At 49.6% G+C, this 71,887-nt stretch overlaps 1 protein-coding gene and 1 long non-coding RNA gene across 2 annotated transcripts; both read left to right on the top strand.

Moving 5' to 3' along the window:
- The first annotated feature begins 31,066 nt into the window (after window positions 1–31,066).
- LOC147970666 (uncharacterized) lies at window positions 31,067–34,262 on the top strand. The gene is made up of 2 exons (XR_015603251.1): window positions 31,067–31,794; window positions 33,978–34,262. It is a non-coding gene; the product is annotated as an uncharacterized LOC147970666 (long non-coding RNA).
- Window positions 34,263–65,583: 31,321 nt separating this feature from the next.
- Window positions 65,584–66,479, top strand: LOC147970665 (uncharacterized). The gene is made up of 4 exons (XM_087523554.1): window positions 65,584–65,894; window positions 65,983–66,088; window positions 66,163–66,384; window positions 66,451–66,479. Exons 1-4 carry the CDS (start codon window positions 65,868–65,870, stop codon window positions 66,477–66,479), a joined length of 384 nt encoding a protein of 127 aa, XP_087379680.1. The 5' UTR covers window positions 65,584–65,867.
- Window positions 66,480–71,887: the final 5,408 nt, after the last annotated feature.

The following is a 71,887-nucleotide window of genomic DNA, read 5'->3' as shown; positions in this document are numbered from 1 at the left end:
TGGGGAAATATTTTAACAAATATGGTAAATGGAGGTTTTGCAGAAAGAGAAGATCATCATTGTCACTCCAAATTTTATCAAAAAAATTAAAAGTGAGAAATTTAAACTCTTCAATGCCCCCCAAATCCAATGTTCTTAATTGTTTATCCATAACAGGGTCAGTGTTGCACACAATTAATGCATGTAATTTATTTTGAAAGAGATGTTTATAAAACAATGATGGAAGTTGATGAAAGCACCAAAGGAAAAACTTAACAACAAATGTTTTGTAATAGAAAAGCATTGGGGGAATGATAGAATTGCGGTATGATGATGCTAAAAAAGATTTGTCTCTGGTATAATATACCTTTTTCTAATATTGTAGCATTATCTGATCTGACTGTCTGCTATTAAATTAATAATTTGTATGCACAACAAGAGCAAGAATTTATGAGATTATAAATGATAAGGTTGGTGGTACATTGTATGCAAAGTTTGCTTCTGCAACCTTTTGTACCCGTGAGATCCCATCTGGGGCCTTTGTCGGCGATCTGCCGGAGGGGGAATCAATCACGGAGGGCTTCTACATCAACACCATAGCCTCTCTGATGATGTGTGAGTAGTTTACCATAGACCTTTGGGTCTATAGTTATTAGCTAGATGGCTTCTTATCTCTCTTTGGTTCTCAATACAAAGTTCTCTTCGATGTTCTTGGAGATCTATTCGATGTAATACTTTTTGCGGTGTGTTTGTCGAGATCGGATGAATTGTGGATTTATGATCAAGTTTATCTCTAAATAATATTTGGTTCTTCTCTGAATTTTTATATGCATGATTTGATATCTTTGCAAGCTCTTCGAATTATCAATTTAGTTTGGCCTACTAGATTGATCTTTCTTGCAACGGGAGAAGTTCTTAGCTTTGGGTTCCATATTGCGGTTTCCTTTCCCAGTGATAGTAGTGGAAGCAAGGCACGTATTGTATTGTTGCCATCGAGGATAAAAAGATGGGGTTTATATCATATTGCTTGAGTTTATCCCTCTACATCATGTCATCTTGCCTTAAAGCGTTACTCTGTTCTTATGAACTTAATACTCTAGATGCATGCTGGATAGCAGGCGATGTGTGGAGTAATAGTAGTAGATGCAGAATCGTTTCGGTCTACTTACGACGGACGTGGTGCCTATATTCATAATCATTGCCTAGATATTCTCATAACTATGCGCTCTTCTATCAATTGCTTGGCAGTAATTTGTTCACCCACCGTAATACATGCTATCATGAGAGAAGCCACTAGTGAAACCTATGGCCCCTAGGCCTCTTTTTTATTATATTGCATCTCTTTTATTTACATCGCATCTCGTTTACTATTTTGCAATCTTTACTTTCCCATCTATACAATAAAAATACCAAAAATATTTAGCTTACTATCTTTATCAGATCTCACTTTCGCAAGTGACCGTGAAGGGATTGACAACCCCTTTATCGCGTTGGTTGCGAGGTTCTTGATTGTTTGTGCATGTACTAGGTGACTTGTGTGTTATCTCCTACTGGATTGATACCTTGGTTCTCAAAAACTGAGGGAAATACTTACGCTACTTTGCTGCATTACCCTTTCCTCTTCAAGGGAAAACCAACGCATGCTCAAGAGGTGGCAAGAAGGATTTCTGGCACCTTTGCCGAGGAGATCTATGCTCAAGTCAAGACATACCAAGTACCCATCATAAACTCTTCTCCCTCACATTACATTATTTGCCATTCGCCTCTCGTTTTCTTCTCCCCCACTTCACCTTTGCTGTTTTATTCGCCCTCTTCAGTTCGTCCTTCTGTTTTCTCGTGTTACCATGTGCCTTCTATTAGCTTGCATCTTCGCTTGCTAAATATCTATTGTTATGGATCATCATCCTCTTGCTAATCTTTTTAAGAGATCCAATTATGATGAACCAATTGCTATTGAGTTGAGTGCACTAGATTATCTTTATGGAGTTTCACTTGAAATCCGTGAATGTGAAAATTATGATGAAGTGCTTTATAAAGTAATTCACGATAGATCCTTGAATAGAAAGAATGATTTCAATGATGTTATTATAAATTGTATGAATGTCAATTGTGCTAAAAAAATGCAAAACCCTAAGCTTGGGGATGCTAGTTTTGCTATGTCCACTACTTGTTGCAATGATCATGATTGGGGTGATTCTTCTTATGATCTTGAAAATTTATTTAAGCCCCATGATAAATATAAGATTGATAATAATGAAAGTGGGTTTTGAAGAGTGTCAACTTTAGATCCCACGTATTTGGATAATGTTCAATCTTATGCAATTTTCGATAAAAGTGCATTTGGAGAGGTCATGACTTTAGTTAATGTTAATCCCACTATTTTGGAAGAGTGTCAACTTTGCATGCATGTGGATCATGTTGAAAATATTTTATGTGATAGATGTTTTGTTGAATTTTCTTATGATCCCACATGTAATTATTATGAGAGAGGAAAATATGACTCTAGAAATTTTCATGTTACTAAATTACCTCTCGTTATGTTGAGATTGCTATTGTTTCTTTCCGCTTCCTTGCATATGCTAGTTTTTGCTTGCTATGATAATTTGTTTGCCTATAAGATGCCTATGCATAGGAAGTATGTTAGACATAGATGTGTTTGTCACGTGTATTATGATGCTCTCTTTTGTGCTTCAATTCTTGTCTTTCATGTGAGCATCATTGAAATTATCAATGCCTAGCTAGGGGCGTTAAACGATAGCGCTTGTTGGGAGGCAACCCAATTTTATTTTTTGTTCTTTAATTTTTGTTACTTTTTAGTAATAAATAATTTATCTAGCCTCTGTTATTATTGTGTTTTTAATGTTTTAATTAGTGTTCGTGCCAAGTAAAACCTTTAGGATCTTCTTGGCTGATTGTTGTTTGATCTTGCTGAAAAATAAAACAGAAAGTATACGCTCACGAGAATAATTTTCATTTTTTACCAAAGATGGATAAAATATCAATTCCAACTGAATTAGATCTATATACAAATTATTCAGGTCTTCCTAATTTCTCAGAATTTTTGGAATTACATAATTATTCGAAACCTCCAGATTGCTACAAACTGTTCTGTTTTGACAGATTCTGTTTTTCGTGTGTTGTTTGCTTATTTTGATGAATCTATGGGTAGTATCAGGGGGTATGAACCATAGATAAGTTGTAGTACAGTAGGTTTAACACCAATATAAATAAATAATGAGTTAATTATAGTACATCAAAGTGGTGGTTTGCTTTCTTATACTGACGGAGCTCATAAGATTTTCTGTTGAGTTTTGTGTTGTGAAGTTTTCATGTTTTTGGGTAAAGATTTTATGGATTTTGGAACAAGGAGTGGCAAGAGCCTAATCTTGGGGATTCCCAAGGCACCCCAACGTAAAATTCAAGGACAACCAAAATCCTAAGCTTGGGGGCATCCCCTCTTTCGTCTTCGTCTATCGGTATCTTTACTTGAGGCTATATTTATATTCACCACATGATTTGTGTTTTGTTTGGAGCATCTTGTATGATTTGAGTCTTTGATTTTTAGTTTACCACAATCATCCTTGTTGTACACACCTTTTGGGAGAGACACACATGAATCGGAATTTATTAGAATACTCTATGTGCTTCGCTTATATCTTTTGAGCTAGATAATTTTGCTCTAGTACTTCACTTGTATCTTTTTGGAGCACGGTGGTGGTTTTATTTTATAGAAATTATTGATCTCTCATGCTTCACTTATATTATTTTGAGAGTCTTTTAGAACATCATGGTAATTTTCTTTGGTTACAAAATTAGTCCTAATATGATGGGCATCCAAGATGGGTATAATAAAAACTTTCATATAGAGTGCATTAAACACTATGAGAAGTTGGATACATGATAATTGTTTTGAGATATAAAGATGGTGATATTAGATTCGTGCTATTTGAGTAATTTTGAAATTGAGAAATACTTGTGTTGAGGTTTTCAAGTCCCGTAGCATGCACTTATGGTAACCGTTGTGTGACAAATTTCAAGCATGAGGTGTTCTTTGATTGCCTTCCTTATGAGTGGTGGTCGGGGACGAGCGATGTTATTTTCCTACCAATCTACCCCCCCCCCCCTAGGAGCATGCGTGTAGTGCTTGGTTTTGATGACTTGTAGATTTTTGCAATAAGTATGTGAGTTCTTTATGACTAATGTTGAGTCCATGGATTATACGCACTCTCACCCTTCCACCATTGCTAGCATCTCTTGTGCTGCTCAACTTTCGCCGGTACCATAAACCCATCATTTACCTTCCTCAAAACAGCCACCATACCTACCTATTATGGCATTTCCATAGCCATCCCGAGATATATTGCCATGCAACATTCCACTGTTCCGTTTATTATGACATGCTTCATCATAGTCATATTGCTTCGCATGATCATGTAGTTGACATCGTATTTGTGGCATGGCCACCATTCATAATTTTTTTACATGTCACTCTTGATTCATTGCACATCCCGGTACACCGCCGGAGGCATTCACATAGAGTCATATTTTGTTGTAAGTATCGAGTTGTAATTCTTGAGTTGTAAGTAAATAAAAGTGTGATGATCTTCATTATTAGAGCATTGTCCCATGTGAGGAAAGGATGATGGATACTATGATTCCCCCACAAGTCGGGATGAGACTCCGGACGAAAAAAAAGAGGCCATAAAAAAGTCCCACAAAAATGAGAGAACAAGAGAGAAGGGGAAATTTTACTATCCTTCTTCCACACTTGTGCTTCAAAGTGGCACCATGATCTTCATGATAGAGAGTCTCTTATGTTGTCACTTTCATATACTAGTGGGAATTTTTCATTATAGAACTTGTCTTGTATATTCCAATGATGGGCTTGCTCAAATTGCCCTAGGTCTTCATGAGCAAGCAAGTTGGATGCACACCCACTTAGTTACTTTTTTGAGCTTTCATACACTTATAGCTCTAGTGCATCTGTTGCATGGCAATCCCTACTAACTCACATTGATATCTATCGATGGGCATCTCTATAGCCTATTGATACGCCTAGTTGACGTGAGACTATCTTCCTCCTTTTTGTCTTCTCCATAACCACCATTCTATTCCACCTATAGTGCTATGACCATGGTTCACGCTCATATATTGCGTGAAAGTTGAAAAAGTTTGAGAATGCTGAAGTATGAAACAATTGCTTGGCTTGTCATCGGGGTTGTGCATGATGGGAGCATTTTGTGTGATGAAAAGGAAGCATGGACAAACTATATGATTTTGTAGGGACGAGCTTTCTTTGGCTATGTTATTTTGAGAAGACATAATTACTTGGTTAGTTTGCTTGAATTATTATTATTTTCATGTCAATATTAAACTTTTGTCTTGAATCTTTTGGATCTGAATATTCATGCCACAATAAAGAAAACTACATTGAAAATTATGTTAGGTAGCATTCCACATCAAAAAAATCTGTTTTTGTCATTTACCTACTCAAGGACGAGCAGGAATTAAGCTTGGGGGTGCTTGATACGTCTCCACTGTATCTATAATTTTTTATTGTTCCATGCTATTATATTATCTGTTTTGGATGTTTAGTGGGCTTTAATATGCTCTGTTATATTATTTTTGGGACTAACCTATTAGCCGGAGGCCCAGTGCCAGTTTCTGTTTTTTTGCCTATTTTAGTGTTTCGTAGAAAAGGAATATCAAATGGAATATCTTTCTTGGAACAAACGCAAACCAGGAGACTTAGGGTGGAAGTCTGGAAGTCCGCGAGGCGGCCATGAGATTGGAGGGCCCGCCCAGGGGGGTTGGCGCGCCTCCCACCCTCGTGGGCCCCACGAATCTCCACCGACATACTTCTTTCTCCAATATATACTCTTATACCCTAAAAACATCAGGGGAACCACAAAACCACTTTTCCACCGCCACAACCTTCTGTACCCGTGAGATCCCATCTGGGGCCTTTTCCGGCGATCTGCCGGAGAGGGAATCGACCACTGAGGGCTTCTACATCAACACCATAGCCTCTCCGATGATGTGTGAGTAGTTTACCACAGACCTTCAGGTCCATAGTTATTAGCTAGATGGCTTCTTCTCTCTCTTTGGTTCTCAATACAAAGTTCTCCTCGATGTTCTTGGAGATCTATTCGGTGTAATACTTTTTGCGGTGTGTTTGCCGAGATCCGATGAATTGTGGATTTCTGATCAAGTTTATCTATGAATAATATTTGGTTCTTCTCTGAATTCTTATATGCATGATTTGATATCTTTGCAAGTCTCTTCGAATTAGCGGTTTAGTTTGGCCTACTAGATTGATCTTTCTTGCAATGGGAGAAATGCTTAGCTTTGGGTTCAAGCTTGCGGTGTCCTTTCCTAGTGACAGTAGGGGCAGCAAGGCACGTATTGTATTGTTGCCATCGAGGATAAAAAGATGGGGTTTATATCATATTTCTTGAGTTTATCCCTCTACATCATGTCATCTTGCTTAAAGCGTTACCCTGTTCTAATGAACTTAATACTCTAGACGCATGCTAGATAGCGGTCGATGTGTGGAGTAATAGTAGTAGATGCAGAATCGTTTCGGTCTACTTACCACAGACGTGATTCCTATATTCATAACATTGCCTAGATATTCTCATAACTATGTGCTCTTCTATCAATTGCTCGACAGTAATTTGTTCACCCACCTTAATACATGCTATCATGAGAGAAGCCACTAGTGAAACATATGGCCCCCGGGTCTCTTTCTTATTATATTGCATCTCTTTTTATTTACATCGCATCTCGTTTACTATTTTGCAATATTTACTTTCCAATCTATACAACAAAAATACCAAAAATATTTATCTTACTATCTTTATTGGATCTCACTTTCCCGAGTGACCGTGAAGGGGTTGACAACCCCTTTATCGCGTTGGTTGCGAGGTTCTTGATTGTTTGTGTAGGTACTAGGTGACTTGCGTGTTATCTCCTACTGGACTGATACCTTGGTTCTCAAAAACTAGGGAAATACTTACACTACTTTGCTGCATCACCCTTTCCTATTCCAGGGAAAACCAATGCATGCTAAAGAGGTAGCAAACCACCTGGGCCTTACCTGGCGCCCAAGTGACTAGCCCATCCCACCGGCCTCCTCCTTGTCGTCATCCTCCTTCACCAGGAGGATGAGAGCGTGTGGCCGCCACACGCCTGCATGCGCGCGGCCACCTCCTGCTTACTTGCTCGCCGCTGGAGGCACCCAAGGGCGCCACACACTCCCCCTCGCCTCCCTCGACCGCTTGCTCGTCCCCTTCCCCTCCTCTGCTTCCCTTACTCTCCCGCGACCGAACGCCACCATTGCCGCCGCTTGCCGTTGCCGCCGCCACATCCACTGCCTCGCCTCCTCAAGCTGTCCCCATGCTCTGCTATGACGTCTTCATACTCTCCATCGAGCCAGGTGCCGCCAGGAACTCCATGAAGACGACCCCAAGCTCTTCTTCCTCCCTCGGACGATGAGATCACCAGCGACCTCCTGCCATCACCAGCCCTTCCTCGAGCCCGCCGAGGCCACCATTGCACTAGCTATGAGCTCCAGCTTTGAACCCCCCCTTTTGTTGCGTTGTTTTGCTGCTGTAACCATCGTGCCGCTCGTGCCCGACCGCGCCGCTGCCTGAGCTCGCCGCCATTGACGCTCCAGTGACCATTTGGTCCCAGGCATGCGTCCAACGTACTTACCACATCACGTAGGCCCCCGCTAGCGCCTCAGCTCACTTGCTCGCGCACTTCAGCACTGCCGCGCTCACACCCGACCTCTGGCCACCGTGGCCGAGCTCCTCGTTGTCGTCTCCGGCCGCCCTAGCTGCTGCTGCTGCCTGCTGCACTGGAGACGGGCGAGCTCCACTTCCCCGTAGCCGCTCTCCACCATCCATTTGGATGCCGGAGGAGCAATCCCGAGCCCCTTCACCGTCTCTGGCCTCGTCGGCGTCAAGTCGCCGGCGGGTTAGCCCGGTTTGACCAGGGATTTGACCCCCTGGTTCACTAACACGCGGGCCCGGACCTGCTAATTAACCTAGGATTAGTGCTAATTAAACCATGATAGTTTAGTTAGTAACTGACAGGCGGGACCCACTGGTCAATTTGACCTGGGCCGCTCTGTTGACCGCTGACGTCAACGCGATGTCATGCTGACGTGGTAAATCATTTACTGGATTTTGTTTAATTCTAAATAACTAGAAAAATTCATAAAATGATTTGAACTTCAAAAAATCATAGAAAATAATTAGCTCGGAATGAAATAATTTATATATGAAAAATGATCAGAAAAATCCAAATAATCTTTTTATGGCATTTTCATGCATGTTGGAACAACTTATACCTGCTGAATTGGACAAATCAAATAAATGGTACTTGCATATCCACATATGGAGTTTGAATTTGAATCTTGGATTCAAACCAACTTCATTTAAATTGTTGCTAGTTGCATTAGCTCAAACCACATCATATTGCCATGTCATGATCATGCATCATATTGTTGCATTGCATTGATTGTGTTTCTTCTCTATTGCCGATATTTGTCCCCTCTTAGTAGACGTGGTTCCGACGATGAGATCGATGACACCGATGAAGAACTATACTATCTTCAGAAGTGTGAGGCAAGCAAAAACCCCTTGTTCATTCTGATACAATCCCACTCTCTCGCTCATGCCATCTTTTACTGCATTAGGACAACAATGATAAAATTGTTACATGCTGCGGTAGTTGAACCTCTTTCCTCTGCATGACTTGTCATTGCCACAGTAAATAGATGAAACCCACTAGCATGAGTAGGAGTTGTTTGAGCCCTGATGTGCCTACTCATTCATGCTTACTTGTCATGCCTGCTACTGCTTAGAGTCGAGTCAGGTCCGATTCATTGGGGATGAATTTGTCGGTGGGAACAATACCAATGGGATCCTTGGGATCCCTTCTATAGTCGGTGGGCGCGGGGTTATGAGAAGAGCATGTCTAAGAGTAAGCACATGAATTGTTTACCCAGGTTCGGGCCGCGAGGATGCATGAAACCCTAGTCCTGCTTTGCTGGATGTATTGAGTGTTCTTTACCTTTCTAAACTAGCTACGGTGGCCGCCCCGTTCCAAAAAGCCGAATCCCTCTCCTCGTTGCCTCGACCCTCCTTTTATAGGAAAAAGGGGCTGCCACAGTGGCACACAGGAGGTGGAAAGGCCTATAGTGCACGAGCTTATCGCACAATATTAGGGGACAAAGCGCATTAAATGTGCTACGTAGGTGTCCATTAGCTTTATCGGGGACGGGAACGAGGTCCGTCCCATCCGTCGCCGCTTCACCTCGCTTCGACACGCGCCCAGGCTGGCGATGCATGCAGCGTCATGTAGGCAGGTAGGTAGGTGAGGTGGCATGGTGGTAGGGCTTTCATGAAGATCTGCATGTCGCCACACAAGTGCTTGCTGAGTTGGCTTGGAAGCTACATGTTGCCACGCAGGTGCCTGCCCAGCTGGTTGGGCTGGCAGCTGTATGCAGACGGAGGTGGAGTCTTGGCTGGTGCAGGCCTGGCAGTGTACCTGCTGACGTCCTCGACAAGGGTCTTGCCGTGGCGTCGCTATCATCCCCAGCAAGGGTCTTGCCGGGGGTATTGTGGATTTCCTCGGCTAGGATCCTGCCGAGGGTCGCCGTCTTCTAGTCTTCATCTGAACTCATATATTTATGATTTTGATGAAGATTTGCATGCCACCACAGAAGCGCCTCCCGATCCCTGATTCCAACGCAGTTGGTTAGGTTGGAGCCGGTGGGCTCAAGGGTGGTTCACTCCGCTGGCATCGAGCAAGTTGCCCCGACAAGGCTCTTGCCGGGGCTTCGGGGGGGGGGGGCGCCTCGGCAAGGATCTTGCCGAGGGATTCCACCTCGCCCTCTTGCCCTCCCGTGCTTCTGGTCTTGGCGTCGCCTTGGTCGTCTTGTGCTTCGGCTTCTCTCCGGCTCCCCTCCTCTGTCCTGCTAAGTGTGGCCACGGCGCGTGGCTCTGATTGCCCATGCACAAGTAAAAGGTTCAAAAGGAGAGCCCCTACTTTTGTACACCGACAGGAGCCCCCGGGCTTGGGCCACACATAAGCGCGATGCGTTGTTGGGCTAGGCCTAGAACGGTGCGCGGGCAGGTGGGGCGGATTTTACCGTAGCAATTTCTCGTCCGCTGCGCTTCCCCATGACCCGCGTTGAACGCGCGACGTGGAGGGCCGTGTGTGACGAGGGGGTCATGCGTGGGGTGGTTCCTGCACGCATGCGTCACATCATGGTAAAGAGGCGGCTCGCACCTTCCCCATAAAAGGAGGGAGGCGCAGAGGCACGACCCATTTACTCGGGTGGACTCGGGTCATGGCCTTCAAGGCACCCGCGCCCCATGATCACGGGGTGGGGAGTGGCTGCTTCGCCTGTCCCTCATGCAGGTGGTAGGATGTGGAGGCGGGAAACCGGGCCGCCGCTGATTGGGGCAGCGGGCCGGTCCTGATTCCCTGCGCCCCCGATGACCGGATTGGTCGAGTGGGACGGCCGAGCCCCGACTCCGCCCCTTTATAAGGAGGGGAGGGGGCGGCATTCCACATTCTTCCACCATCCGTATCCTTCCACCTCTGCTTCCTCCTTCCATCCGCCATGGTGAGAGGAAGTGTTGGCCCTTCGACGGTGGCGGCGAGGGTCGCTGCCCGCCAACACGTTCCTCCTTTCCAAGAGCTCATGGCGGCGGAACCAGCATGAGAGGAAGGGGGAGGGGGCGAGGTCGAGGTCGTCGTGGCGCTCGGGGGAGAGGAGGACGGGGCGGCGCATCGGCCTCGCCTCCGCCAGTGATTCCTCCCTCGACGAAGCAATACGTCGGGGACCAGCCCCATTAGTTCTTCAACAGGCTCCGCCGGCCACCGCGTCGCCGCCTCCATCTCCCTACTGCCTTTGCTCGGCAGATGGAGCACGATCCACCCAAGACCCTCTGGATGCACATGAAGGGCTGCAGGAATGACGACATGCGGGTCGACGTCGACTTCCCTGCCCCTCACGTCATGTACCTCCGCCGCGGTTGGAAGATGTTCTCACGCAACCACAGCCTGATCGCGGGGCTTGTCCTCTACTTCAAGTTAACGGAGGGCAGCCTGCTCTCCGTCAAGGTCTTCGGAGATCTCGGAACTCGCTTCAAGTGCTGCGTGGAGAGCTCTTCTGACGATGAAGATTCCTCCTCAAGCGGGAGTGACAAGGAGGATAGTGGTAGCGACGACGAGGGAGTTGAGTGGCAGGATGCCGACTCTGACTTCGACTGACCGCGCCGCCCCTCCCTCGGCCACGCGCCTTGCCGAGGGTCATCCTCGCCAAGCTCTCCATCAGGGCGCTCCCCGTCGTCTCCTTGGGCGGCTGGTGTAGGAGGGCCAGAGAGGGCGAAGAAGGCGGGTGGCGGCCATCAAGTTGGAGTACGCGGGCACCGATGCCTTCATCACGTATTGCCAGCCCGCTGTCTCATCTTCCAGCTCCCCTCACGTCACCGGGACGTTCTCTTGGCGCCTTCTGCTCCTCGTAGCTCACCCAGGTGATCTTTTCGCCCTCCTGCCCTCTTGTTCCACCTTCTGAGGAGAGGGACAAGAAAGGCATTACGGGCATCTTATCTTTTTTTAGTTTGTAAGCCTGCGGGCACTTGTTTATTTTAAGACTTGTTATCCCCTTGCTCATGTTTTTAATTTCGTATGAACTGTACCTGTATGGGATGTTTTTAATGAAAAAGGGTGCTTGTCGGGTTCTTTGCGCATGAGCGATGCCCATGCCAAGGATGAATCCTTGTTATTTTTAATATAAACATGTCGCCCGGCAACAGGCCTTGCCGTCTCCCCACTTCGGTCGACCATTCTCATGCTCTTGGCGGAGGCAGGGGCGAGGTAGAGTTAGGCCCCTCATTCATCTCCTCGCCACTGCGTCTACTACCAAATTCCGACCCAGGAGGTAACTCTTGGGTACAAGAAAGGGGGAGCACGGTGGTTTCAAGGACATAAATGAGGTTTCACATGTCCTAGTTCTATACAAAAACGCATAACAAGGGGATGAAAGACTTATCTGAATCCGTAGCCCCCGGCAACCTTTGTTTGCCGTGCTTGGATCCTTGTATCTTCAGCCCTCGGTGGTCTTGGCTTGCTGAGGCCAGAGCGTCGGTTCGTTCTCTTTTTCCCAAGCGGCTCAGCAGAAGTGTCCGCGTGCCCGGCGAACCAAAGAGAACAGAAAGACACATACTCGACCTCCAGGCTAGGGGTTAGTCGCCGCTAAGAACTATCAACCCTAACCGAGGGAAAGACTTGACCTAGCATGCATCATATAACTTACGGTGCCAGCGCTTCATTTATTTATGCTCAGGGTCTGCGCCTGGCTTTGTATAGAGGGTTACATGCCTTGCCAGCAAGGCTCCCACAAACGGTGTTTCGCCGGGAGTCCTGGCAACCGCGCCTTATGGGTAAAACTTGCGAAGATGTTCTATGTTCCAGGAATTGCTTACTAGGACAACATCTTCGGTCTACAGGCGGACTGCGCTAGGCCTGGTGACTCGTATTACCCGATAAGGGCCTTCCCACTTTGGCGTCAACTTGTTGGAATTCTTGGCCGACTGAACGCGCCGAAGAACAATGTCGCCTTCCTCAAGGCTTCGGGCATGGACCTTGCGGCTATGGTAGCGGCGCAAGGCTTGCTGGTAGCGTGCTGCTCTCACAGCCGCCCGAAGATGATCTTCCTCAAGGAGCGTTGCGTCATCTTGCCGCATTCGCTCTTGCCCAAGCTCGTCATAAGCGAGCACTCAAGGTGACCCGTATATGACTTCCGTGGGGAGAACTACTTCTGCCCCGTATACCAGGGCAAAGGGTGTCTGGCTAGTGGCTCGATTTGGCATCGTCCTAATCAACCAAAGAACCGCCGGCAACTCATCAATCCAGCGCCTTCCGCTTTTGTCCATCTTGTCAAAATTCTTTGTTCTCAGGCCTCGCAGTACTTCACCATTTGCCCTCTCCGCCTGGCCGTTGCTCCGTGGGTGTGCCACAGAAGCAAAACAGACCATGATGCCGAGGTCATGGGTGTACTGCATGAAAGTGTGGCTTGTGAACTGTGTGTCGTTGTCGGTGATGACTCTGTTTGGCACACCAAAATGGCAGACTAGTCCCTTGAAGAACTTGATAGCTCACTGTGCTGTCACCTTCCTCACTGCTTCCACTTCCGGCCACTTTGTGAACTTGTAGATTGCAATGTACAAGTACTCAAAGCCCCCGACAACACGGGGGAAGGGGACCAGTATGTCGAGCCCCTAGACCGAAAACGGCCAGGAGAGAGGAATTGTTTGAAGGGCTTGAGCTGGTTGATGAAGCTTCTTTGAATGGAACTGACACACTTCACACCTGGTTACTAGTGTCGTCGCATCCTGGAGGGCAGTGGGCCAGAAGAAGCCTTGCCAGAATGCTTTGCCGGCAAGGGCCCTCGACCCTATGTGGGAGCCACATATGCCTCCATGTATCTCTGCCAACACCTCCAGTCCTTCCTCTCGGGAGATGCACTTCAATTTCACATCGTTCGGTCTTTTTCTATACAGGACATCATCGACGAACTGGTACAAGGCAGACCGACCGGCTACTTTTTCCGCTTCTTCCTGCTCCTTGGGAAGTTCCCCTATATGGAGGAAACGGACGGTATGTTGTGCCCATGTCGGAGCCTGGGGCTCGACGGAAAGGACCAAAGGCATTTCTTCCGCCATGGGGGTAGCTGTCTCTATGGCCAGGGCTTGGCGCCCTGCCGAAGCCAGCCGCCCCTTGGCAGGCTCAGAATCTGCGGCAACACTTTTGCCGGCGGCCCCTGGGGGCTCGGTGGGAAAGTACTTGCCAGGGCCCGATTTCCTCCACTTGTTCCGCTCCATTGACAGTTCGACGGATGGTTGAGTTAGCCGAAGCAAAAAGGTACCTCGTTCCACAGGTAGCTTGAATGCTGCGCGCTTTGATAGGTAGTCAGCGATGTCGTTCTCTGCTCGGGGAAGATGCTCCGCTTGAATACCGTCGAAGCGCTCCTCCAGCTTCCTCACCTCATCTACGTAGGCCTCCATCAACGGGCTCTGGTAATCTTTGTTGATCTGTCTGACGACAAGCTGCGAATCACCCCTGACGATGAGCTTCTTCACCCCGAGGTCTGTCGTGATCCTGAGACCGGCGAGCAGCCCCTCGTACTCAGCAGTGTTGTTTGTGGACATCTCCCTGGGAAAGTGCATCTGGATCACGTACTTGTGGTGCTCTCCGGTGCACTACTAGGAAAAGGCATGCTAATGGCGCACCGGTTTTGCCTACTAATGGCGCACTACTGGTGCGCCACTAGTACCACGCCATTAGAATTAAATACTAATGGCACACCTGTGGTGCGCCATTAGTATCTGGTATACTAATGGTGCACCATGCAGTGCACCATTAGTATAGCCCACGGTGCGCCATTAGTATGCCTCCCAGGGGGGCATATTTACCCATGTGCTTTGGCATACTAATGGCGCACTGGTGGATGATGCGCCATTAGTGTGCTCTGGCTTACTAATGGCGCACTATGTGGTGGTGCGCCACTAGTATGAATATTAGGGATTTTTTCTTTTCTAATATTTTCACAGGTTACAAAATATATTATTGGACAGAATATAGCTAGCACCACACAGCAACAACAGATTCATCGAATACAATAGAAGAGTAGTTTCCAAATACAATTCATCATATTAGTCTCCAAATTCAAAAGACCGAACAAAGATAGAACATTACAAGTCTCGAGACCACGAGTAGCGAGTTTGTCAGAAGTAATACTAATCCTAACAAGTCCTACTAATCATCATCATACAACTTCTACTCGTTATTAATAACAAGTCATACGATCATCATCTTGATAGTCATCGAACCAACCCTACTTAATTGTTCTTAGCACATGGTCATCAGTATTAGGCAGGACCTAAATACCCTATTTAAGGTAAAATAGCATAAAACAATATAGACCCTGACTCTCCATTATGGAGAATGGAGATCATCCTGTCTCCAATTCTTGCGCTTCGCTTCCTTTTGCTTCCAAGAACCTCCTTACGACTGTCCATACATTTTTTCCATCCTTTGATTTTCATGTCTCCACTTCTTTTAGAAATCTCGTATGGACAGTTGAGATTCGTAGGATGACCTGGCTGTATGTTCAAAACATTAAGACTACCTTTCTGATACATCAAATGAGGCACACAATTCTTTGGGATTATCTGTGGAAAAACATAGTAATAACTTCATAGTTAGCAATGTTGTACTAGTTTTAGAAGTATGCAAAAGATGCACGGATGTCATAATAGTAAAAAATCTTACCAGGGTATCTCCATGGTAGTTACCGTAGTTGAACACATGCACTAGTGGCACGTATTGACCATAATGTTGAGGAGTTTGATTGTAGATATTGTAATTCTCAATGTCAGTACAAAATCCGACCAGATGATTTTTCTCCTTGTAAGTTGTTAATTCGGAGCCATCGATGTAGTGGGTTTTGTCTACCATCTCCCACACATTCTTTGAACAATAAAAATAAGCTTCCAATGGAAATAAGTTGTCAACTATTTTGAAATAAACAATATAAATTAGTTAATAATTAACTATGTTTGAGAAACTCACATAGCGGTAGAACTGGAGGTGTATCAACAAGGACCCAAATGTCCATATTGTCTTGGTCGATGTCAAGATCACCAAGATCCATGGTGACAAGCATACCCTCATCAAAACCATACATCTTGCAAAATGCTTCCCAATTTTTGCAACCAAAATGGGTTACGCTCCCAGAATTATACATATTTACTTCAAAATCCACATCGTGATGAGTCCTTAGGTGAATTTTCTTTGTTTCAGAAATTTCATGGTCTTCAAAATCCATCCTCTCCAGGACATGGCGTCTTGCATGGCATGGGATAAGCTATACTCGAATTGTAAAAGATGAAAATTACATGTTGAAATAGTTGAAGTCATGCTTAACTATGAAAATAACACTTGTCGTCGTTGTGTACCGTTTCAACTTCGAAGGTCTCCTCCAGCTTAATGCTGAAGCGCCGATCATCGTCCAGGTGAGGCATGTCGCACAGACCTCGATCGTCGTGGCACCAGTCGCACTCCCCCGGGAGACTTTCGTCGTCCGATGATGACATATCCTACGTTCATAATTCAAAACTACATCATCTCTTGCATTGGGTCCAATAAGATAATCCACAGTGTGGTGAAAACACGCCCTTTGAACTGGTTTGAGCTATTGGTTAATGGAGATGGTCTAAGATTTTCAGTAGTAAGAAGTGAAGTGGTAATTTTGAGAGTAAATGGTTAGGATGAGTGGTTCCTCTTTCCTGTTTAGCTTTATAATAGAATATTGTTAGTCATGCACACTTGTGCATTTTCAGCCAGGCCCAGTGGAGTTGGCCTAAAAACATTTCTTTCTTTAAGCCTGCTACAGCCATCTCATGTATTTATGGTCAAGGGTTAGTAGGGCCATCCAAATAGAATATGTGGTATGGGATTTTTTAGTAGGTCATCCTACCAGATTAGGGTTTATCGATGACGAGCAACTGACATTAGTAATAACTATGAGTTGATATCACACTCCTATATGTATAACACAAGAGGCAGTTGATCCTACTTAATTAAGTACTAAGATACCCTGGCACAAGAGTCATGCTAAAATTAAGTACTAAGTACCCCATATGTCCTATTTTTAGCAAAGTCATGCTAAAATTCACGGAAAATTTCAGCATGACCTTTGCTAAAAATAGGACATATGGAGTACCCGAATTTGCCGGAACGGAAGTTAATCGACATTCCGGCAAACTCAAGGGCCTCTCGGGGTGCCTGCAAAATCATTATCCCCGCGTAATGAAGTCACCAATGGGTCATTTCAGAAGATCACAAGTAGCATCATCACAAGTACAACATCATCACAAGTACAGCAGCAGCAGCAGTGAACACAGGCATAACAGCAGCAACGGGTTTATTCTTCTTCTTCATAAACATTAATTGGTGTGGGTGATTCTATCTGCCCTCTAATGAATCACTCAACTTAACAGGACAACCCACAAGCATTGTTTTGATTCCAACAGCTGCTGTAAAATACATCCAGCAAAGGTGCTCTAAAATCAGAAATACTACCCCCCAAATCATTAGCTCAATTATGAAAATACATGGTCTTCTAGTTACAATACTACCCCCCAACAGTTAAGATCCCAGGTGAGTAACACACTTTGATCTTCTAGTTACAAAACAAAACTAACATAATTCTAGATGCCATAATCAGATCAAAATTTCAAACCACACACTTACTTTCAACTATAAACAAAATTGACTTGCTGTTAATGAACAGTGGCTAAAGATATATAAAACTCCATTGCAAATGTGCCATGTCAATAAAACAACTCATGGAAGTAACTACTAGTAGCATGTCATTATCATGGTAGTCCACTATATATTTTTATGACAAAATACATCATTATCAGCGCACATTATGGCCATTTTCTTGCATGATGCTAACTGTACCTAACTGAATTTTTTGACAGTAGCTCAAGTTTGTGCCATTGGAGTAAATAAGCAGGAACCAACATATGTAAGGTTTCAACAAGATTGAATTTTGTTGTGCCATGTTTCTTTAAGGAACGGCCATCTACTTTTAATCTTTCAGAATAGATGAGTACTGATACTATGTTCCAAATTGTACTCCCAAACTAGTAACTAAATTACAGTAATAATAAGTTTAGTTTTCATGTACTAATTCTGCCATAAATTCAGTTTTCAAGATTCTACACAAAATATGCAGTGTTATACTAGTTACATTTTGATTTTTGCGGGCAATTGGATGCATGGCTCACTCACCTATTTGGAACACAGGGAACAACTTCTATCTATACGTGGTCATGCAATAGAACAACTGAGAGAGGGAGCTGAAATCAGTGCAAGAGCAGCATAGGAGAGTGCTGATTAGAAGGTTATCCACCTTTGTGAAATTCTGAAGATGCCAAACTACAGTCACCTCAAATCTGCTTGCACTTACTTTGGCAAGACCAAACTAAGACCGATCGAGGATCCATCTATAGAAAAAGACAACATCCATCTAAGCAGTTTCAATTCAATCAAGGATCATAGAGTATTGCCAGTCAATTGTTTCTGATTAGTAAGCATTGAGTCTTAAGAGGGATTTTCTTATGCCAGATCCATTTTATAATTAGATCCTACAACATCTATACATAGACAGAGAAAAAGAAGAAGAAAATGCTACTGACACTTGGACTTAGTAGACTAGTGAATACTGAACCGCTACCAAGAAATCATGTCAGGTTCATCAGGAGAATTCCTGGAAGTAGAATGTTGCACAGCCATAGCAATCAGTTCGATGATCAAAGCTTTTGCTGCACCAACTATAGTCGATCAGTGCTCCGAAGCCATAACAAAAAGAGTAAATGGAACACTACCTAGTGGGTTGCACAAACACTACAGATTCTTCTCTTGCAAACCCCCAACCATAGCTACTTAATTCTCCAACCCCCTTTCCTTGTCCAAAATTCTCCAACCCCCAACCCTAGAACACATCAGAAGGAAATCAAGAGGGGGAAGAGGGGGAAGCTGCTCGGGTGCTCACTAGGGAGGTCGAGGGTGACTCGGGGTAGCCGGAGCTAGTCGAGGCGGCGTGAATTCAACGTCGAGCGGTGGCGATGGTGGCCGAGGCAGAGGAAATCGGCGGGCGTCGAACGGATGGCTCGAGGGCGTCCGAGCTCGTCCAGGTCCTCGTAGTCGAAGAGGAAGACGGCGGCGGTCCTCCTAGGCAAGCCGCGCGGTGTTGGACGGCGAGCACGAGGTTGACGCAGGCGGGGCTGCGGGGGAGGGGGCACTTGGGCGGGAGGACGTCGAGGGCGCGAGCGCGGGCAGAGGGGGGACGGCGAGGGAGGCGGCGCTCGGCTCAGGGAGGGGGCGTTGGGGGCGGTGACGGTCAGGTGCGGCGGGGGCAGAGAGCACGGCCGGGGACGGCGAGCACGGGGGCGGTGGTGGTCGGGCGCGGGTGAGATGAGGCAGGGGAGGGATTAGAGGGAAATGTGAGAGATTGGGGATTTTAGTGTGGGGTGGTTTAGCAATGGCGCACGACCTAGTGGTGCGCCATTAGTATGTTTTTTATTATTATTATTTTTGTTGCTATTTTTTAATATATTTTTATAAAAACAGTAATATTTTTTTATAAAAACAGTAATAATTTTTTTATGAATATTAAAAAATATTATCAAATTTGTTATTTGAAAATATCATCAAATGGGATGCTCGGCGGCGGTGGAGCGGGGGAGGGTGTGGGGGGTGCTCGGCGGCGGTGGGTCATCGGCAGGGGAGGGTGCGGGGGGTGCTTGGTAGCGATGGAGCGGGCCGGGGATGGTGCGGTGGGTCGGCGGCGGCGGTGGGTCGTCGGCGGCGGTGGAGCTAGCGGGGGAGGGTGCGGGGGGATCGAGATCGAGATGGAGGGGGATAGCGATCGAGATGGAGGGGGATAGAGATCAAATTTGAAAAAATATTCATGAATTCAAAAAGTGCCCATGAAATTTAAAAATATTCATGAGTTCAAAAAGTGCCCATGTAATACAATCGAGAAATGAAGACTACGATTTAAATACAATGGATCTTAGCTAGCTATCTGTCCCAGGTTACTAATGGCGCACCAGAGACAAATGCGCCATTAGTAACCCTTGTTACTAATGGCGCACCAGCTTGATGTGCACCATTAGTAGTTTTGCAAAAAAAAGTAGTGGCGCACTGTGTAGGAGGTGCGCCATTAGAATTTTTGGAAATTTTTTTGCTTCGAATGGCGCACCGTTGGTCACTAATGGCGCACCGACTCATGGTGCGCCATTACTATATAGTAGTGGCGCACCACATGTCTGGTGCGCCATTAGTGGCCATATCATCTATAGCCCTTTTCCTAGTAGTGGTGGGTGCGACGAGAAGCACACCGGCACCGGCGCCTTGCAGCGAGAAAGCCCCGTCAAACTACATGATCCAGTCGCGACTTGCCTCCTTGCCAGGGAGAGCTGTCTCATGGATTTCCTAGTCGGGCATTGAGGTCCATTATGCAATGAACTCTGCCAAGATTCTGCTCTGGATTGTCAAAGTACTTTCAAACTTCAACCCAAAGCTTGACAACTCCAAGGCCCACTCCACAATCCTTCCGGTTGCATCTAGGTTGTACAGTATCCGTTGCAACGGGAGGCGAGCGAAGACAGTGATCTCGTGGACTTGGAAGTAATGACGCAGCTTCCTTGATCCCATAAGGAGGCCGAAGAGCAATTTCTGCACACCGGAGTACCTTGACCTGGCCCCCTGCAAGAGGGAGCTGAAAAAGTAAACCGGGTGCTGCATCATCTTCTTCTTCTGCACCACTTCACTTGGCTGTGCGGGCCCAACCCCGATGGCGTCGGACTCTACGGGGGGCCTTGCCTTGCCGGCACCAGGCCCTGCCGGGGGAATCTCTGACTTGCCATCCGCCGGTCCTGCGGTGGCCATTGCCTCTTCGTCCACCTCCCTCGATGCCACTAGTGCGGCATTGACCACTTGATTCGTTGCCGCCAGATACAGCAGCAACGGCTCTTGTGGTTTCGGCGCAACCAGTATTGGCGTAGAGGAAAGGTATTTCTTCAGATCCTGCAACATAGCCTCGGCCTCTGGGGTCCACTCCATTGGGCATGCCTTCTCCAAGATTTTGAAAAAGGGAAGGGCACGTTCAGCTGACTTGGAGATGAACCTGCTCATGGCGGCAACACAGCCAGTGAGCCGACGCACATCCTTGATCCGCTTGGGCGCCTCAATCTGCTCAATAGCCTTGATCTTTTCTGGGTTTGCCTCGATCCCACGCTACGACGCAAAGAACCCGAGAAGTTTTCCTGGTGGTACGCCAAAAACACACTTCTCAGCAATACATACCACATGGGGTGATAAAGGCTGTCTTCTCTTCATCTTCTCTTGCCAGGAAGATCTGGTGGTAGCCCGAGTAGGCGTCAAGGAATGACAACAGATCACACCCGGCCGTGGAGTCAACAATCTGGTCGATGCGCGGCAACGGGAAGGGGTCCTTAGGACAAGCCTTATTGACATTCATGTAGTCAATACACATCCTCCACTTCCCATTTGCCTTGTGCACCACCACCGGATTGGCCAACCACGTTAGATGCAGCACTCCTCTTAACAAACCTGCCGCTTCCAATTTCCTGATCTCCTCTGTGATGAACTCCTGTCGTTCCAAAGCTTGCTTCCTGACCTTCTGCTTGACGGGTCGCGCATGGGGACAGACATCAAGGTGGTGCTCAATCACTTCCCTGGGAACGCCGGGGATGTCGGATGCTTGCCACGCATACACATCGACATTCGCCCGCAGGAAAGTGACGAGAACGCTTTCCTATATGCAGTCAAGTTTGGAGCTTATGGTGAAAGCCCCTCCCGTGCCATCCTCCTTGACGGACACCCTCTTGGTCTCTGGTGGTGCAGCTCTGGATTTGATGCTCTTGCCGGTAGAGCTCTCGGGCACGTCCTCGACGGTGGCACAGCACTCCGAAGAGGTGCGCTTGCCGGAGTGGGTGCGAGAGTTCTTGTCGGTCTTCTTCTTCCCTCCTGGGGCCTCAACGGCAAGAGCAGGTACCTTGGCAGCAGCTCCTGCAACTGCTTCTCGATAGAGACCTTCTGCTTGACGGGTCGCGCATGGGGACAGACATCAAGGTGGTGCTCAATCACTTCCCTGGGAACGCCGGGGATGTCGGATGCTTGCCACGCATACACATCGACATTCGCCCGTAGGAAAGTGACGAGAACGCTTTCCTATATGCCGTCAAGTTTGGAGCTTATGGTGAAAGCCCCTCCCGTGCCATCCTCCTTGACGGACACCCTCTTGGTCTCTGGTGGTGCAGCTCTGGATTTCATGCTCTTGCCGGTAGAGCTCTCGGGCACGTCCTCGACGGTGGCACAACACTCCGAAGAGGTGCGCTTGCCGGAGTGGGTGCGAGAGTTCTTGTCGGTCTTCTTCTTCCCTCCCGGGGCCTCAACGGCAGGAGCAGGTACCTTGGCAGCAGCTCCTGCAACTGCTTCTCGATAGAGTTGGTCAGCGCAGATCAGTGCATCCTTCTTGTCGGAAGGGACGGTGATGATGGTCATCGGCCGAGGCATCTTCAGTGTATTGTAGGCGTAGTGCGACGCCACCATGAACTTGGCTAGTGCCGGGCGGCCGAGGATCCCGTTGTAGGGCAAGGGGATCTCGACCACATCGAAGATGATCCTCTCCATCATGTAGTTCAACTCACCTCCAAACGTCACGGGCAATGTGACCTTCCCCTTCGGCTGGCTCCTTCCCGAGCTGACCCCTTGAAACATACCTGTTTTCTCAAGGTCTCCATCAGGAATTTGCAGCCTTTTGATCATGACGGGCGAGATCAAGTTCAGGCCGGCCCCGCTGTCAACCAGCATCTCATTCACCTTAAGGTTGCATATTGTTGGTGATACCAACAATGGCAAACACCCGACCACAGTCGTGCGGTCAGGGTGCTCCTCGGCGCCAAAGATGAGGGGCGTGCTAGACCACTTCAGTGGCTTCTGAGCATCGAATGATGGCTCTGCTGCTGTAATCTCACGCGCCCACTACTTGAGCTAGCGGTGAGAAGTGTGCAGGAAGCCGCCACCATCGATGCACATGGCCTCCATAGCCTTATGGAACGCATGCTCACCGGACTCGTTGTCCTCGTCACGATCATCGTCTTCCTGCTTCTTGTTGCGGCCCCAGGCGGGCCTCTCTTGCTGGTTATCCTTGCTGCGGCGACCTCCTTGGCCGCCATGCTTCTTGCCGGATCCTTCGGCACCATCCCAACCCTTCTCCTTGTCTTGCATCTCATATTCGGCTTTTTGCTTTTCAGCAAGCAGCTCAACTTGTCGGCAGTTCTGGAGGTCGTGGCCCTTGGTGCGGTGGATCTTGCAGTACTGCTTGTCGGAGCCCCCTGGCTTATCGGCAGCCGCCAAGGCCCGGCAAGCGGCGCACCCGGCAATCTCCTTGCCGAGGTCGTCTGCCTTGGCCTTCTTGGCGGCGCTGGTGTTGCCGGATCCCTCAATGGCAAGCACGGTCTTGTCCTTGCATTTCCTGTTGCGACACTGTCCCTTCTTCGTCGGGGTGGCGGGGTCTTCGTCAGTAGAGTCAGTTTCCGCACCGGCGTCTTCGTCGGGGTACTTCCTTCCCTCTTCAGCCCAGGCGCATCCATCAGCCAGAACGTAAAGTTCGGCCACATCCTTGACCTTGTTCATTGCCAGCTCTTCACGCATCTTGCGGTTACACACATTCTGATGGAATGCACTAATCACGGCGGTAGGATGAACATCCGAGATGTTGTATTGCACTCGGCTGAACCTCTGTATGTACTTGTGCAGGTTTTCACCTTCCTTCTGGGGAATGATATGCAAATCACTCGCCTGGCCATGAGCTTGGTGGCCTCTAGTCAAGGAACCAACGAACTCGTGGCACAAATCTGACCAAGAAGAAATGGAATCCGCTGGCAAGTGCATCAACCAAGACATGACATTGGGTTTCAGGGCCAACGGGAGGTAATTGGCAAGCACCTTGTCGTCATGAGCTCCAGCGGCATGCATCGCGATGGTGTAGATGCTGAGGAACTCTGACGGGTGGATCTTGCCGTCATACTTCTCGCTGACGTCGGGCTTGAACGTTCGGTGGGCGGCCACTAGAACTGGCGCAGCTCATGGGTAAAGGCTGGGCAACCCACCTCGTAAGGTAGGCCGCCGGAGCCTCCTTGTGCTGGGTGGTCCATAGCGGGCCCCGCCCACCTGTCTGACTAGTGGCACGTATCGCGCCGTCGCTCGATGGTGGTTCGAGCGTCTTCATGGGCTCGCTCTTGAAGAACCTGGCGTTGATCGCGGCGGGTCCGTGGGTCGGACAACGCTATGGAAATATCATCACAAGCGTCATCACGACGGACCGACATCTGTGGTGGTTGGCGTGGAGAAGGAGAGTGCACCGTGGCCGCGGCGCCTCTGGCCCCTCCACCGGCAGCATGCAGTGGCTCGATGGAGCGCCGGCCTGAGGGCCCAGCCGGCCGTGTCTCGTCTTTGTTGGCGACGCCGACGAGGCTCTGGATAGTGGCTCTCCACTCGTCGATCTTCTCCGCGGCGGGAGGGAAGTCGAGCAACAGCTGCGCGCCAAGGCTTATCCTGGTGTGGGCGGCGGCGAAAGCTGCGTGGACCGTGGCGCGCTTCGAATTCTAACCACGTTAGAAGGAGCTCTATCATGGCCCAGCGGCTGTGCGCCGTCCTCGCCAGCACTTCGGCGGGCATGCTGTCCTCCTTCGTCCCGCGGATGACACACAAGACTCTTCCCACGGCGGCGTCCATTACAAAAAAAGACACATCCGTGACATTTTGGGCCGAACGAATTTTTTTTTCTGTCATACATATGACACTTCTATGACGGTAATTGTGACAAAACCTGGTATCATCATAGATGTGGTGGGCTCCTACTTCTATGACAAAAAATCATGAGAGAAAATGGGCTTTTCGCCCTGGGCGGGCCGGAGACGAGCTGCATGACATTCTTTGGGCCGTCCATGACGGAAAAAACCATGGTAGAAGCGAGGGGGAGGAAAATTTCGGGGAGTTCCCGGTTACGGTGGGAGGTCGGGGGCCGAGCGATGCGCGTTTCCCTCGTACACGTACATGCGTGTGTGCGAGGCGTTGGCTCTAACTGAACCCGAGTGATGCGTTGGGTTCTAACTGAACCCGAGCGATTGCACTGCAGGCTACGCGTTACCGAACCCGAGTGATCGATCAATGGCTGTTAACTGAACCCGATCGAGCGATTACTTCGCTACTGCTGCTAACTGAAGCCGATCGATGCTGCCTCTGGGATGAACAATGAGCGTTGCGAGGGGGGGTTTGGATGAACAGTGAGCGGTGGCATTGCCTCTAGATGAACAGGACCCTGTGGTGTGGTGGAGGGCTGGATGAACAGTAGACGGTGGAGGGGTACCCGTGGAGGGGTGGTTGAACAGGACCCCGTGGTGTGGAGGGCTGGATGAACAGTAGACGGTGGAGGGGTGCCCGTGGAGGGGTGGTTGAACAGTAGCCGGTGGAGTAGCGCACGGTGGAGGCTGGATAAACATGAGCCCGTGGAGGCTGGAGGAGGTCGACGGTAGCCCGTGGAGGCTGGAGGAGGTCGACGGTGGAGATGAACAATATCCCGTGGAGTCCCGTTTTGCAGTATGCCACACCCCTCCCGATGAACAGGACCCCCGTTTCGACCGTAGCGCTCCAACACAAGTCTGTTTCATCCGTTTTACGGTACGCCACACCCCTCCTGATCAATAGGACCCCCATTTCGACATAGGAGGTCCGTTTCCACCATTTTGCGGTATGCCAGAGCCCTCCCGATCAACAGGACCCCGTTCTGAATGTAGGAGGTATGTTTCCTCCATTGTGCGGTACGCCAGGCCTCGTTTCCATCGCCTGTTCCGTCCAAGCCCTCCCGATGAACACGACCACACATTCCGTTCCGACCCAACCAGTTGGCTTCCACGCGTTCCATTGCCTCCCGATGAACACGACACATTCTGTTGCCTCCCCATGAACATGACGACAACGTTGTTTCTCCGTTCTGACCCATCCATGTACACGAGCCCTGGCCATACGTATGCGTGAGTAGGCGTTCGAGACCCCGCCCGTATGTACACATACATGGCCGTATTTTCTTTCTTGCACCCTGGCCGCTGTACGTATGTGTACATGCTACGTGCGCGCCTCTACTACGACACGTATGCGTCTCTACTACGACACGTGCGCGCCTCTACATCCACCAATATATTTGTACATACACGTTCGCGACCAGAATGACAACGCTACATACGCTTCGACCAGGTGGGTCCCGACTGTCAGGCACTTCCTTGCGTGCGAAGATGTAGCTAGTGGGTCCCAGCAGTCAGGGGGAAACGTTTTTTTCATGAATTACGGTGGCCCGTCCAGTGGGTCTCCGTTGTTAGGTGGAGGAATAATTATTTTGCACGTAATAAGGAGGCACTTCCTTGCTGCGGCCGTGGACCCAGCTGTCAGCCTCTCCACGTACAGTCCACGTCCGATGGAAGCCGTTCCTTGACCACGTTGACCACGCCGCACCAAGAGCACCAGGGCGGTGGACGATGGCGAGGCCTAGGAATGGGACGACGCGGAGCCGGGGAAGACGCGGCAGTGGATGCCCACACATAGAGGAGTATGAGGGTTCACTGGTTCGCTGTGGTGTGAGGCTGCCGTCGCCTTAGAATAACAGGGGGTGTGGGTGAGTAGAGGGATGGCCTGGCCAGCGGTGGGAGTAGTAGGGGGCGGTGAGGCCTCCGCCGCATCGCAGCCGGCCACGGGAGGCAGGAGCACGAGGCACGACCAGCGCTGGTTTGGGCGGCTGGAGCAAGAAGACCAGAGGTTGAAGAAGCACTACGGCCGTTGGATGGACATCGTACGGTCACTGGAGCGAGAATCATGCATATTGACTAAGTTGACAAAGCCCTCCATCCTCGTCAACTTAGTAGGCCCACAAGTTAGCCTGCCACTATACTGGGTCCCAGCTAACAGGAGGAGTATTCATTTTTTTGTGCGTAATAAGGAGGCACTTCCTTGCGTGCGAATATATAGCTGGTGGGTCCAAGCTGTCAGCGGCGGTAACGTTTTTTTCGCGAAATACAGAGGCCCTTTCGGTGGGTCCTTGATGTCAGGTGGCGGAATCATTATTTTGCGCGTAATAAGGAGGCATTTCCTTGCGTGTGGCCGTGGACCCATCTGTCGGCCTCTCCACGTACAGTCCACTTTAGATGCATGTCGGTCGTTGACCACATTAACCAGGCTGCGCCGAGAGCACCAGGGCGGTGGACGACGGCGAGGCCTAGGAAGGGAACGACACAGAGGCAGGGAAGACTCGGCAGTTGTTTCCCACGCGGAGGGGAGTACGACTGTACTAGGGTTTACTAGTTCGTCTGTCGTCGCCGGAGAATAACAGCAGGTGTGGGTGAGTAGAGGGATGGCTAGGCCAGCGATGGCAGTACAGTGGGGCAGTGAGGCCTGTGCGGCAGCAGAGCTGGCCGCGGGGAGGAGGGAGCAGGCAGTCCCGCCGGCGCTTGTTTGAGTGGTTGGAGCAGGAAGAGCAGAGATTGAAGAAGCACGACAACCGTTGGATGGCCATCCAACAGTCACTGCTTGTGCGTCAACCTTTTTTTAGGAAAGCCTCAAATCTGTGGAAAACAGCATACAACCCATCTGCCATTATTTCTAATAATTTACAACCCATTTGCTAATTATTAAGGTTTTTTGGAGCCCATATTCTTTTTGTTAGCATTACAGCCCATATTGTGGCCACGGTTAAAAAAGTATACGAAATTTTGCATATTCAGTGTGGTCCGAACTGTTTTTAATCCCGAAATTTCGACTCACATTCAAACTAATTTTAAAAATAAATGTATATCATTATAAAATCCAACAAATTCTCCACGCATAAAAATTAATGTAATTTAAAATCTCGAAATGAAAAAAAAATATTTGAAACTAATTGCCGGTTTGATGTGTTTTAAAAATGTACAGCCCATTTCTCATTACAGATGGGCCATTTTCTCAGCCAGCCGAATGAAAGCTCTCCTCGTCTTGAAAGATTTGTAGCCCAACAGGCCTGACAAAGCGACTTACTTAGGAAATCACAAAAAAACTGGGATGTGTCCATGGACCCAGCTGTCAGCCTCTCCACGTATAGTACTCTTCCGATGGAATGTCGTTAACCATGTTGACCACGCCGCGCCGAGAGCACCAAGGCGGTGGATGACGGCAAGGCCTAGGAAGGGGACGACACGGAGCCGGGGAAGACGCGGAAGTGGATTCCCACGCGGAGAGGAGTATGAGGGTTCACTAGTTCGGCTGCGGTGTGAGGCTGCCGTCGCCGCAGGGCCTGGCTAGCGGCGGGAGTAGTAGGGGGTGATGAGGCCTCAAATGCAGCACAGCCGACCACTGGAGGCAGGAGCAGGCGGTCTCCCCGGCGCTGGTTTGGGCGGCTGGTGCAAGAAGAGCAGCGATTGAAGAAGCAGTAGGAAAAATCCAATGGTTACTACTGCTAGAATCGTTTTTTGACTAAGTTGACAAGCCCTGCGTACGCATCAACTTAGTAGGCCCACAAGTCAGCCTCCCAACCGGTGATGATGACTACAGCATGTCGCTTGACTTACGAGACACATACCAGCAGCGTAGGGTCATGTCGATGCCAGACAACTTGCTTGAGTGATCATAGTACTGGTACTCCCTAGAGTGCTATGCCCTAACTTGCTTGAGTAGAGTAGTAGAGTAGGACTCTGCTCTACTACTAGCACCGGAGGAGTAGTATATTCTAATCTAATAAAGTTCCAAACTTCAATGCCCGAGCGTGGAACGACTACGAACCGTGCTCAAAGACCGTGTCTACGTGGTGTTTGGACATGGGCGACAACCTCAACGCCAACGGTGTTGCTCCCGTTGCACCGTATGTGTTTCTGTCCTTCCTGTTCGAAATCATGGTAGAATTCATGTTTCTACTCTGTATCCTACTACTATGCTAGTCCACATGATTAGTTTCATCTCTGTTATAGCCGTCATGATTTATTTTGTGCTTATTCGGATTAAATCTCGTAGTAACTTGCTCATATATTCAACTGGCGCAACGTCCCCTACAGCCACTCCTGTTTCATGGACGGCCTGGTCGATGCCTCCAAGGAGCCCTTCGTCCACTACTATGAGTGCCTGATGCCGTTTTGTGGCTCGCCGGCGGACATGGTGCATCACCTCACGGATGCGTGCAGCGGTCACTGCTGGCCCTTGGCGAAGAACATCAAGTATGAGACGTGCTACCCGTTCACCATGCCGGAGTCACTGGAGGATCACCGCCGCCTGCTAGTCTCAAAGGAGGACGGCAGCGTCTACCTCCTGATCATGGGCACCGGCGAGGCCCGCGCAGGCCGCCGCCCCGTCTCTGTAATGTGCGTCAGGGGCGACGCCGCTAACGCTGACACTGACACGAGGCCGATGTACGGGTGCTCGTGGCGCTGCAGTAAAGCCGTCATATCACAAAACCCAACCACTCCCAGTAATAAGTGGCCTGGTAAAATAAACGGACAAGCAACCATCACATGCCTCCATCTTTTTTGCATGTCATCTCTCTGCATTTACTTTCTCCGATTCATCTCGCACACTCGATCCCTAGCTACTACTCCTAGGGCCAGTTCTTTTCGCGGCTTCCCTAGCTTTTCCCACAAGACTAGTCACAGTGGAGAGTACTACTCATTTATTTGGGATTCTAAACTACATCTTCGTCCTGGTTTATTACTCACCATTGTAATTTGTGCTAAATTTTGACCAAAGATTTAACTGGTTTATTCCTCACCATTGTAATCCCTCCGTCTAGGTGTGTAAGTCATCTTATGGAAACCAAATAATCCCAAAACACTTAGGCACGGTGCATTAACTTCTACCTCGTTTCTTGTTTCTTGACATATCAACCAATAAGAGATAAAGAGTGTGCATGCTTTTAATGACTTGAGATATCAAACACGACATGCAGTGGTTAGTTCATTGCATGCAATACTATTAATTAGCAAATAAACATTAACGTTTCTCGTTTTCTCCTCCTCCTTGGTCATGGTGCACAACCTAAGATGACTTACTCACCTAGACGGATGGAGTAGTGCATGTGACATGCACTAACATTTCATTAGTTAAATTTATGATCAAAATTTGACACAGATTACAATGGGGACCAATAAACCAGGACGGAGGTAGTAGTTATGGGATTACTAATCTAGAAGCCTAAAAGAACTGGCCCCTGGTACTCCTACTAGTAGTAGTACTCAAGTTGGAATTCCAATTGCACGGCACAACTTGTTAGGCAAAAAATTCGATACAGGGTGTAGGAAGCGGTTTGGGAATTTGCATGCCTTTCCAACCAGTGAGATACTCCGTATAAAGTACGACAGAGAAATAACCACAGAGAAGGAAGGTAAAAGTAAACAATCAAACAAGCAGTTTTGCATTTGTTTTGCATTGAATTGTTTCACAAGCTTGACTAGTGCTGTTTTTTTACTTTTACAAAAACCGCATCGTAATGTTAAAACGTGCTTTGCACGTACTCCCTCCGTCCGGGTTTATTAGGCCTAAAGACAACTTCTCATAGACCAAGACACATAGTAATTTGCTCACGTTAATTCTTCCATTCCACTCCCAATGCACTCTCTCGCATGCATGCAGCCAATGAAAAAGCACACATGAAGTGTATTAACTTTTCAGCCATGGCACCAACAACAATAGCTTTCAATACAACCAATGAAATGGTTGCATGCATGCACCTTTCCAACGCGGGGCCTTATAAAAGGGGACATGATTGTGATGCAGAGAGGCCGTAGTACCCCCTCCGTTTATGTGACGCCCCGAGACCGATGTGCCAGGTGTCCTCCAGTTATTCGCTATTCTTGCCTTGTCTTTTGCTTGCGTGTCGCATCTTGCCATGTCATCATCCGCATTGCATCTTCATGTTTTCAAAACTTGCATCTGTCCCGGCCTCCTTGTTCCGCCTGTTGTCCGTTCTGAGCCCAACCACACTTGCACGCGCCCGCGGCATGTCCAAAATAGTATTTTATAAGTGGCCAGAAAATGTTCTCGGAATGGGTTGAAAGTTGGCGTGTGGTCTTATTATAGTGTAGATAGACCGCCTGTCAAGTTTCATCGCATTCGGAGTTCGTTTGATAGCCCAACCGTTAAACTATAGCGGCAGTATAGCCGGTCTTTTCGTCGGACGTTTTCGGTCTTCGGAAACTGTTGTCGGGCTGCAATTCTCTCCTCTCCTCTCAGTCCATGGCCCTCTATACAGCCCACTAGACTCAACCTACCCCCTTCTTGCGTCCGGAGCCGTCCGATGGCGATCGCACGGTCCAAAAACCCCTCCTAACCCCTCAAACCCTAACCCTGTCTATAAAAGGAAGCCTCCCCTTCCATTTTTGGCAGCAGACAACTCCCTCCTCAAAATCAGCGCGCCGCCAGCCTCCTCCCACCTCCACCTCACATTCCATGCCGGCCTAACCCGCCGCCGCCACTTGGCGCTGCCCCAGCGGGCGAGCCACCACCTGAACCCGCCATCGCCGCCGCCTAGGGCCAGTGGCAGCACGCCACGAGCCCCTGCCAGCGCCTCCCTCCTCCCACCTCACGCCGGCCCGCTCGACCCAGATCGAGGCCCGCTCGAGCCCATCTGGACCCGGACGAGCCGCATCGCTGCCCGCAACCGCAAGAGCCTCGCTTCCCACGAGCTCCTTCCCACCAACCCTCGCGTGACGCCTCCCACCGTCGTTCGCCGCTCCGGCGGGTCACCGGAGTCCGCCGTCGCCGGCGACCAGTCAGGTCGCACTGCCGTTCTCCACCTCCTTCTCCCTGCCTTTCTTTCCTCTCTCTCTCTCTTGTCATGCCTCACCGCCATGAGTGCAGCTGCAGGAGCTTCGCTACCACCAATCTGGTAGGAGTTGCCATCCTCGTGCTAGAGCCGGCTGGAGCTCGCCCGTCGGCCCCGGATCCGACCTCCGGCGCCGTTCCCGTGCCCCTCGCCTCGCCGTTTCCCGAAGGCCGTGCCGCCCTACCTTCCCTCGATCCAATCTGGATCGAGGAGGAGGACGACGACAGGCACGCCGACCGCGTGGGCCGCATCCAGCGCCGAGCCGGCCCGCCGCTCCTCCAACCTGGGCTGAAGCCCACTGGGTGAGGCCACCCCCCCCCTGAGCGCCTTTTTTTTCTTCCCTGCTATTGGGCCATGCTCTGTACACCCAGTTTTGGCCCATAGTATGTTTTTTTGTGTGCTGCGTTTTTAGCATTTATCCTCAGAGTTACTGTTTTACAGAAAGCCCCCGAAACTTCATGCATTTAATAACTCCACAACCGTGCATCGGATCTAAATAAATTATATATGAAACTTGCTTAGAATTTCATCTAGTTTCATAATATGTCACTTTCATCCATGTTTAAAATGTCTAAAATGATGTTTGTTTAAATTTGCTCCTATGCCATGCTAAAATGATTTAATTCATAACTATTCAACCGTAGCTCCGAATTAAATAATATTCATATGCAAATGGGGTGGAATTTTGCCTAGTTTAACTTAGTCTACTTGTTTTGCATGTTTAACAACTCTAAAATTACGTTTAGGGCAGAACCGCACCAAATCTAAAATATGCTATGGGGATTTACCGGAATTGTTGTTCGTTGCTTCCGGCCTCATTTAAACTTGACTAGATAGGTAGTTTTCTTTTGCTTCACCCTCTTGCCATATTTAACAACATTTAATATTGTTGGGTACATAAACGAGATCGAACTAAATAATTGATGTGGTGCTCCGTCAATATGCAACTCGTTGCATATTGAGCCCCACTTAATTTGTAATTTTGGTTGTTGCACTTTGCCATGCCATGCCCTCTTTAAACCGGACATGCATCATACTTGTTTGTGCAGCATGCCATGTCTATGTGGTGGTTGTTTACTATGTTGTGTGCTTCTTTCCGGTGTTTGCTTCTTCGGGTTGGTTCCGGTTACGTCGCGTTTGTGAGGACCTGTTCGTGTACGTCCGTTTGACTTCTTCATGGACTCGTTCTTCTTCCTTGCGGGATTTCAGGAAAGATGACCATACCCTCGAAATCACTTCTATCTTTGCTTGCTAGTGGCTCGCTCTTTTGCTATGCCTATGCCGCGATACCTACCACTTGCTTATCATGCCTCCTATATTGTGGAACAAAGCCTCTAACCCACCTTGTCCTAGCAAACCGTTGTTTGTCTATGTTACCGCTTTGCTCAGCCCCTCTTATAGCGTTGTTAGTTGCAGGTGAAGATTGAAGTTTGTTCCTTGTTGGAACATGGAGATGTTGTTCCTTGTTGGAACATGTTTTACTTGTTGGGATATCACAATATATCTTATTTAATTAATGCATCTATATACTTGGTAAAGGGTGGAAGGCTCGGCCTTATGCCTGGTGTTTTGTTCAACTCTTGCCACCCTAGTTTCCGTCATATCGGTGTTATGTTCCAGGATTTTGCATTCCTTACGTGGTTGGGTAATAATGGGAACCCCTTGACAGTTCGCCTTGAATAAAACTCCTCCAGCAAGGCCCAACCTTGGTTTTACCATTCATCACCTAGCCTTTTTTCCCTTGGGAGTCGCGCATCCCGAGGGTCATCTTTATTTTAACCCCCCCCCCCCCGGGCCAGTGCTTGTCTAAGTGTTGGTCCGAAATGGGCAGCCTACGGGGCCACCTCGGGGAAACTTGAGGGCTGGTTTTACTCGTAGCTTGATCTATCCGGTGTTGCCTTGAGAACGAGATATGTGCAGCTCCCATCAGGATGTCGGCACATCGGGCGGTTTTACTGGACTTGTTTTACCATTGTCGAGGATGTCTTGAAGAACCGGGATACCGAGTCTGATCAGAATGTCTCGGGAGGAGGTCTATTCCTTCGTTGACCATGAGAGCTTGTCATGGGCTAAGTTGGGACACCCCTGCAGGGATTTGAACTTTCGAAAGCTGTGCCCGCGGTTATGGGCAGATGGGAATTTGTTAATGTCCGGTTGTAGATAACTTGAACCTTAAGTTAATTAAAATGAGTCAACTGCGTGTGTAACCGTGATGGTCTCTTTCCGGCGGTGTCCGAGAAGTGAACACGGTGTTGGAGTTATGCTTGAGGTAGGTTGTTTTAGGATCACTTCTTGATCATACTTTTATCGACCGTGCTTTGCTTTCTCTTCTCGCTCTCATTTGCGTTTGTTAGCCACCATATATGCTAGTCGCTTGCTGCTGCTCCACCTCATACCTTTACCTTACCCATAAGCTTAAATAGTCTTGATCGCGAGGGTGCGAGATTGCTGAGTCCCCGTGGCTCACAGATACTTCCAAAACCAGCTTGCAGGTGCCGATGAGACCGTGCAGATGACGCAACCAAGCTCAGCAGGAGCTTGATGAAGATCTTGTCCTTTGTGTTGTTTCGTTCTAGTTGATCAGTGGTGGAGCCCAGTTGGGGTCGATCGGGGACCTTGTCGCATTTGCGGTTCTTCTTTTATTTTGGTTCCGTAGTCGGATCTTGATTGTATTTGGATGATGTAATGCTTTATTCATGTATTGTGTGAAGTGGCAATTGTAAGCCAACTATGTATCTCTTTCCCTTATGTATTACATGGGTTGTGTGAAGATTACATCACCTGCGACATTGCTTTCAATGCGGTTATGCCTCTAAGTCGTGCTTCGACACGTGGGAGATATAGCCGCGTCGAGGGCGTTACAAGTTGGTAATCAGAGCCTTCCCCGACCTTAGGAGCCCCCACTGCTTGATCATTTTTAGCAGCCGTTGTTGAGTCTAGAAAAATGTTTTGAGTCATTTAGGAATTATATATCGGAGAGTTTAGAAATTCTTTTTACTTCCCAGTCTCCTCATCGCTCTAGTAAGGCATCCTGGTGTAGAGTTTTGACTCTTCTCTTCACAAATTTCACTAAAAAAAATTAGGATCACACGGGTATCTTGGAATCGTTCTGATGGTTTTGTGACGAGAACATTGTCTTGGTGCCTCCTGTCAGGGGTTTTGTGGAAGTGTCCCGGGGAGTTGAGCTCCGAGGTGTTGTCGTCATAATTTTATCGTTGCAGTTCTGGAATACCTGAGTTTAGTACGCCGACATCGAAAATCTCTTTTATGCAGTTCGTTGGTGAGATAACCTCGACGCCACCCAGTACTGTGGCGGGAGTTCAGGAGTATTGCCATAACTTGTATAACGGATTCTTTTCGAAGGTTGAGGTAGACAATTTCCGAAGGTTTCTTAGTTATGTGTTGAAGGATGGATATAGCTGGATGTAGGATTTGCTAGTTTGGGTGAGATATTATGCTTCCCCTGTATCCCCAACACCTGATTGCATAACCGGAAAGGTTCGGGAGTTTCATAGGTGGGAATTCAAGTAGCTCTTAGGATGTCTTTCCGACAGATGTATGATATGAAATTGGGGTTCGACGTCTAGTGGTCCGCCTATTCATGGTTGGTTTTACAGTGGTCTTGTTGTGTCTTAAAGAGTCCTTGGCTATGCCGACTCGGGGACGCTTCGTATGTCATGTGCACTGCCTTGTACATGATGGTGCTGTACAATCGAGCCCGTGTAGGCCCCACCACAAAAACTTCGGACGAAATCTCTATCATATGTTTGTTCTGGCTTATTCTGCAAGCCAATCCTTTGTTTTGTTTTGAGTTGTGGTATTCGAGTTGCTTCGAAGTCAAATATTGATTCCATACCTTTCCTAAGCGGTGCTCTCATATCTCTATGTGAATATTAATCTTCATGATAATCGAGATTGCCACGTCAATCCTTTTCAACTGGTGTGCTTCTCTTCAAGTGGATCTGATCATTTTCAACATCCGCAAGATCAACTCAAAGTCTTCTCAACGTTGTTTGTTTCATCCGTTTCCAAGTTGCCTTTGTTTTCCTGCCCTCCCTCCCTTGTTTTTCTTCAAGGACTCAGATTTCTTAATCGAGTATCCATCTTATTGATGTGACGCCTCTCCATTCTTTTCCTTCAATGTTCGTATCCGGTGATTCTCATAAAGATACTAACGGAGCTTCTAGTTCATCATTCTTCGTTTCTTTTATTTTCTCCGGTGGTTTCAAGTCAAGCTTGGTGATCTTACCCTTTCCTCATTTCAATGCCTTCTCATACCGGTGCACCTCATAATAATTCACTTCTCACTATTCATTTGTTCCGGCGTGCTCAAGCTTTCTCAAAAGGCTCGTCTTGTCATTCAAGATCCATTCAACCTATTTCGAGGTTGTTATCACATTCAAGCCATTTAATTCAACTGGTGCAATCTCTCCTTCAAATCATTCAACGGTATTTCTTTGAGTGGGCCCTAACCCACAGGTCTATTCCCAGGATCTTACCTGACTCTTCTTATTTTTCCGGAGCTATCCTCAAATTCTTTCGGAGTTTGACGTACGTATGTTTTATCATCAGTTAAATGTCTTTCTCCAAGATCCTTCAAATTCTTTTCATCGTTGGCTCAACTTTTCCATTCTTCATTCCGGTGCCTCAATAATTCTTGGTGGTGTTTTCTCGTCATCATTTGAAGATGGAAGAAGAGTTTTTCCTCCATATCTTGCTTCATTCTCTTCAAGATTCGTGGCTCTAGTTGTTGCCATCCTCTCATAATTATTTTCGATTGTGAGATTTCTTTTCACCCTTCCGGAGTAATTCAGGAGTCTTTTCAGTTTGATTATCCAGAGCCCATCATCTAAGATTTATTCATTCCAGCTTTCAGCTTTCATACTCTAAATCATACTGGTGTCTAAATCAAGGATTCTCTAATCAGCTCATAATCTCTTCGTTCTCATGGATCTAAATTCTCTCAAGCATCTTCGTTTAATTGCTTATTCTTCCCGGTGTTTCTTCACATTTTAATCGTTCTTTTTCAATTCTTACGTTGGTTGCTCAAGTGTTCTCTTCCTTCTTCATCATATCAATTCATTCCTTGTTTCAATCCTACCGGTGGTCCATTAAGTTTGTGCTATATCTATCTTAATCCTTTCTACGAGTATAAGTAGTATGCCAAATCCGTTTGCTCGTCATCAATTTAATTGGTGAAGGATGCGCACAACGTAATTCTTATTCTTTGTTTCATCCAAGTGATTTAATTCCCTATTCCGGAGGTTCATCAAAATTCTTGATCTCAATTGTTCATATTATCTTTGTCCCGGAGTTCCTACCTCTCGCAATTATATCACCACGGAGATTCATCTAAATCATTACAAGGATTCACCTTGTGTTTTCAACTTCTCTTGCTTTTATCATCATTTTGTTTACCGGAGTTCCTCATGCATGTTCTACATGATGGTTCATCGAGGTTTTATTTCCTTCTCGAAGCGTTCATCAACATTCTTTTCTAAGGAGCTCAATCATTCTTCATCTTGCATCCGGAGTGCAATTCTTTCAACCATGTCATTGGAGCTGGTATTATGTCATTCTTGATAATTTGAGTTCATGTTTCATGATTTACATGTTATTAAGAATGAGGTATTTTAAATCCATCAATCTCGTCATTGGATTTATCTTGGGCTATATTTCACCTAAAACCGTCCCTAAGGATTGTTGCTAATTATGGTGCTTATAAATGGTCCAATTTCTTCATCTATCCTCCCGGTGAATTAAGTTTCTCATCTCCTTGTTGTTATCGATCCAATCTTTTGTTTCCGTTAGTGGCAGAATTTCACCTTAGTTTTGAGATGTTTTCCTTAAGCCCACATCAAGCTTACTCTTTTCGTTGTTGGTTTTCCAACAACTCTGTTCTAGCATTTGTTGTAAGCGTGCTCTCTCAAGATCGTGTTTCCCTTAGTCCATTCCATTCCATTCTTACTTTTGTTCCAGAGGCTTTGTGATGTTGCTCTCTTCAACCCGTCTTCTTGTTCTTGTCAGGACCTTGTTCTTTTCGTGCTTATCCACTTAACCGGAGTGTGTGCCGCTGCTCAAGTTCTTTCAGTTCATCAAGCCTCGCATATCTTTCCAACCGGAGTGCTGTTCGAATTTGTTTCTTCCTTGTTCCTCTTTTCTAACGGAGTGTTTTCAACTTTGTTCATCTCCGTTGTATTCTTTTCTCGAAATGGCTTAGCCTTTTCAAGGTTCTTTGGTTTCACTCGTTCGTCAAAGAAGAAACTTAGTTTAACCTCTTCTCTTTTCTCTTTCGTTTGTCCCTCCGGTGCCATTCTGGATCTCGGGACGAGATCCTCTCGTAGTGGTGGAGTGTTGTGACGCCCCGAGACCGATGTGCCAGGTGTCCTCCAGTTATTCGCTGTTGTTGCCTTGTCTTTTGCTTGCGTGTCGCATCTTGCCATGTCATCATCCGCATTGCATCTTCATGTTTTCAAAACTTGCATCTGTCCCGGCCTCCTCGTTCCGCCCGTTGTCCGTTCTGAGCCCAACCACACTTGCACGCGCCCGCGGCATGTCCGAAATAGTATTTTATAAGTGGCCAGAAAATGATTCTCGGAATGGGTTGAAAGTTGGCGTGTGGTCTTATTATAGTGTAGATAGACCGCCTGTCAAGTTTCATCGCATTCGGAGTTCGTTTGATAGCCCAACCGTTAAACTATAGCGGCAGTATAGCCGGTCTTTTCGTCGGACGTTTTCGGTCTTCGGAAACTGTTGTCGGGCTGCAATTCTCTCCTCTCCTCTCAGTCTATGGCCCTCTATACAGCCCACTAGACTCAACCTACCCCCTTCTTGCGTCCGGAGCCGTCCGATGGCGATCGCACGGTCCAAAAACCCCTCCTAACCCCTCAAACCCTAACCCTGTCTATAAAAGGAAGCCTCCCCTTCCATTTTTGGTAGCAGACAACTCCCTCCTCAAAATCAGCGCGCCACCAGCCTCCTCCCACCTCCACCTCGCATTCCATGCCGGCCTAACCCGCCGCCGCCACTTGGCGCTGCCCCAGCGGGCGAGCCGCCACATGAACCCGCCGTCGCCGCCGCCTAGGGCCAGTGGCAGCACGCCACGTGCCCCTGCCAGCGCCTCCCTCCTCCCACCTCCCGCCGGCCCGCCCGACCCAGATCGAGGCCCGCTCGAGCCCATCTGGGCCCGGACGAGCCGCATCGCTGCCCGCAACCGCAAGAGCCTCGCTGCCCTCGAGCTCCTTCGCCACCAACCCTCGCGTGACGCCTCCCACCGTCGTTCGCCGCTCCGGCGGGTCACCGGAGTCCGCTGTCGCCGGCGACCAGTCAGGTCGCGCTGCCGTTCTCCACCTCCTTCTCCCTGCCTTTCTTTCCTCTCTCTCTCTTGTCATGCCTCACCGCCATGGGTGCAGCTGCAGGAGCTTCACCACCACCAATCTGGTAGGAGTCGCCATCCTCGTCCTAGAGCCGGCTGGAGCTCGCCCGTCGGCCCCGGATCCGACCTCCGGCGCCGTTCCCGTGCCCCTCGCCTCGCCGTTTCCCGAAGGCCGTGCCGCCCTACCTTCCCTCGATCCAATCTGGATCGAGGAGGAGGACGACGACAGGCACGCCGACCGCGTGGGCCGCATCCAGCGCCGAGCCGGCCCGCCGCTCCTCCAACCTGGGCTGAAGCCCACTGGGTGAGGCCACCCCCCCCCCTGAGCGCCTTTTTTTTCTTCCCTGCTATTGGGCCATGCTCTGTACACCCAGTTTTGGCCCATAGTATGTTTTTTTTGTGTGCTGCGTTTTTAGCATTTATCCTCAGAGTTACTGTTTTACAGAAAGCCCCCGAAACTTCATGCATTTAATAACTCCACAATCGTGCATCGGATCTAAATAAATTATATATGAAACTTGCTTAGAATTTCATCTAGTTTCATAATATGTCACTTTCATCCATGTTTAAAATGTCTAAAATGATGTTTGTTTAAATTTGCTCCTATGCCATGCTAAAATGATTTAATTCATAACTATTCAACCGTAGCTCCGAATTAAATAATCTTTATATGCAAATGGGGTGGAATTTTGCCTAGTTTAACTTAGTCTACTTGTTTTGCATGTTTAACAACTCTAAAATTACGTTTAGGGCAGAACCGCACCAAATCTAAAATATGCTATGGGGATTTACCGGAATTGTTGTTCGTTGCTTCCGGCCTCATTTAAACTTGACTAGATAGGTAGTTTTCTTTTGCTTCACCCTCTTGCCATGTTTAACAACATTTAATATTGTTGGGTACATAAACGAGATCGAACTAAATAATTGATGTGGTGCTCCGTCAATATGCAACTCGTTGCATATTGAGCTCCACTTAATTTGTAGTTTTGGTTGTTGCACTTTGCCATGCCATGCCCTCTTTAAACCGGACATGCATCATACTTGTTTGCGCATCATGCCATGTCTATGTGGTGGTTTTTTACTATGTTGTGTGCTTATTTCCGGTGTTTGCTTCTTCAGGTTGGTTCCGGTTACGTCGCGTTTGTGAGGACCCATTCGTCTACGTCTGTTTGTCTTCTTCATGGACTCGTTCTTCTTCCTTGCGGGATTTCAGGCAAGATGACCATACCCTCGAAATCACTTCTATCTTTGCTTGCTAGTGGCTCGCTCTTTTGCTATGCCTATGCCGCGATACCTACCACTTGCTTATCATGCCTCCTATATTGTGGAACAAAGCCTCTAACCCACCTTGTCCTAGCAAACCGTTGTTTGTCTATGTTACCGCTTTGCTCAGCCCCTCTTATAGCGTTGTTAGTTGCAGGTGAAGATTGAAGTTTGTTCCTTGTTGGAACATGGAGATGTTGTTCCTTGTTGGAACATGTTTTACTTGTTGGGATATCACAATATATCTTATTTAATTAATGCATCTATATACTTGGTAAAGGGTGGAAGGCTCGGCCTTATGCCTGGTGTTTTGTTCAACTCTTGCCACCCTAGTTTCCGTCATATCGGTGTTATGTTCCAGGATTTTGCATTCCTTACGTGGTTGGGTAATAATGGGAACCCCTTGACAGTTCGCCTTGAATAAAACTCCTCCAGCAAGGCCCAACCTTGGTTTTACCATTCATCACCTAGCCTTTTTTCCCTTGGGAGTCGCGCATCCCGAGGGTCATCTTTATTTTAAACCCCCCCCCCCCCGGGCCAGTGCTTGTCTAAGTGTTGGTCCGAAATGGGCAGCCTGCGGGGCCACCTCGGGGAAACTTGAGGGCTGGTTTTACTCGTAGCTTGACCTATCCGGTGTTGCCCTGAGAACGAGATATGTGCAGCTCCCATCAGGATGTCGGCACATCGGGCGGTTTTGCTGGACTTGTTTTACCATTGTCGAGGATGTCTTGAAGAACCGGGATACCGAGTCTGATCGGAATGTCTCGGGAGGAGGTCTATTCCTTCGTTGACCGTGAGAGCTTGTCATGGGCTAAGTTGGGACACCCCTGCAGGGATTTGAACTTTCGAAAGCCGTGCCCACGGTTATGGGCAGATGGGAATTTGTTAATGTCCGGTTGTAGATAACTTGAACCTTAACTTAATTAAAATGAGTCAACTGCGTGTGTAACCGTGATGGTCTCTTTCCGGCGGTGTCCAGGAAGTGAACACGGTGTTGGAGTTATGCTTGACGTAGGTTGTTTTAGGATCACTTCTTGATCATACTTTTATCGACCGTGCTTTGCTTTCTCTTCTCACTCTCATTTGCGTATGTTAGCCACCATATATGCTAGTCGCTTGCTGCTGCTCCACCTCATACCTTTACCTTACCCATAAGCTTAAATAGTCTTGATCGCGAGGGTGCGAGATTGCTGAGTCCCCGTGGCTCACAGATACTTCCAAAACCAGCTTGCAAGTGCCGATGAGACCGTGCAGATGACGCAACCAAGCTCAGGAGGAGCTCGATGAAGATCTTGTACTTTGTGTTGTTTCGTTCTAGTTGATCAGTAGTGGAGCCCAGTTGGGGTCGATCGGGGACCTTGTCGCATTTGGGGTTCTTCTTTTATTTTGGTTCCGTAGTCGGACCTTGATTGTATTTGGATGATGTAATGCTTTATTCATGTATTGTGTGAAGTGGCGATTGTAATCCAACTATGTATCTCTTTCCCTTATGTATTACATGGGTTGTGTGAAGATTACCTCACTTGCGACATTGCTTTCAATGCGGTTATGCCTCTAAGTCGTGCTTCGACACGTGGGAGATATAGCCGCATCGAGGGCGTTACAGTCTAGGTGTATAAGTCTTCCCTCCTTCTTGGTCATGGTGCACAACCAAAGATGACTTATTGACCTGGACGGAAGGAGTAGCACAGTTTGCAAGCATATATCAAGAGAGATGTGTAGTGCGATAGTATATAGTAAAGTTTGTGCTATATGCACGTGCTTGCAAAATGCGTACGAATACACAAGGTTTCCAAACATTCCCTTTTACATACTTAATTAAGGACGCTAAAAATTCTTGAATGTTTGGGATTTATCATTTGCGTCCCAAAACTAATGAGATCGCCTTACGAAACAAAAATTATACTCCTCCTAAAAGCCACGGCGCTCGCAGGAGCGCTTGCAGCGCGCCACTAGTGCCCTGGTGCGCGGCCGTTTCCCAGCGCACCGACACAACGCCTCTTCCTCAGCCTTGCAACTCGCGAGGTGCTGATTGGCGGCTTGCCGGCGGGCGAGCGCGATCTCACCGATGTGGTGATCCGGTGCCAACAGGTACTCCTCCTCGCTGGAAGCGTGCACCCGGTCCATGTACCGCCAAGCGTAGATGAGGCACTTGGGCCCGACTGCACTCAGAGCGTCGGCACGGGCGTCCTTCGCCACCCTCACGGCCCTCGCACGAGCCTTATGCCAAAGAGCCAGTTGCCTCACTCTGTCGGGCGTGACATAGGCCTCCCAGGCACCTTGTTCCGTGGTGCGCTTCTCTTCCTCGGCCTTCTTCTCCGGCTCTATTTTGGCAGGCTCTGCTAGAGTCAAAGCCTCCCACAAGGCGACATCCATTTCTTTCCAAAGCTCCTCAAGGCTGAGGGGCTCGGCGGCAGCGCGGCGTTTTCCTCGTAGCAGGGAGCCGACGCGTCCTTCGGCGCGCGTGCTGGCGAGATTGGGAACGTCGATGCGTCCACCTCGACGCGTCGCGGCGAGGAGCGGAACACCGACGTGTCCTCCTTGACTAGTGGCGGCGAGGAGTAGAACGCCGACGCGTCCTCCTCGACGCCACCGTCTACCCTCCTAGATCTACTTCCACGCCACTGACAGCCATCGCTACCGCAACACCGTCAAATTCTCAGCAGAAGCGTACACGGCGCCGCACCAGAGACGGTACTCTTTCGTATCTGCTCAACTTATTTATCGCAGCAAGAAAATAGATCGCCACTGCTTTAATCTGATTTCTTGTCTTGGTTGTGAAGTTTCCTTTGTCCGGTTTGCAACTTCAGATCCACCATGGCACGCTCAACACTATACTCCCAATGCTTATGGTTTCCCCTTTTATATTCCATGCTAGTTAAATCACAGTAGACTAAATTTCAAAATTGGGTCAGTCAATTTTTCAGAGCTCGCCAGAGTTCGCCGGTGCAATCAAAGGGGCTCGGGTGGTTGTGGGGCCTCGCCAAACGAAGAAAACTCGACGCGGGTGGGGGTTGGGGCAGGGGTGGGGGTGGGGTGGCGGAGGAACACAGGCGTTGGGGGCCGGTGGTCCGGCCGGCGGCCCGTGCGGTGTTCTGTATGGGAAGAATCAGAGACGAGGAAGAAGAAGCGTTAGGAGACGTAGGATCTTCATCCAACTGCCTGAAATGGTCGAGAGGCAGCTGGAAGTTGCATTCTTAATGCACTCTGGTTCATCATGTGTGGGCACTGCGCGACCAACATTTTATTATCCAAAACCTGCTTGCTCTTCTTTACCATGTTCCTCTTCCGTTCTTCTTTAATATGTACTCTCTCCGTTCCTAAATACAAGTCTTTGTTTAGATTCCACCATGGACTACATATGGAGCAAAATGAGTGAATCTACACTCTAAAATGTATCTGGATACATCTGTATGTGATCCATAGTGGAAATCTCTACCAAGACTTATATTTTGGAATGGAGGGAGTATGATAGTAGTATAGTATGTTCCTTGTACTGAAGATGAGCAGGGACATTTGCAGTGCAGAGGTCTATACGGTCGGTTGTGATGGACACTTTGAGCCTCTTTGATTCGTAGGATCTTGTAAATATAGGAATAGGATTTGTAGTGGCCTGCCCACTTGAATCCTATAAGAATAGCAAGGAAATGCGGGGAGCTGTGTCGCCTTTGAGAGTTATACTGATATTAATAGTACCGCACCTTCACTTGAAGAGAGCTGGTATCCGAAGCCTTTCTAACCGTACCGGCAATACTAGCACATATATTCCAGCAAGTTCCACTTTGCTGATTTTACTCTGATGCTTAAGGTTTTCCTGTTATATCTACACTATGATCTGTGTAGCTGCTTTGTGTCGCACTAGCAGCAGTGCACTCTTGAAGCTAAACACTGCAATGACTTACAAAATTGGCACCAAGGCATTGAGTGCCATTCTGGATGCAATGAAACTCATACGCTCCCCGCCTGTTGATTCTTGTTCGGAATATGATCCTAATGACTATTCTAACCTCGAGGAGTCAAAGGCAGATGGCCTGTCCTGTTCACCCATCAAGGTGCCTGTTCTAATTTGGCAATGTTTTATTGATTGCGGGTATCTTGCATATGTTATCTTACATTTCTTCTACTTTGTTGCACCGCCATCTACTTAGTTTACTCACCATATATGTCGAGATGCCATGCCCATCCATTATCAATACATATTCCATCTGTCATCATACCATGTTTTTCCACTCAAATGTTGTTCTTGTGCATCAGACATCAAAAAGGAAGAGTGTGATTGCCGAACCTGAAGGAGCACCAGCAATGTCCTTGAAAAGCCTGGTGGTGCCGGAGAAATCAGACAGCACCCCACTTATATTGGCTGTACAACCAGTGACACAAAACGTAGGACCGACTCCACCAGACTGTACCCATACTTCACTGGCCACACCACTAGCCCCACCACACAGGACCTGCACTCCAGCAAAATGTATACCGATTTCATTTGCCATAGCACCAGCTGTACCACAGAAAAATCCCACTCCAGCAAAAAGTACAACAAGTCCACCAGCCGAAGACCTATCCCAACTGCAGAGACGGCCAATTCCTGCAGATTGGAACCCCATTACATTTATTCCCAGTTTAAAAGACAAAGCTTTCAATGTTGTTAGGGACTACATGCATATATTCCCATCATGGGAAGATTATTGTGAAGACAAACACCATTTTCACATCTTCCTATCCAACTTACGTGTAAGTGCTATTATTCATGGCTATTATTTTCCTGTTTTTTGCTGATTGAACACATCAATGATTTACATTACATTGTGGTAACTAGGCGAGGGTCAATCTGGATAGTCATGACGAGCAAAGCTTGCTTGTGCTTTTCAAGGAAGCATTGCAGCAGTATCGGTGTTACCTGAGGAAATCACACTTTGATGGCAAGTCTATAAAAGAATTTCTGGTGAAGTCTCCTGTGCTAAATTTAGAAGACAATGAATGGAAAAACCTTGTTATGCACTGGTCTCGTTCCCAGTATGAGGTACTGTCTATGAAATCACATGACAATTTGAACTTCTACTTTTCCGCATGTGCCTTACAGATCTTTTTTGCAGGAAATCTGCTCGAAGAAGAATTCCGATTTGACAAGAACGACAGGATATCGCAAATATGTTGCCCGCTGCTTTGCTCTTGTTAGTACATGTTGTCCTGTATCACTGTACTTGCATACATACCTGGTTCATTATGTGACAGCATTATGCATGATAGCTTGCTTATCAATTGTTCGCTCTAAATTATCTAATCTGTATGAATGGTTACATTAGTGTAGAATATATCCAATGCCAATGCTTTTTTAGCTCTGCATTGTTCTTGTAAGTACATGTTGTCCTTTATTAGTGTACTTATAATGACAGGTAGTTGTTCATGTACCATCACTCTGCAGCTTATTCTCCTTTGCCCTATATTTTCTACACATTAGATCTATATTTACTCTTACCATAAAGTTGGTACTGAAGAAGTTTAGCTGTGCATTGCTCTTGGCTATACCTTTTGCCTATATCGCTTCACTTACATTTATAGCTACTTGGTTATGTAGCATCACTCTTCATCTTATCTTAAATATTATCCATTTTTTTGTATATTATCACATCTATATTTACTCTTAACAAAATGTAGAATAAAGTCACTGATTTTGAAGAAGATTCTATGGTAAACTTCTTGAATTGCCCCCCCCCCCATCAGCATGGACAAGGCCTTTATAGAGCCTGTCTTCACTAATAATGTAAGTTTGTCCATCTCAAGCCTTCAAACTTTGTTGTATATATTTGGCTAGGCATGACTGCAACAACTGTTTATTTTTGGTGTTTGCATCAAATTGCTTGTTTAAAGTTTATTATGTAGTTCATAAACAAAAGTTTGTCCTTTCTCAATTTAAGTTTTCAGTTGTACAACCAAGTTCCTTTTTCATACCATGTAAATTAAACTATACAGAGCAAGTGTTCTTCTTTTGCACTGCATGTATGCTTCTGTTCTTCATCCGTAATCCAGTGGTGTGGTGAACCTACCCACTACAGCATAATGTCATATTCTGCAATGTCTTAACTATGAACAATGTCATATCATTCTACTATTATTTAAACCATCTCTTTATTTGCCAATCTGAAATGGTATAAATTGACAACACACTAACCATTGATACTTATGAGTTCTTGATCTGTAATCCAGTGGTGTTGTGAAGCTGCCAACTCCTTGACAATGTCATTTCCTGCCATGTCTTGACCTGAACAATACCATATTGTGTTAATGCAATTTTAAATTGTGTCACTTTATTCGTCAGTAAGAAATGTGCTGAATTGTCAGCACTGATACTTTTATGTGCAAAACCTTTCATCTGTTTGCCTGTTTATCTTTCAGAGTGATGAAGATATAAGTGTTGAACAAGCGCAGTCTCATCATCTTGCTCAGCTGCGCGCGCTGCAGCTCCCCAGCAGGGCTAACCTTTCTTGAGCTCTATTGAAGTGTTGTCGGTTTTGTATATTGTTTTGTCGGTGTGTTTATTTGCACTGGTGGCGATCTTTGATGCCCAGTGTATGTAATCTGCTGTCTGCTAGTGCTTTATTATCATAGTGGCGAACTTTGATGCCCAGTGGATGTAATATGCCATAATTTCTTTATTGTATAGTCTAGGTTTTTTCTTATTCACGATGCTGCAGTTATTTTACTGTATATATATCATGTCTTTGCAGTAAACCGGCCAAACCGTAAAATTACGATACATAATCGGGCCGTCATGCAATCACGATGTAGGTTGGGCCTGAAACGTGCCGAACAGCTCACGGGCTGGCAGCAGCCCAAAATGAACCCCGGCCCATGATTGTGTGAATCAAATCACGGGCTTTTAACAAGCCAAAATTGTCTCGGTTCTTGTTTGGCCCAATCAGATATCGGCTGCGAGCAGGCCGGATGCAAACCGGGTCGTTGTTAGGCCCAACTATATGATGGGCTTTTAACAGGCCAAAATTAATATAGGGCCGAAATGTTAAACGGGCCCTTAATAGGCCAAAACTAATACCAGGCCGAATTACTAAGTGGGCCTTTAGCAAGTGGGCCCAAAAGCATAGTGTCCAGTTGATGGGCCGAATCTGATATGTGCCATAATTGAGCCCAAAGCCTCTTAAAGGGATGGACCTGATCTGGGCCGTAATTTGGCCCAGAACATGGTAGGCTTTTAACGGGCCGGATTTCATATGGGCCACTATTAGGACCGGAGCGTGGCAGGCCATTAATGGAACGGATCAAATATGGGCTGGCATTTGGCCCAAAACATGGCAGCCAGTTAATGGGCCGGCCTACTAGGGTCCTCAAAATCTTGTGGGCCTACAGGTGGGCCGGCCCATTAATGTCGGCCAAATCTCGTGGGTCTTTAGCTGGGCCGGCCCATTATGATCCGCAAGAATCTTGTGGGCCTTTACCTGGGCCGGCCCATTATGGCACACAAAAATCTATGGGCCTTTAACTGGGCCGGCCCATTATGGCCCGCAAAATCTTGTGGGCCTTTAGCTGGGCCAACCCATTATGGTCCGCAAAATCTTGTGGGCCTTTAGCTGGGCCGGCCCATTATGGTCCGGAAAATCTTATGGGCCTTTAGTTGGGCCGGCCCATTTAAACTTGATGGGCCGGTCCACATGTCAACATATCATAGGCGCGTCTCGCCCATTGGATGAGTGACACATGTGCCAACGCGGACCTGACACGTGTCTCCTCCAGCCAATGATGATTTTACACGTGGAAAATCCCCATTGGTCGGGGTTGTTAACGGGTTATTGGATCCAAAACCCGACCCGATAGCTTAGCGGCGTTCCGTTACGGTGGATGCCACGTGTCGGTCACCCTTGACGAAAGCACTTCTGTGATCTGCGATTTATCGTCATGGAAGTGGACACTTCCGTGATGATAATTTTGGTAATGTCATGGAACACTTCTACGACAGCATAGGTATGACTATCTTGATTATGTCATAAAATCGTCATGGATGTACATGCATGACAGAAAATGCGACCTACTGTGAAAAACACGTATCATCACAGAAGTGTATTTTTTTGTAGTGGTCCAGGGTCACCAGCGTGGTGACGCTGCTCGTGGCGCACAACCTGGTAAGAGCGCGCTGTGGGCGCCGAAGTGGGCATCTTGGAGGTCGCCGCGCCACCCGCGGGTGGTACGGCGACGCCCCCGGAGGGTCCCGCACCGTCTGGGGGGGTAGCTCCGTCTCTAGATTTCGCGGCGTATGGCCCGTCGCCTTGCACACGAACGACGTCGCTCGCCAGGCTCTGACTGCCAGAGCGATGTTGGTGCTCGTGGGTCGCGCCTCGGGTTTTGTCCGGGACTGGCCCGCTGCTCGAACGCATCGGTACGGGCCGTCCAGCTCCCGACGAACTGACCGCCATGGAGGCCTTCTTCTTGGGAGCCATGGCGACGAAGAACTGCTAGGCTAACTGCTAGACCAGATTCCCACAACTGCGCTCCCCTACCTGGCGCACCAAAGATGTCGGTGGGAACGACACCTATGGGATCCCTGGGATCCCTTCTACGGTCGGCGGGCACGGGGTCATGAGAAGAGCAGGTCTAAGAGCAAGCACACGAATCGTTTACCCAGGTTCGGGCCGCGAGGATGCATAAAACCCTAGTCCTGCTTTGGTGGATGTATTGAGTGTTATTGAGCTTTCTGAACTAGCTACGGTGGCCGCCCCATTCCAAAAAGCCGAATCCCTCTCCTCGTCGCCTTGGGCCTCCTTTTATAGGAAAAAGGGGCTGCCATAGTGGCACACAAGAGGTGGAAAGGCCTACAGTGCGCGAGCTTATCGCACGTCATTACGAGACAAAGCGCATTAATGCGCTACGTAGGTGTCCAATAGCTTTATCGGGGATGGGAACGAGGCCCGGCCCGTCCGTTGCCGCTTCGCCTCGCTTCGACACGTGCTCAGGCTGGCGATGCATGCAGTGCCATGTAGGCAGGCAAGCAACTGAGGTGGCATGGTGGTAGGGCTTTCATGAAGATCTGCATGTCTTCATGCAGGTGCTTGCTGAGTTGGCCTGGAAGCTGCATGTTGCCACGCAGGTGCCTGCCCAGCTAGTTGGGCTGGCAGTTGTATGCGAACGGCGGTGGAGTCTTGGCTGGTGCGGGCCTGGCAGTGGCCCTGCTGATGTCCTCGGGAAGGGTCTTGCCGGGGGCTCGGCAAGGGTCTTGCCGTGGCGTCGCTATCATCCCCGGCAAGGGTCTTGCCGGGGGTCTTGTGGGTTTCCTCGGCTAGGATCCTGCCGAGGGTCGTCGTCTTCTAGTCCTCATCTGAACTCATATATTTATGAGTTTGATGAAGATTTGCATGCCACCACAGAAGCACCTCCCGAGCCCTAGTTCCAACACAGTTGGTTAGGTTGGAGCCAGTGGGCTAAAGGGTGGTTCCCTCTATTGGCATCGGGCAAGTTGCCCCGGCAAGGCTCTTGCTGGGGCTGCGGGGGGGGGGGGGCGCCTCAGCAGGGATCTTGCCGAGGGAGTCCACCTGGCCTGCTTGCCCTCATGTGCTTCCGGTCTTGGCGTCGCCTTGGTCGTCTTGTGCTTCGGCTTCTCTCCGGCTTCCCTCCTCTGCCCTGCTAAGTGTGGTCGTGGCGCGTGGCTCTGACTGCCCGTGCACAAGTAAAGGGGTCAAAAGGAGAGCCCCTACTTTTGTACACCGACAGAATTGGGATGGTGATGAACATGTCCTACTGTGTGTGAGCTAAGTGTGTGAACACGATTTGGTAAAGGTATCGATGAGAGGCCATGTAGGAGTACATGGTGGGTTGTTTCATTGGAACCGTCCTTAGGAACTAAGATCTATGTATGTGATTTAAGATCAGCTACTACCACGCGTTGGGCCTGAAACCACTGGATGCTCTCGACTTATTAACCGCCCCTGACCTCTGTCTAGGAGTTGCAAGTAGTTTCTGGTGTTTGTAGTATGCTGGAGGCCGTGCATAGCGCTGACCCGAGGGGGTGGGCTGTGATGCGGTAGGCATGTGGCCTGGTGTACCGAGTCGCCCGTGTGGTGACCTGGGAACCCTGCACACATCGTTCGGGGCCGTAGTGGAAACCTCGGCCGGACTCCCTGTGGATGGAACCTGAATAGGCGATAAACATGGACTAGGGACTTGGGTTGTTAGTCAGGTCGTGGTCGACACCCTTGTTGGGCTTCCGCTTGAAGGTTGTCGGGTACATGTCGTGTAAACGGCGATAAGTGGTGAGAGTGTTTGTGAAGAAGTACACCCCTGCAGGGTTATCAAACTATTCGAATATCCGCATCCGCGGTAATGGACTACTTGGTTGCTTATACAGTTCATAGACAAGTGAAAGTGGATACTCTAAAATGCACAAGATAAGCGTGAGTGCTATGGATGGCCTTCTCATAGGGAGACGGAAGCGGATCCATAATGGTGTATTGATATGGTGAATATGTGGACTCATGTGCGCCACCTCAAAAGAGTTACCAGCAGTCGTAGTACAGGACATCCACTGAGTCAATGCTGGCTTGCTGCAGTCAAACTCCACCACCCCTTTGTTGATACTGATGCATATGTAGCTAGTTCTGATGTAAGTCGTGTTGGGTACATTTGTACTTACATTTGCTTAATATATGTTTTTGCAGATAGACTTCAGTCTCACTAGTAGTTCCGCGTTGTCGGATCACGGGTTCCGGCAAACCCTCAAGGTTCGAACACTGGGGGTGCGCGCGAAGGTTTTCTCCCTATCGATCCATGCCCTAGCTCGCTAAGATCTTGAGGACAAACTCGACGAACTCATATCACAGAAATACACAAGATTTATACTAGTACAGGCCACCGTTGTGGTGTAATACCCTACTCCAATGTGGTGGTGGTGGATTGCCTCTTGGGTTGATGATGAACAGTGCAAGGGGAAGAACAGCCTCCTGAGGTTGAGGTGTTCTTGTGCTTGGTGAACTTGTGTGAGTCCGATGCCTCTTGATCTGATCTCGATCCGATTCCTTCGATCCCGCCTACTATGGTGGCTAGTTCTACTTATATAGGCCCTGGTCGTCTCCCCAAATATTGAGCGGGAAGGGAGCCAACAACGGCCAATTTGAAATGGGACAGCTAGTACAGCTTATCCTGACAAAAGCGGTCTTCGCCTGCCAAAGGCTCTGGTGGTGACGCCGTCCTGGGCTGCATGGTGACCTCCGTCTTGCCGTCCTTCTAGTCTTGGTCTCGTTGCACGAATATGGAAACCTTTGCTTGATGCCTCGGTACTCCGCGCCTGCGCTTGCCCCCTTGGCACCAAAGAGGAAGCAAAGACACTGTGCGCGCTGGCGCCCACCTGGCGCTTGCCTGGTCTCAATCGTCATGGCTCACGTCACGAGGACCTCGCGAGGTTTGCCTTGCCTTGATCTCTCCGCCCCTCGCGAGCCTACCTGGCGAGACTGCTCTTGAGGAGGTCTTGCGTCGTCCGCCTCGTGAGGATTGGCCCCTCGCGAGGGTCTTGAATGCCTTGTCGATAAAGATGGGTCGTACAGGCCTGCCAGCCCAGCCACGCCGTGGGCCGCAGGCAGGAAAGTCTGGGACCCCCGTTCCCAAAACGCCGATAGTAGCCCTAGGCCCAAGGCACAGTCGGGCTTGGCTTCGAGGCAAAGCCAAAAGATCAAGCATGGAGCGCCGCAGGCCCCAAAAGCATGCGGCCTCGGTTGACGTGTGGCGGTTGATTGGACGTGGGCGTCTCCGCTTCCCCATGTTGCCTCGGCAACTGCCCGACTTGACAAGTCCTTGCGACATGCAAGGAAATCCATCATTACCTGCGATTGTGGGGTTGCTGGTTGGCCTTCTCCTGCTATAAATGGGGAGGGGCAGAGCCCCCGTCGCTCATCTCTTCCCATTCCGCTCGCTTCTTCTTCCTCTGCTCCACTGCTAGCAGCAACTTCAATGGTGCCGATCCGTAGGTTTTCGGCTGAGGAGAAGGGAAAGGTTCCCCTCGATGTGTCGGTGATGCTCCCGCCGAAGAAGAGGTCGGTCCACCGCCGCGACGCCGCAGAGATGCAGGTGGTGACGAGGCCTTGGTGCGAGCGGCCTCCTCCTAGGTATCCACTGCCCTTGTATGCCCAAGCCGGGGGCTCGGGAGGAAGAAGCGACGGGCATCGGCGCACGCACCGCGGCCAAGGTCGACACGCTGCGGCAACGAGTGTCGTTGCTCCTGGAGTCCACGCCGCGGACTCCTCACGTGAGCTCGTGTTGTGGGCGGCGATGCCCCCAAGCTCCTGGATCCGCTTCCCGCGCTTCTTCTCCGACGTGATGCCACCGAGGGGGCCTCTCGAGCTCTGGTTGCAGCATGCTGACTGCAACGCTCCGGCGACCAGGGCAGAGGTTGAAGCATTTCCATCGCCAAGATCTTCATGACCCGCGGCTGGGGCGAGATCGCATGGGTTTGTCGTGCAGAAGGCGCCCTCGCGATCCAGTTCAAGTACGACGGCGCCTTCATGCTGTTCTTCAAGGTCCTCTACGCTGAGGGTCGCCACTTGGAGTGTTGCCCCGAAGGGGAGCGCCAGGATGAGGCGCGCCCCGCTCGCGGCTGCTCCAGCAGCAGCGACTCTTGGGAGTCCAGCGGTTCTCCCGAGCTCTACGAGACTCCGGAGATGAGCGACGACAGCAACGTGCCACCGAGCTCTCGCCGCGCTCGGAGCAGGGCTGCAACGTCCGGCCGCCGCCGTCGCTGATCTGGATGGGGTTGGCGCCGGCCTCCCGCAGCCCACTGTTGATGATGGCGTCGGCCGCGGGGGTGTGTAGATAGGATTCTCTTAAGTTCTCGTCTTGTGTTCCCTGCGAGGAATCAAGAAGTTCCCCGTGGGGGCGTGTAAAGAGTTTGCAATGTCCTTCGCTGATATTATCCTAATCATGGAAGCCTTGTGAGCGTAAGTCTTGCTTAGGCTCAGTCTTTCCTTTCCAATCTCGCGACAGCTTGTTGCTCTACGCTGAAAGGTCCCGGTCCCCAGGGAAGCTTCAGCCGTCGCTGGAATGACAGGTCATGTGCCGTGGTCAAGGCCAGCAGGTGAGCGACCCGAGGTCCAGTAAGAGCCCCTTAGGCGCGATGCTCAGAGGGTCCCCTTTAGCGCTCAAGCAGTCGTGGTAAGTTAAGAAAGGGAGGTGACGTTGCCGCAACAGGGCTGCGGCGAGCGTGTCCTCTAGGTCCCAATGATTGGTTGATCTGAGCTCGTGACTTATCTTGGTGGTCCAGGGTTGATTCTTCGTGATGCACCAGACCGGTGCGCGAACATCCGTAGCGTAGCTAGGTTACGCCCATACGAGCCTTCCCCCTTCCTATGCTCTCCTTTGTGCTCTATGTCCTTAGGTCCCGGCCCTCGAGCGAGCTCAGCCGACGCTAATATGCCAGGTCACATGCCGTGGTCAAGGCCAGGGGGTGAGGGTTGGAGAGCCAGTAAGACCTCCTGAGTCGCGATTACTTGGAAGAGGTGGGAGCTCGCGGTGCTGCCTGGTGCTATCCTCGTGAGATTCCTGCGAGCCAGCACAAGGAAGAACACGATCTGCCGTTATGGTTGCTCCGCGAAGGGGTGAAGGCACCGACGGCCTGGTGAGGTGACGTGCGCGGGGCGTGCTGCGAGCCAGAGCTCGACCACTCAGGTTTATTGACGTGGTAGGGATGGACCCGTGCACTAGCGCCGTGCCGGCGTGAGGAGGCCCTGTGGGAGGCGACGATTGAGTAAGTAGTAATCATAGGTAGATCGAACATGAGAGTAGCAGGCTTAAGCAAGTGCCTGATAGATATGTGCCATTGGGTCTGGCCCGAGTGGCTTGGGGACGATGCAGCCTGAAGGGCGCTCCCAACAAGGTAAGCTAAAGACATAAAAACGGATACATGCCACAGGGACGGACCCACGCGGCCTGGGAATGATGCAGCCCGAGGGGCGCTCCCAGCTAAATGAACTTGGAAAGATGTCACCTGGTCATGTTGACAAAGGAGAGTTGGGGCAGCTGAAGGTGCACGACGAAGGGGTTGCTCCTCATGAGCCACCGGAGCCTTGAGCCTCGGTAGGCTCTGGGGGCTCAGGTGGTTCCTTGAGGACCATCTCCATCTCCATCAGGATGGCGTGGTGCCTGGCCTCCTGAGCCGCTAGGATGTGCCGCAAGTTGCGCTGGTAGGCGGATGATACACTCGGCAGGCCAAAGGGCATGTGAACGTAGTTGTGCGTTGGGCCCTCGCAGCGTCCCTCGCGCGAAGGCCAGAAAAGCTCCTAAGAAGCGGCCCCGTTGAGCCCTAGAATGTCGATGCAGACACGCAGCCCAGCATCCTTGCCTCGATGGGAAGCTGTGTCTCGTGAGCGGCGGTCGCCGCGCATGGCCCGTGCATCTTGCAATTCCTGGGTGGTCCTGGTGATGAACTCCTGAACGGTGGGCAATCCTTGCCCTGTGCCCTCCTGAGGGAAACGTGCCGCGAAGCACGCCTCCAAGTGGTGCCCAAGTGCCTCCCTCGTGATGTGGGCAAGGTCTGAGGCCTTCCAGAAGAAAACCCCCGAGCCCTGCCCGAGAAGGGCGCTGGGTGCGCCTTCCTATGCGATGGAGGGAGGCGCCCCTGGAGCGGGCGGTGATCCTGACAAGTCTCCTGCTGTGACGCCACCCTCCTGAGGTCCTGCATGTCGCAACTGCTTCTTCTTCTTAGGGATGGCCTCAGGAGGGCCCTTGCCCTTGCTGTCGGGGTCGTCGATTGCTGCAGCTTGGAAGGCACGCTCGAGGGAGCACATGGTGTCTCTTTCTTCACATGGGACCGTGATGATCCCACCGCTTCCCGGCATCTTGAGGACATTGTAGCCCTGATGGGTCACTGCCATGAACTTGGCCAGGGCTAGATACCTGAGGATGGCATTGTACGGCAGACGGATGTGCGCGATGTCGAAGTCGATGAGCTTAGTGCAGTAGTTCTTACATTCCCCGAAGGTGACAGGGAGGCGGACCTGCCCTATCGTTGTGGTGGAACCATCAGTCACTCCTGAGAAAGGCTTGGTGGGCTGAAGCTGGTCAGCCGGCAATTGGAGGCTGCCGAACGTGTCAACGGATAGGATGTTGAGCCCTGCGCCGCCGTCGATGAGGGTCTTGGTAACTTGCACATTGCTGATGACCGGGGAGCAAAGCATCGGGAGGGCGCCAGCGGTAGTTGCGCACTTGAGCTGGTCTGCCGAGTTGAACGTGATGGTGCACTGGGTCCATCTGAGCAGGCGTGTGTCTTTGAGCTTGGGGAGGACTACATTCACTTCACAAGCAAACTGCTTGAAGATACGCTCCGAGGTTGGGGCCTGGGCTCCGCCCAAGATGCAGGCGATAGCACGCGGTTCTTGGAAGCCCCCAGCCCCCTCATCTTGATGATGCTCGTCATTCCTTCTTGGTGGTGGCGGCAGCGGAGGGAATCCGGCGTTACCTTGAGGACGAACCTCACGAGGTTGATCCCTCCAGGCACCCTCACGAAGCTGATCCTACCAGTGGTCCTCACGAGGCCGGTCGCACCACTCCTGGCACGGGCCACGGTCGTCCCAACGTCCACCACCACGTCCTCCTCCTCAGCCGTAGCCCCGGTCGCCACGCTCGGGGTGCCGACCGAAGTGTCCTTCGCGAATGGCTCTGAGCTCTTAACAGTCGCTAGTGTTGTGGGTGTTCAAGTTGTGGAAGGTGCAGAACCGACGGCTGCCCTGGGATGACTCTGGTTGGTCTTTGCCATGCTTGGTGTCTGGTTCCGTTGCGAGCAAGGATGCTCCTTTGCGCTTCACATTCTTGGCCTTGGCTTTCTTCTCCTTTGGGTCCGCAGCAGGGAGATCAAGGAGGGAGAGGCGCCCCTCGTCAGCTCTAGCACACTTGGTCGCGATGTTGAACAGCTCCAGGGTCGTGCACAACTCTTCATGGATGGCAAGCTCCTCCTTCATCTTGACGTCGCGGACACCGTCGGAGAATGCTGAGATGATGGCCTCGTCAGTCACCTTGGGGATCTTGATCCGTGCGCTGTTGAAGCGCCGAATGTACTTTTGCAGGGTCTCCCTTGGTTGTTGCTTGATGCGGCGCAGGTCGCCCATGACCGGGGGGCGGTTGCGAGTACCCTAGAAGTTGGCGATGAAGTGGGTGCGCATTTCGTCCCAGGAGGAAATTGAGCCTGGAGGCAGGTTCAGGAGCCAGGAGCGGGCGCCCTCCTTGACAGCCATGGGAAACCAGTTCGCCATGACTTTCTCATCGCCGTTACCTGACTCGATGCTCAGCTCATGGAGCTGCAAGAACTCCTCGGGGTCGGGGGTGCTATTGTAGCGAGGAGGCAGATCTGGATTGAACTTTCCCGGCCAGGCAACGCTACGCAGCTCGGGGATGAAGGCGCGGCAACCAACCATGGTCACCGGGACCCGCCTTGGGGTGGAGCTTGGTCTTGATGGGGTCCGCACCCTGCCGCTACAGGTGGCGTGCGGTCTTTCCGCAGCAACCGGTCTCGGCGCGATGGTCCGGGAGCGGCGGAGCATTTTCTTGCTGCCGAGGGACTTCTTGACATCTTCTTTCTTCATGCGCGGGCGCGGGATGTGGCGGGTCGCGCCTCGGAGCCGCGCATCTTGGCGCCAGGGCGCCGTCTTGGGGCTGAGGTGGTGGAGGCGCTCCGTGAGCTACGTCGCCGGTAGCTGGCGGAGGGTGAGGCGGAGAGAGGGACGGTGCAGGGGAGCCCCCTGCGGCGCGGACAAGCTCGGCGATGCGGTTGAGCCAGTCCTCGTAGAGGTCATCGACCGGGCGGTAGCGAGCTCGTGCGCCATGAGGAGCGCGGCCCATGCGTCCATGGGAGGGCGACGTGCATGGAAAGAAGAACCGGCCGGGGTCAGCGATGGGGTGGCGGTGCGGTCGTCCCGCAGCACCGAGGGGTGCAGCGAAGATGCTTGCTGCTCGTTCCCAACCGGGCCGGTGGCGGCGTTGGCGGCAGGCGACGGGGAACGACGAGGTGGCCCGCCGACGGGAGCCGTCTGAGCGGTGTGGGCAGCGAGGGCAGCCCGACGCTCAGCATGATCACGCCACGCGTCTGCCATGGAGACGACGAAGCAACGGGGCACGGGACGACGGAAGGAAGCTTCGGCACACCCCTACCTGGCACGCCAAATGTTGGATCACGGGTTCCGGCAAATCCACAAGGTTCAAACACTGGGGTACGCGTGAAGGTTTTCTCCCTATCGATCCATGCCCTAGCTCGCTAAGATCTTGCGGACGAACTCATAACATAGAAAGACACAAGATCTATACTGGTTCGGGCCACTGTTGTGGTGTAATACCCTACTCTAGTGTGGTTCTGGTGGATTGTCTATTGGGCTGATGATGAACAGTACAAGGGGAAGAACAGCCTCCTGAAGTTGAGGTGTTCTTGTGCTTGGTGAACTTGTGTGAGTGGGATGCCTCTTGATCTGATCTCTATCCGATTCCTTCGATCCCCCTACTGTGGTGGCTAGTTCTACTTATATAGGTCCTGGTCCTCTCCCCAAATATTGAGCGGGAAGGGAGCCAACAACGGCCAATTTGAAAGGGGACAGCTATTACGGCTTATCCTGACAAAAGCGGTCCTCGCCTGCCAAAGGCTCTAGTGGTGACGTCGTCCTGGGCTCCATGGTGACCTCCGTCTTGCCGTCCTTCTGGTCTTGGTCTCATTGCACCAATATGGAAACCTTTGCTTGATTCCTCGGTACTCCTCGCCTGCGCTTTCCCCCTTGGCACCAAAGAGGAAGCAAGGACACTGCGCGCGCCAGCACCCGCCTGGTCTCGATCGTCATGGCTCACGTCACGAGGAGCTCGCGAGGTTTGCCTTTCCTTGATCTCTCCGCCTCTCGCGAGCCTGCCTAGCGAGGCCGCTCCTGAGGAGGTCTTGCGTCATCCGCCTCACGAGGCTTGGCCCCTCGCGAGGGTCTTATGCCTTGTTGATGAAGATGGGTCGTACAGACCTGGCAGCCCAGCCACGCAATGGGCCGCAGGTAGGCAAGTCTGGGGACCCCCATTCCCAGAATGTCGACACGCGTGGACTTCTACGTTTAGCTTGTTACCTTAGCTATGATCTTGTGCCCTCAACAGGGTCTTGTACATAGACAGGCTTCTCAGCCTTTTTCATTTGTAGTTGTCTGTACTCAGACAAGTTAAGCTCCCGCATGTGCTTATTGCTTGTATGACTTGAATGATGGGTCATCAGACCCATGTTTGTAATATCTGGCCCCTCGGAGCCTAATGAATAAATACTTTGAATTGTAGAGTCTTGTTGTGATGCCATGTTGTATTTGCACATATCGAGCATATTGTGTGTATGATTTGAAATGCTTGGTATGTGTGGGATCTGACAATCTAGTTGTTTATTCTTGGTAGCCTCTCTTATCGGGAAATGTCTCCTAGTGCTTCCACTGAGCCATGGTAGCTTGGTACTGCTCCGGAACACTTAGGCTGGTCGGCATGTGTCCTTCTTCGTTCCTGTGCCTGTCCCTTCAGGGAAATGTCACGCGTTGTTCCTTTAAGTCCTTGTAGCTTGCTACGACTTGGGTTCATACGTTGATGATCGACACGTTCTTTGCTGGGTCATGTATGCATGTCCCTGTAAGTTAGTGCCACTTTGGATTCACGACTAGTCATATCGGCCCGAGCTCTCTGTCATATGGATGCTAGCGACACTATGATATACGTGAGACAAAAGGCACAAACAGTCTCGGGCCAGGTAAGGTGGCACCCGTGGGAATACCGTACGTGAGGCCGCAAAGTAATATAATGTGTTACATGCTAGGTCGGTGTGACTTAGGATCGGGGTCCTGACAGATGCGAGCCGCATTGGGGGTCCGGATCTAAACCCGGGAGCAGCCTCCCAGTTGGCACCACGGGGTTCGGTGATGTAGAACCACTCTTGCTACCATATCTTGACAGTCTCCATGAAGGCCCCTTTTGGCCAGGTGACGTTGGGAAGCTTGCTCACCATGGCGCCTCCGCAATCTGTGTGCTGCCTGCCGACCACCTTCGGCTTCAGATTGAAGACCTTAAGCCATAGGCCAATGTGGGGGGGTGCGGAGGAGCGCCTCGCACATGTCGATGAATGCCGAAATGTGGAGAAAGGAATTTGGGGCTAGATCGTGGAAATCTAGCCCGTAGGAGAACATGAGGCCGTGGACGAAGGGGTGGAGAGGAAACTCTAGTCCATGGAGGAAGTGGGGGATGAACACCACCCTCTCATTGGGCTCCGGAGTGGGGATGATCTTTTTTTGGCAAGGAGCTGGTGTGCGATGTTCGTGGCCAAGTAGCCCGCTTCATGGAGTTCCTTGATGTTCCTCTCCGTGATGTAGGAAGCCATCCACTTGCCCTGCGAGCCGGATCCCGCCATGGTTGGAGGGGGCGGGCGGTGGAAAGGGCTGAGAGCTTGGGCGCTGGAGCTCGAGGACGGGAAGGGTGAGGAAGGAAGAAGGCATGGGGTAAAGAATGGAATTTTGCCCGTTTGTATAGGCAGTGAATATCAAGCGCCCCCACTAGCCTTAAAACTCGCATATTCCCAAGGGATCGTGCGAACGACACAGTTGGATTACCCAAACAAGTATTGTCGAAAATCTCATAATAAGGGGGCACGATCTCCGCTTTGATAAGACATGTCGGTGAAGGCCACGCCTTGAAACACGAAGTGGGAGGCCAAAAACGGTTAGAAATAATAAAAAGGCCAGACATAACATTATGCCCTTGTGGTTTAGGGTTGTAGCTATAATGCCGAGCCGGATACAGATCTTTTGTTCAAGAGACTGCTTTGTACGCGGAGAAGGAACCCGCCTTGCAATGCCGAAGACAATCAACGAGCCGTATACATCGTCATTGAAGACTGGTTCAGGCACTATAGGAATCAGGAACTTTTCCGTCAGCCAGGGCTGACGACAAAGGCACGCATGGCGGACGGCAAAGAACTTTGTCGTCATCCAGCAGACGGCAACACGTCCGGCTGAACAGGCTACGGCAAAGGCTTCTTTGTCGTCTACTCGCTGACGGCAAAGATGCAAAGGTCATTGCCGTCCGCTAGCCGACGGCAAAGAGCCTGGACGGCACACGTGTCAGCTTAGGTCCGTTAAAGGGTTAACGGCGTGCTTTGCCATCCGCCGGTGGACGGCAAAGATGTTTTCATATTTGTCATCTGCCAACGAACGACAAATAGCACTGAATCTTTGTCGTCCGCCAGTGGACGACATAGGGTGCCACATGGCAACACCTAGGGGCTGGCCTATTTGGTAGCTTTGCCGTCAGCTGGCTGACGGCAAACATTCAATGTTCTTTGTCATCCGCTGGTAGATGGCAAAGCATCCAAATAGCCGGCCTACTGGCCCAGGTTGCACAGGTAGCTGACACGTGGCATGTTTGTCGTCTGCTAGCTAATGTCAAAGCTCTTTGTCGTCCGTCAGCAAATGGCAAAGAGTCTATATTGCCCCTGTTTTTTCTGTCTTTTCTTTTATTCATTCAATTTGACATAATTTCATATATATATATATATATACTAGCAAACAGGCCCGTGCATTGCAACGGTAGAGAAAAGTTGGCGTGCTTCATTAAGAAGAAAACACCAATTATCATCAATTAGGTTGAACGGATAGAGGAATAGTTGTATAATGACAAATATAATATATCAACTAATGATAGAATTCTTTGGGGCGCTAGCTAATTTTTTTTAACATAACACAGTAAAATCGAATTCGTTCACATAGACGAACATACACTTACCACGCACGCACATCCTATCCATATGAACACTCTGAAAAATTGAGCCGGCATAACATTTTAAGATTTTTTGAAGTCACCTGAGGCTCCTCATAGTCGGTCTCCCCTCACTGAATGAACATCGCGAAAAGCGTGAAATAAATTCAGGAATCATGCAAGCACCAATATCAAGTATAGGAATTGAACCCTGGTAGGCTGGGAATACTGTCCACCTAACCATTCAATCACAGGTTGGTTCGCATGCTAGTTTTAAACTTGCGATGTGAATCCTAGTCAACCAATTGGGTGAATAACTTTATTTTTAGATTACCACACTGATAATAAAAATGTTGTACATACAATGCTTATTTTAAGATACCTACATTAGACAATAAAAATGTGGCAAATCTAGCAACGTCCGCATAGTATGGAGAACAAATATTGTGTACGCTAACACACGCGCTGGTCTTGCGGATTTTCTTTACATTAATTAAAATCAGAAAAACAATTATGGGTTGATAAAAATTATGAGAATCCCAAGGCAGCCATGTCAGGCTCCTCTGCAGACGAGCTCGCTCCGTGCGGTCCAGCACCAGCACCTTTGTTCTTATTTTCTGTAAATGGAGCAGCACAACCCAGCAGACCGTGCCGGCCCATCTATCCTCCCAGGCCCACCTAATTTCCTATCTAGCCCTAGCCTCTTACCCAATTACATCCTCTCTCAGTCTCTCCTTCCTCGTTCCCCACCGCGCCGTCACACAGGAGAGCAGGCATGGCCTCGGTCCCGACCCCGCGCCCGATCCCCATCACCCGCACCCCCGCCTTGTGCGTCGTCAGACTCGTACTGCGCACTCGGCCCCGCTTCTCCCCAAGCCCCCCCCCCCCCCCCCCCCCCCCCCCCCCCGAGTCCGAGCTCGAGCTCGGACGAGCCGCACACCCATGGTGCCGCCGCCTCGCTGTTTGCAGCTGCTCTTTCTCCTGTGCCCAAGGCTGGCGCCCCTTGCCGCCTCTGTTCGTCGGACTGCCATGCGCCTCCTCCTCTTGCTGCTTGGCGAGAGGAGCGGCCGTTCGTCCGCCCCATCGTCGCTGTTGCGGCTGCTCTGTTTCCTGCCCAAGACCTACTCCCCTTGTTGCCTCCGTCTGTCGGACTGCGCCATGCGCCTCCTCTTGCAGCCGCCAGGGTCGCCGTCGCGCCGCCTTGTGTCCACTCCCGTGACCCCGCGCTGTTCAACAGCTGTAGGTCCTCGCCGCGAATAGAGAAAAACAAAACGTTTTTTCCAGATTCACTAAAATAGGGATGGCGGGTTTAATTTCTAAAAATCACAGGGACTATTTTGCAAAAAGGCGCGATGGTGAACTCGGAGACTTAATCCGTGCTTTATTATTAGGAGAGATATATAGACAGACACACACATATGAAAATACTTTCGACAAGCATACCAACACATATACATACCAAATCATATCTCTGCCACATGGATAAGATCATCCAACACATATACATAGCAACTGGTTTCATCCAACACATATACATAGCCAACATATCCAACAACAAGCATAAAATAGTTTCTGTTGAATTTCGGGTTCCGGCAAAACCCTCAAGGTTCGAACACTGGGGTGCGCACGAAGATCTTTCCTTCCCCCTCACGTTCTCGCACTGATCTGAAAACCTAGCTCGCCGAACTCGAAGAACAAGGGACACAAGAGTTTATACTGGTTCGGTCCACCGATGTGGTGTAATACCCTATTCTAGTGTGGTGTGGTGGATTGCCTTGTAGGCTGAGGATGAACAAGTATAAGGGAAGAACAGCCTCCTGAGGGGAGGTGTTTTTGAGCTTGGTGAGCTGGTGCGTATAAGGGTGGAATGGATCTGATCCCCTTCCTATGGTGATGGCTAGTCCTATTTATAGAGGCCTTGGTCCTCTTCCCAAATATTAGGCGGGAAGGGTCCCACAACGGCCAATTTGAAGGGGGACAACTAGTACAAGCTATCCTGACAAAAGGTAGTCTTCGCTTGCCAAAGGCTCTGGTGATGACGCCATCGTGGGCTTCACGATGACCTTTGTCCTGCTGTCCTGCTGGTCTTGGTCTTGTTGCACCGATATGGAAACCTTTGACTAATGCCTCGTGACTCCTCGTCTGTGCCTGCTCCTTTAGCACCAAAGAGGCAACTGGTGCTCTGCGCCCGCTGGCACCCGCCTGGCCTTGGTCTTCATGGCTCACGTCACGGGAACCTCACGAGGTTCCCCTCGCCTTGATCTCGCCACTCCTCGCGAGCTAGCCTAGCGAGGCTGCCCCTAAGGAGGTCTTGTGTCATTCGCCTCGTGAGGCTTGGCCCCTCACGAGGGTCCTGAGTGTTTGCTGCTAAAGATGGGCCGTACCGGGCCGTTGGAGGAGCCACGCCATGGGCCGCACGCAGGCAAGTCTGGGGACCCCCTGTCGATGTCAAAACCGGCAGATCTCGGGTAGGGGGTCCCGAACTGTGCGTCTAGGGTCGATGGTAATAGGAGACGGGGGACACGATGTTTACCCAGGTCCGGGCCCTCTTGATGGAGGTAATACCCTACTTCCTGCTTGATTGATCTTGATGAATATAAGGATTACAAGAGTTGATCTACCACGAGATCGTAATGGCTAAACCCTAGATGTCTAGCCTGTATGTTTGTGATTTCCTATACGGACTAAACCCTCTGGTTTATATGGACACCCGAGGGTCCTAGGGTTGTACAGAGTCGGTTTTACAAAGGAAGGAATCTACATATCCGAATGCCAAGCTTGCCATCCACGCAAAGGAGAGTCCCATACGGACATGGGAGGAAGTCTTCTGTCTTGTATCTTCATAGCACATTAGTCCGGCCCATGTTACATAGTCCGGACGCCAGAGAACCCCTTAATCCAGGACACCCTCAGTAGCCCCCGAATCAGGCTTCAATGACGATGTACCTGGCATGTTGATTGTCTTCAGTATTGCATGGCAGGTTCCTTCTCCGATTACTTCAAAGTACCTGACCTGAAAAGTTGTACTCGGTTTGTGTTTTAATGTCACACCCTTTGGCTTCCGCGCCTTTATTGCTTCTGCTTCCACCTGTCGAGCGGATACAAGAGGTCAGGGTATTTTTTGCACATAACACCCCGACCATGTAAGAAAGGAATCTATTTAAAGAGATTGGATCTCAGATCCCATTCCACATCAAGCGGAAAATCCTTAGAGCTCGCTAGGAGAAACCATCCCAACATGGCTAGAGTTCCCAGTTCTTCCTCCCGCCCCCACGGCTCCGAAAAAGGCAATTGGGAGAGATGTTCTCTATCCCACGATCAGCTGATTAAGCTTCAAACGCAGGGATTTCTTCTCCCCGCGGATCTAGTCCCTGTTCGGGCAGGATTCACCTCCTTCGATAGTGAGGCCCAGGCGGAAAATTTCCCCAATCCAACCAGGGGGAACGAGTGTGCTTTGTTTCCTACTTATTGAGAGGTGTCGGATTTCCAATCCACCCTTTCCTCCGAGGTCTCCTGGAGTACTATGGCCTCCAGCTGCACAACTTCACTCCTGCCTCCATCCTGCATATCGCGGGTTTTGTCGCTCTTTGCGAGCTGTTCCTGGGCTGTGAGGCCCATTTTGAGTTATGGAGGAAACTATTCTGCCTCGTCCCTCGTATCCAAAAGGGATTTATATTCGAGGTGGGCGGCGCCGAAGTATGGCGCATAGCCGGGACCGGATACCTGTCTAGCACGCCAAAGAAGGCGTGCGAGGAGTGGCCTTCAGAATGGTTCTATATTGAGGACGTCGCTCTCCCCGACCCAGTCCAAATGGGTCTTCCCGAATTTTCCAGTGCTCCATTGAAGAAACGCCACAGCTGGTGCCCCCAAAGCCTAGAGGAGGAGGATAGTGTGGAAGTACACCAATTAATGGGCAAGATAAGGGCACTCACCCAGTCCAGATTATCAATAATCGAGGTGATGGCCACTTCCTTAGCTCGAGGCATTCAGTCGCACCAATTCAGGGGGCTCCCCATGTGGCACTATAATGGGGGAAATGACGCCTCCCAGTATGGACGAAAGGGTCCGGATTCCCTCACCGCCTTGGCCGCAATATTGGTCGACCTGTATAAAGGGGAAAAAGAGGAGTTCACCCGTCTTACGCGCCAAGAGGGATTTTCCATGTACAATCCTCCTAGCTAGGTGAGTTTTACTCCCACCACATTACTCAATCCTTTCCTTGAGCCACTTTCAATTGACACTAACCCGTCCACTTGTAACAGGAATGGCGGAAGGTTACCACGCGGGGATCCATAGCCCCGCCCCACAGCCGGAGGGCCATAACCGGGACCTTGACCCCAGATTCGAGGAGGACCCAGACATATTTGTAGAGCTTGAGGAGGGAGTATTCTACCAGGCGAGCTATGATGGCACAGAAGTGGCCATCATGGCCAACTATCCCGGCCTCCTTCCTGCCTCACACGTAAGTAATCAGGAGATAATTCCTCCAAAAGAGCTTCCTCGTTATGCCTCACCCACCGCACTGTCTCGTGCTCCAAAGGGGAGGCACTCGACGCGCCATGCTGCAACAGAGGCGTCTCATAAGAGAATGGCGCCCACGCCGGGCAAGTCTTCGAAGAGGAAGGCAAATGACAACAGGGCCGAGCCTTCATCAAAGAGGTATGGCTTTTTAAATGTGCCCTCAAGAAGTCACATCGAACTGTGACACTGCCTGCTGTGTCTTATCAGGAAGACCGTTCGCTGGACTATGTCTGGGGATCCTGCCGGTCGCACCTCCACCAGTCAGGTTCTAGACCTTGCTTTAAGGATGGAGGCTAACACGGGAGTGATGCCGGATTGTCCTTCCACAGACGATTCGGATGACGTGTCCGTCACAAATGCCGAAGTGGAGAGTGCCATGAATCATCGGCGCCAGAAGGCTGCTCTCCGCGACCCCATCTTTTCAAAGAGGCATTCAATGCCTTCAGCTCGGCCGATGCATACATCCGAGCTGCTCGGGATGGGCTTGCCAGAGCCATGGACCAGCATTTGAAAGATATGCGGGTAAGTACATATTTGGTAATCATATACCAGTAGCTCCCGAGACTTGAAGCAGTTGACACAACTGATTTAAGGATCATTGTATAATCAGGCGCTCACGGAGAAGAATAGCCTGCTGTCTCAAGAGCTGGAAAAGTTTCAGACCTGGCTGGCTGCAGTTACTGCCGAACTGGAGAAATTCAAGAAGGCGACGCCTGGTAATATTCCCTTCCATCCTGAAAAATGTAATCATATACCAGTAATGTTAATACTGTTGCATTTCCGATGACAGGATCAGCAGATCAACTGGAAGGGGAACTAAAAGTTGCACAGGTGGGCGAACAAGAGGCCAAAAGGCAACTGGGAGTAGGCGAACGTGTGCTGACATGGGTCAGGGATGAAAAGAACAAGCTGCAGGATTCCAATACCCTGCTTGGCGAAGAACTAAAATATGTGCGAGCCCAGCTAGCTGACGCCATTAAGGAGAATAGGAGGCTACGAGGTGGCATATTCAGTATGATTTTGACCTTACCTTTATGTAATTCAACAAAGAAATGATCTAACAAATTGATGTCTGCAGGTATGCTGACTGGCCGTCCCGAAGAGTAAATGTCCAGCTCTCAAGGCGACCTCCTGTAAGAGCTGTCCCAACTGCACGAGCGATCTTAGCAAGCAATGCGGAGAATTGCCAAAGCTTTGTGGCCATCCGCCTCTCCTCCAGGAGGTATGGAGGAGCTTGTGAAGACATTCCAGGGAGCTCGGAGGAACTTCCGATTATGGAAGATATCGGCATGCCGAGAAGGTGCGCAAGAGACCTGGGCCATCGTAAAAACACGGTACACCAAGCTTGATCCGAATCATATGGCCCAGGTCAGACCTCGGGGGTCAGATGGAAAAGAAATTCCAGTTAGTCTGGTATATGACCAAGTAAAGATAGCCGCCAAGTAATCCCAACAGGATTGTAAGCTAGATAACATGTTATATGGCATAGAGGAAGAAGTTTTTGAGTCCAAGTGACTATGCACTTCTATTGACAAATTTGTCCCTAACCGGATTGTAAAACGATTGTCAGGGCAGACCTTTTTGCTTTGACCTCTGGACCCGAAGGCTCGGAGTGTTTCCGAATACCGTAATGGTAATATAGACCGGGGTATGCGTGGAAACCAGGCGTAGGGGTCATAGTTTCTTGAACAGACAAGTTGTGTCCGGCTAGCTATGTTATATTACTTGTTGATTGTAAGAAACATCTTCTAGGGAGAACAGTTCCATTAAGGGTTCCTTTCCCTGGGTGAACATGCGTTAGTATGCATGTCCAAATTGTGATCAAAAAATCACAGTATACGTATCATCTGGGGGTTCATGATGTAAATAGGGTATAACGTCTTTAGTCCGCCGACCGAATATTCCCTTAAGAACGCTAGCTTTCGGCTTCACCCAGTCTGAGGTACAAGTCCGGATGACCCGGCTATAACAATCACAAAGGTGCTCCCTTTATCCCCTATCCGAACAAACGGGGACATAGGGCATAAGCACAGGAGCCAGGCAACCTAGCTTGGCAAAAACTTAAGTCATAACGGTGCATATAACGGCGAAGAAAAGGTACATATGAGAAAAAAGACACATGTGTGGGGAGCTTGATGCTCGTAAAATAATAATAATAATAATAATACTAAGCTTCTTGTAAGAGAAGCCCCCAGGTATTATGAGCATGTACATTTAAGGATGTGTACGTCGTAGGTTTGCGGTTTAGTCAAACAAGAGCTTAAAGCTAGACAAAAAAGGTTAGAGAGAGGGAAAAATGGACACAAAGGGAGAAGAAAAACGAACAAAGAGTCCGACTCTAGGCATAAAATCTTCGGAGTCTGGCCGCATTCCACGGCTTCAGCTCTAGGCGATTGTCCGATGCATCACGCAGGCGGTACACTCCTCTAGTGAGAACTTCATCGATGATGAAGGGACCCTCCCACTTGGGCTCGAGTTTGTCCTTTTTCTTTTTTCTGGCAAGCGTAGAACGAGTTCACCAACATTATAAGTCTTGGCCCACACCTCTCTGCTTTGATATCTGCGAGCCTGTTGTTGATAAAATGCAGAACGGGCTTTTGCAACGTCGCGCTCCTCCTCCAAGGCATCTAGACTATCCTGCCGATCCAACTCGGCTTCTCTCTCTTCATACATGCGCACTAGAGGAGAGTCATGAATGATGTCACAGGGCAAAACGGCCTCTACGCCGTACACCATGAAGAATGGTGTGTATCCGGTAGTGCAATTGGGCATGGTCCGCAGCCCCTAGAGTACGGAGTCGAGCTCCTCAACTGAGTGCTTGTTTGATTCTTTCAATGACCGCACTAGTCTAGGCTTAATGTCGCTCATAATAAGACCATTAGCTCGTTCGACTTGACCGTTTGTTTGTCGATGATAGAGGCGTAATCGAGTTTAATGCCCAATTTAGCACACAGGGATTACACTTCATAAGCTGTGAAATTGGAGCCGTTATCGGTGATGATGCTATGTGGGACACCATAACGGTGCACGACACTGGATATAAAGTCTATCACCGGTCCAGCTTTGGTCGTTTTCGCTGGTTTGGCCTCTATCCACTTGGTGAATTTATCTACCATGACTAGCAGGTATTTTTTTCTTATGGCTGCCTCCTTTGAGGGGTCCTACCATATCAAGCCCCCAGACCGCAAAAGGCCAAGTAATGGGGATTGTTTGTAGAGCGGTAGGCGGCATATGGCTTTGATTGGCGAAGAGCTGGCATCCGACATAATTGGACCAGGTCCTGTGCATCTGCTCGGGTCGTCGGCCAAAAGAAACCTATACGGAAGGCCTTACTTACAAGGGCTCGAGCTGCGGCGTGGTGACCGCTGAGACCAGCATGGATTTCAGCCAGGAGCTGTCGTCCTTCTTCTTCGGAGGTACATCTTTGAAAGACTCTGGTAGCACTTTTCTTGTAGAGCTCTCCGTCATGGACCTTGTAGGCTCTCGAGCACCGAACAATGCAGCGAGCCTCATTCTGGTGCTCAGGGAGCTCTCGCCTATTAAGGTAGGCCAAGAAGGGTTCGGTCCATGGGGCAATTACTACCATTGTTAGATGGGCTCATGGTGTAATTTCTGTGGCTGAGCCCCCGATGATATCGTTATTGTGTTCGGAATCTGGGGGTATAATCGGATCCGGACTAGTGTTGCCACTCTCATCCTGCCACACCACGGATGGCTTGAAGAGCCTTTCCAAAAAGATGTTAGGAGGGATGGGGTCATGCTTGGCGCCCATGCGAGAAAGGACATCTGCCGCTTGATTGCTTTCTCGAGCCACATGATGAAACTCGAGTCCCTCAAACCGAGTTGATATTTTGAGTACGGCGTTACGATAGGCCGCCATCTTCGGATCCTCGGCGTCAAAGTCTCCATTTATTTAGGATATTGCAAGATTTGAATCCCCGCATACCTCCAGGCGTTGTATGCCCATGGAGGTGGCCATCCGAAGACCGTGCAATAAGGCCTCATATTTGGCTACATTGTTGGAGTCTGTGTATAATATTTGGAGTACATACTGGACTGTGTGTCCAGTGGGGGATGTGAAAACGATGCCTGCTCCTAAACCGGCCAGCATTTTAGAACCATCGAAGTACATGACCCAGTTGGAATATGTGCCATACTCTTTAGGGAGTTTGGCCTCTGTCCATTCGGCGATGAAGTCGGCCAATCCTTAGGATTTAATGGCCCGGCGTGGTTTGTATGTTATATCGAATAGCAAGAGCTCAATGGCCCACTTAGCAATCCGGCCCGTAGCGTTGCAGTTGTTTATTATGTCATTGAGTGGTACTTCGGAAGCCACCGTTATCGAGAACTCTTGGAAGTAGTGTCGTAGCTTCCGGGATGCCATGAAGACCGCATATGCTATCTTTCGTTAATGAGGGTACCGGGATTTGCATGGTGTGAGGATGGTGGATACGTAGTATACCGGTTTCTGAAGTGGGAATTTCTGTCCGTCCTCCTCTCGCTCAACGACGAGCACCACGCTCACCACCTGATGAGTTGCAGATATGTATAATAACATTGGTTCGCCGACGTTTGGCGCGGCTAGGATTGGGTTGCTCGCTAAAAGAGCCTTTATTTCTTCTAGTCCGGTCGTTGCTGTATTCGTCCACTCGAAGTGGTCGGTGCATCATTGAAGGCGATAAAGTGGCAATACCATTTCTTCTAGTCTAGAGATAAAGCGGCTTAATGTTGCTATGCATCCGACTAGCTTTTGGACCTGTTTAAGGTCTTGGTGTATCCAATTGTGACAAAGCTTGGATTTTGGCTGGATTTGCCTCAATTCCTCTATTAGAAACGATGAAGCCCAGCAGTTTTCCAGCGCGAACGCCGAAAACACACTTTTCCGGATTGAGCTTGATGTCATATGTTCGAAGACTGTCTATTAATGACTCGACGTGCCTAGTCTTGATGACGACGTCATCTAGGTATGCTTCAATTGTCTTGCCGATTTGCTTCTCCGGGCATGTTTGTATCATGCGTTGGTAGGTGGCGCCGGTGTTTTTAAGCCGAAAGGGCATAGTGTGGAAGCAGAAAGGCCCGTATGGGGTAATTAATGCCGCTGCGGCTTGATCGGACTCCTTCATTTTGATTTGATGGTATTGTGACGCCTCCGATTTGACCGTACACTAATCATAGACGCAAATGTGTACGAACAAGACCAAGGACTCACGGGAAGATATCGCAACACAACTCTAGACACAAATTGAAATAATACAAGCTTTATATTACAAGCCAGGGGCCTCGAGGGCTCGAATACATAATCTTGAATACAGACGAGTCAGCGGAAGCAACAATATCTGAGTACAGACCTAAGTTAAAAAAGTTTGCCTTAAGAGGCGCAAGCCTCCTGCCTGGGATCCTCCTAAACTACTCCTAGTCGTCGTCAACGGCCTGCACGTAGTAGTAGGCACCTCCAGTGTAGTAGGAGTCATCGTCGACGGTGGCGTCTGGCTCCTGGACTCCATCGTCTGGTCGCAACAATCGGGTATCAAAAGGGGAAAAAGGGGGGAGCAAAGCAACCATGAGTACTCATCCAAAGTACTCGCAAGCAAGGAGCTACACTAAATATGTATGCATTGGTATCAAATGAAAAAGGGTAGCATATGTGGACTGAACTGCAGAAATCCGGAATAAGAGGGGATAGTTAGTCCTATTGAAGACTACACTTCTGGCAGCCTCCATCTTGCAGCAGAAGAAGAGAGTAGATGGTATGTTCACCAAGTATCATCGCATAGCATAATCCTACCCGGCGATCCTCTCCTCGTCGCCCTGTGAGAGAGCGACCACCTGGTTGTATCTGGCACTTGGAAGGGTGTATTTTATTTAGTATCCGGTTCTAGTTGTCATAAGGTCAAGGTACAACTCCGGGTCATCCTTTTACCGAGGGACATGACTATTCGAATAGATAAACTTCCCTGCAGGGTTGCACCACATTTCCCAACACGCTCGATCCCCTTTGACCGGACACACTTCCCTGGGTCAATGCCCGGCCTCAGAAGATCAACACGTCACTGCCCTACGTAGGCACAACAGAGAGGTCAACACGCCTGTCTAAATCCTTTGGCGCAGGGGTCTGGGCCCATCGCCCATTGTACACCTGCATGTTGCGAGGGCGGCCGGAAACAGACCTAGCCTCCCTAACACAAGTGCAGGCATTCCAATCCAATCCGGCGCACGCCGATCAGTCGCTGATGTCATGAAGGCTTCGGCTGATACCACGGCGTCGAGTGCCCATAACTGTTCCCGCGTAGTTGGTTAGTGCGTATAGGCCAGTGGCCAGACTCAGATTAAATACCCAGATCTCGTTAAGCATGTTAATTGAATTAACCGCGGATGCCGGCTAGGGCCAGGCCCACCTCTCTCCTAGGTGGTCTCAACCTTCCCTATCGCTCCGCCACAAAGATCCACTCAGAGGGCCGTCGGGACAAATGTCCTTTCGGACCCAATCCGTGAATCACTCGCGCGTACTCTACGAG

The sequence above is a fragment of the Triticum urartu genome, chromosome 5A (assembly GCF_056163025.1).
Source record: "Triticum urartu cultivar PI428250 chromosome 5A, HENAU_Tu73, whole genome shotgun sequence".
In the NCBI taxonomy this organism is placed as follows: domain Eukaryota; kingdom Viridiplantae; phylum Streptophyta; class Magnoliopsida; order Poales; family Poaceae; genus Triticum; species Triticum urartu.
Note: the sequence above shows the minus strand (reverse complement) of the source record. Positions and strands in the feature narration are given on the sequence as shown.

Excerpts from the sequence above, each read along its gene's own strand:
- LOC147970665 (XM_087523554.1), top strand. The coding sequence starts at position 65,868 with ATGGACCAGCATTTGAAAGATATGCGG. Across the intron at positions 65,895-65,982 it reads AGCATTTGAAAGATATGCGG|GCGCTCACGGAGAAGAATAG; the intron begins GTAAGTACATAT and ends TTGTATAATCAG. Across the intron at positions 66,089-66,162 it reads ATTCAAGAAGGCGACGCCTG|GATCAGCAGATCAACTGGAA; the intron begins GTAATATTCCCT and ends TTCCGATGACAG.